This window comes from Oryx dammah, unplaced genomic scaffold (genome assembly GCF_014754425.2).
Source record: "Oryx dammah isolate SB20612 unplaced genomic scaffold, SCBI_Odam_1.1 HiC_scaffold_18, whole genome shotgun sequence".
In the NCBI taxonomy this organism is placed as follows: domain Eukaryota; kingdom Metazoa; phylum Chordata; class Mammalia; order Artiodactyla; family Bovidae; genus Oryx; species Oryx dammah.
In genome coordinates, this window is record NW_024070202.1 from 18726512 (window position 1) to 18798600 (window position 72089).

General features: G+C 35.8%; 1 non-coding gene across 1 annotated transcript; it reads right to left on the reverse strand.

The window, feature by feature from the left end:
* Window positions 1-28015: 28015 nt before the first annotated feature.
* TRNAR-GCG lies at window positions 28016-28087 on the reverse strand. Its single transcript has one exon. It is a non-coding gene; the product is annotated as a tRNA-Arg (tRNA).
* Between the last annotated feature and the right edge of the window lie 44002 nt (window positions 28088-72089).

A 72089-nucleotide genomic window follows, 5' to 3' on the forward strand; every position in this document is an offset into this window, starting at 1 on the left:
TCTGTAGACTTTAATTCCCATCATCTTCTCCATCTTGTATTTTTCTATGGCACATATCACAATTCTGTCAACTTTTTTTATTGTTTTGTTTTAACACTCAAGGTTCCCAACAACCCATGATTTGGCTTTACACACATTTTATGATCAATAAATATTTTTGAATAAATTAAATACATTAAGGGAATAAAGAAATGAATATCAATTTCAGAAAGTAAAATTAGAGAATATTTATCTAAATTAGGACAGATAGACTTCAAAAGAGGACTAGAAACATAAAAATCACAAAGAAAAATATAACTGGCATTTTTAAATTAAAAATTTACTAGATTAAAATATAAACAAAGTTAAAAGATCTATCTATGTATTGATAAGAAAACACAAACAATCCAGTAGAAAAACAGGTGAAAGATATAAATAGCATTATATGATCAAGAAATTCTAAAAAACAATGAAATACTTGAATGTTTTTTTCACCCTTAAATTGAAGCAATAATGAGATGCTATTTCTCCCATACTGCTGCTGCTGCTAAGTCGCTTCAGTCGTGCCTGACTCTGTGTGACCCCATAGATAGTAGCCCACCAGGCTCCCCCGTCCCTGGGATTCTCCAGGCAAGAATACTGGAGTGGGTTGCCATTTCCTTCTCCAATAACATTGACAAAATATTAAATGGTGATTATTTTGAATAACAGTAAGAATGCAGAACCAGAATATTGTTAGTCAAAGTGTGATAGCGTTAGCCCTTTTGGAAAGTAATTTGAAAATACCAACCAAAAATGAAAATGCAGACATTGTTTGATAAAATGATTCCCCCTTTATAAATCTAATGTCTAGAAATATATAGTAAAGTTGCAAATATAAATGTATGTGTAGATAAATACACTGAGGCATTGCTTACAGTGACAAAACTAAAAATAACAAAAATATCCATAAAGAAAACAATGGACTAAAAATGTGATATATACATATATATTATATATATATATATATATGTAATCTTAGTGAGGAAAATTATACAGCTATTAACAATGATATATCAGTCTAACAAATTGGACTGGCCTCTGTCTGCTGAGCTAGAAGGAGGTTTAGAATATACTTTGGTTCAACGAGGGCTTCCCTGATAGCTCAGTTGGTAAAAAATCTGCCTGTGATGCAGGAGACGCTGGTTCAATTCCTAGATCAGGAAGATCCTCTGGAGAAGGGATAGACTACCCACTCCAATATGCTGGGCTTCCCTTGTGGCTCAGCTGGTGAAGAATCAGCCTGCAATGAGGAAGAACTGGGTTTGATGACTAGTTTGGGAAGATCCCCTGGAGAAGGGAAAGTTTACCCACTCCAGTATTCTGGCCTGCAGAATTCCATGGACTGTATAGTCCATGGGGTCTCAAAGAGTTAGTCACGATGTTCACTTTCACTTTGGTTTAACATAAGCAAAGTAACTTGTAGAATAATATCTAAATATGGTATGATTTAGGCAAAAATGTCACAAAGAACAACAATTATTAAAAATACTGAAATAGTTAACATAAACATGAGGAAAGGTAAAAGGCCAAAAATGAACTAGGGGTGAGAAAGGGGGTAGCAAATTTTTAATCTTTTCATTTATTTATTTAGAATATTTTTTCACTTCCTACATTGAGTATGTATAAATCTGTTATTTAAAAGAAAATTTAATACAGTACAATAGTATAATTTTGATATCAAATAAATCAGATTCAAATTTGATGCTCATTGTTAATTTCCCATGTGACCCTAAGTATGCTAATTAATTACTCACCAACCTCATCCACCGAACAGGTGTTAATACAAAGGATTATATAAATCATTTATCAGATATATAAAGGCACAATATTATCTGATTAAATAATGGATGTTAGTCTTATTATATTAATTCTTGGATAGTACACAATAATAAAGTCAAAGCATTGTAAATGAGAAGTGAGATAATAAGATGAGAGGAGAAGGAGGGGAGTGGATAAAGGAAAAGGAAAGGAGAAGGAAGCTAACAGTCATTATAAACTTGCTGTAGGTCAAACAATAGCAAAAAGATTGGCATTAACTAAATCCTTACAGCATGTAACTGCACATATAAAGTACTGACAACAAATAATAAGTGAGGTATCATTTTACTTTCAGTAGTAGAGTGGGAAGCCACTGCAAGAAACTTGTCTACTATAATCAAAAGTAATATAATAATTATTTTGAAAAATTGGTGGCCATTGTTTTTCAAAAATTGTGTGTCAGGCAAAGGTTAAGATATGGCCAATACTCTTAATCCTTCAGATCATTTGAAAAAAATTTTATTCCCACATTACTTATTAAAGGCTTTTAATCTTCATTTTGGAGAACACTCATTGCTAGAGTGGCAGTAACTATCGTGGTTAACTAAATTCATAAACTGTTTTCATAAATAGGAATTTTAAAGTAAGGGAACAAATATATGAACTGACAAAACACATTATTTCAATCTAATCACTTACAAAGGAAATTCCTTGGGATTGAAGGGGAAGAATTATTGAAAATAAATGTCTAGCCTTTCAGTAGAAGATACAGGAATCTCTTGACAAGGAAAATTTTATGAATGCCTTAATATTTTTGAATGTTTACTTATTTTTCTTAATAGAGGTGAAAAGTGCCAGATATATTTAATATTAACACGATTTGCAACAGCATGAACATTTGCACTTTAACAGCTTGCACCTAGCAAAAATTGTAGTGCAAATACGTATTTGTGAGCTTGTTATTTTAGTTAATTATATACTTGATTAGAAGTCACGGTAGAGCCGGCAGTTATTATGACTACAAATAAATGTTTATTTTTTGTGGTTCTATATTTTGTAACATAATGATTTAACAAGAGCTAAGGAAATTTAACCACTAGCTTTAGTGAGTCAGCTAATGCTATATCTTTGAATAGCATTTCTGGTCTGACAGGTTTAAGAAATATGTGGTAAATGCAGTAGAAAATACACTATAGGAACCAGATATGTAGATTTTTTTTAAATAAATGTACTTTTGTAGAGTTTTTTCATTTTCATATGGCAAGTGCAAGAAATTTTAATCCTTTTATTTCCTCAAATAATACTCTTGTAAAAATGAATAGTATATAAAAATTAATTTTTAGAACTATCAACAGCTTGAAAGAATAGTAATGATATTTCCCTCTATTCATAGCTGGAAAACAAAAACCTACAAAATGAATATTTATTACAGAATAAATTATGAGATAACAATGAAAAACACTAGAAAAAAGATTATATGTAATGAAAGATTAAAAGTCAATAGAATTGTAATTCTTAAATGTCTAAAATACTTCCTACATATAAAATATAACCATTTTTTTACTTTCCATGCTTCATATGCTTCTTTTCAAATTACTATTATTCAGTGAAAGAGAAAAAGGACACATAATGATCTTTAACACAGTATTATTTGTAATAGAACTTAGCAGAGTCAGTGTCTTTCCTGGTGCCACTACAAAAAAAGAGAATGGTTTAAACTGCTTTTATACAAGGGCACTATTCTCAAAAAGCGGCCCCTGTGAACTTTTATCTCAAAGAATGTAAGGATACTACTTACTTAGAAATTATTCTGGGAACATAAGCTAAGAAAATTTTTGTCATTATTAGAACTATACTAGGAGATATTTTATTTTTTAAATTTTTACTGGGGTATAGTTGATCTACAATGTTGTGTTGGTTTCAGCTGTACAACAAAGTTAATCTGTTTTATATATATACTCTTTTTTAGATTCTTTCCTCATATAAGTCATTATAGTAGGAGATATTTTAAAAGAAGTTCTTTAAGCTTGAGTGAGTAAAATGCTTTATAGAAAACTTGAATCTATAAAAAAATAGAGATCACTGGAAATAGCTAATACATGATTGTTAATGATCTGGTTTTTTTTTCACATTAATCTCATTAAAGGATAACTGAATATATAAGAATAATGATAATGTACTGTGGAGTTTATAATATATGAACAGTTAACTACACAACAAAAGAGGAAAAAGAATGGAAAGTAAAATAAAACTATACTTTTTAAGTTTATTAAAATATATATTTGTTCTACTTCATTTCAAAGTAAATAATGATGTATTATTGAAAGTAATGATGATATAGTGTAATCCCTAGATAAAATAATAAAATAAAAATGAATTAATTAATGTACTCAACTAAATAGTTGTTACACAAAATAAACACCAAAAGCTTTCACTTAACACAAAAATCAGGAAGGGAGAAAAATGGAACAAACAGCGAACAAATAACAAATAGGAAAATAGGTCCAAACATGTTAATAATTACATTCAATGTAAATAAACTAAATACTTCAATTGAAAGACATAAATTTTCTACTATATTTAAAAAGTGAAAGTTAAAAACAATGGTTTAAAGTGATTTTAAATAAAAATATTTAAAGAGCAGTAGTATTACTAAGGATATTTCATAGTGACAAATGTTGTTTAGTCACTAAGTCATGTTCGACTCTTTGCAACCCCATGGAGTTTAGCTTGCCAGACCCTCTGTCCATGGTATTTTCCAGTCAAGAATACTGAAATGAAGTGAAGTTGCTCAGTCGTGTCCGACTCTTTGTGACTCCATGGACTGTAGCCTACCGGACTTCTCAGTCCATGGGATTTTCCAGGCAAGAGTACTAGAGTGGGTTGCCATTCCCTTCTCCAGGGGATCTTCCCAACCCAGGGATTGAACCCGAGTCTCCTGCATTGTAGGCAGACGCTTTACCCTCTGAGCCACTGAAGTTGGTGCCATTTCTCCTTCTAGGGGAATCTTCCTGACCCAAGCATGGAACCACATTTCCTGTGTCTCCTATATTGGCAGAGGGACTCTTTACCACTGAGCAACCTTGGAAACCCCAAAAAAAGATTAAATAAAACTAACAAAGCCATAAAAAAATTCAGCAATAATTACGGAAAATGTTAATAACTCTTCCTCTTAATTGATGGAACAATAGACAAGAGCAATTTGTCAAATAGTGAAATATCTTTAACTTAATAATTAAGCAATTAGCATGTAAATAATACTACACCCAAGTACTTCAAAATATAGATTATTTTATGTGCATAAAACAAGTCTCAATAAATTTCAAATAATTCATATCATTCAGAGTAAGTGCTGTAACAACAGTCAGGTTTTCATTGAGTTAGACAAGGCTATGGTCCATGTGACTAGATTAGATAGTTTTCTGTGACAACAATAAATACAACTAAATTAGAACTGAATTTAAAATTTTGTGGGAAAATCTCCAAATATTCAGAAATTAGCCAGTATTTACTATATAATCCTTAGGTCTAAGACTTTACACAGGAAATTAGATATTATTTCAAAGTCAATGAAACTACATACACATAACCAAAATTTGTGTTATGCATCTAAAACAAGTGCTTAGAGAAATAGAATAGCTTTACATGTTTATTGTTGTTTTTTAGTTGCTAAGTCATGTCTGACTCTTTTGTGACCCCATGAACTGTAGCCTGCCAGGCTCCTCTGTCCATGGGATTTTCCAGGCAAGAATACTGGAGTGACTTGCCATTTCCTTCTTCAGGGAATGTTTGTTAAAATAATTAAATCAATGATCTAAACTTTCACTTGGAGAAATTACAAAGAAGACCAAATCACTAGAAAAGTATGCAGAAAGAAGGAAAGAGCAATGATAATGGTTGAAATAATTGAAATAAAAACATACCAGCATTAGAGAAATTAACAAAATTAAGCATTTAGTGTTTTCAAATAATCAATATAGTTGATCAACTACTGACTTGACTAAATAGAAAAAGCATTGCTAAAAACAGATGTCAAATAAAAGATTTCCCAATAGTTTCTAGACACATAAACTATTTTTGTCAGTAAATTCAACAACCTGAGATGAAATGGACCTATTTATAGATAAAGGAAAATTAGCAAATTAAAATTGGCAATAGTTAAATTTACATTTAAAAGGAAAACTTTTAAATAAGGAAGAAAGGAAAAAAAGCTGTTCAAAATATTGAATTAACCGTTAACATCTTTCCACAACAAAACCTTTATGCACAGATGGCCTCTCTCATAAATTATCTCAAATAATTAAGGAATAAACTATACTAATATTAGACAAATTATTCCAGAAAGTAGAAGAAACACTTCCCAAATCATGTTATGAAGTCAACAAAATCTCAAATCTAAACACAGGCAAGACCACTAGAACAGGAGACAATTCCACATCATCCACCTCATGTGAAGAGTTGACTCATTGGAAAAGACTTTGATGCTGGGAAGGATTGGAGGCAGGAGGAGAAGGGGATGACAGAGAATGAGATGGCTGGATGGCATCACTGACTCGATGAACGTGAGTCTGAGTGAACTCCTGGAGTTGGTGATGGACAGGGAGGCCTGGCATGCTGTGACTCATGGGGTCGCAAAGAGTTGGACACGACTGAGCGACTGAACTGAACTGAACTGAATAGTTATTTACAGGAAAGCAAAAATCTTTAAGAAAATATTAACAAAGCAAATCCAGAAATGCAAGATTGTACATTGAAACATCATTGCAATTAAAATTAACAAAATAAAGGAAATGATATAATAATTTCAATGGACACAGATTTTTAAATTAAAATCTCCCATGAAAATTTTGTAAATAATTATAAAATCTGGTATCCATTCAAAATAAACTTTAAAAATTCTCAGAAAACTAAGAAGGGAAAATGTCTTTATGACCATGGATGATAAATATTTCTTAGAATACAGACAGTTATATAATTATGAAGATCAAAACTGATAAATTATGCTTCATTAAAATAAAAAAACTTATGCAAACAAGAAACACTGATGATAGAATCAATACCAAAATAAAGCTTGGGAAAATATATTTGCAATACCTGTGTCTGACAGAACTTATTTACATCAATTAAAAGATAAATTTCTGGGACTTACTGGTGATCAAGTGGTTAAAACTTCCCACTTCCAACAAAGGGGGTGCAGTTCAATAACTGCTCAGGGAATTAGAATCCTGCATGCCATGTGACAAGGCCAAAAAAAATGAAAAAAAAAAAAAAAAAGACAAATTTCAGATTGAAATTGGGTCAAATAATAAGAAAAAACAATTTGCTTAAAAAGACTTAAAAATGACCAACAGACATTTGAGAAATTATTAAGGATTACTAGTTTTAGAGGCAAATTAAAACAATAATTAAATGTCACTACACGGCCACTAGTATGACTAGAATTTTAAAATATTAATATCAAGTGTTGGCAGGCATGTGGAGAAGTTTAGCAGGAAGTTAGTCCTGTGGGAGTATGAAAAACAGTACAACCATGGGGGAAAATTTTTGCCAGTTTCTTATATGTAGATTTAAGCCTATACCTATCCTGATATACAGAATTTTTCTCTTAGATATGTGCTGGAGAGAAATAGAGAGGTTTTTGTTTTTGTTTTGATCATTTTTTTTTCCTATCTTTTATCTCCCCTCTATTGCTTGTGTTTCTAGCAAATTTTACATTATATTTTTTTTTTTACTGAAACATGTAGACTATTGACACCTTATTTACATAAACAACAATAATAAATGGAATCTCAGCTTTAGGGAATTGGTTAAATATATTGTGGTGCAGATAAATGATGAGACACTATTATTAACATTAAGAATTTTGTTTTAAAAATGTTTGAGATAGGAAAATATAAGGACTTTTCAGCATTACCATTTGTTGCAGCTGCAGTCTCATCTGGAAACTTGCTCTCTGGAACGCAATACCCTTTTACTTATATCTTACAGTGTACTACTTTTTAGTGTGCTGTGTTGAATTCTTTCCCTCCAAATATTGCAGAGCGTCAAGACTACTCTTCGTATCTCTTCATTTCTCTATCAAAATTCAGTCTTTAGTGAACCCATGTTTTTTGTAACGAAGTATTTCTATGATTCAAAGTGAAAGTCACTCAGTTAGTTGTGTCTGACTCTTTATGACCCAGGTCAGACTACTGGAATGGGTAGCCTTTCCCTCCTCCAGGAGATCTTCCCAACCTAGGAATAGAACCCAGATCTCCCACATTGTGGGTGAATTCTTTACCAGCTGAGCCACAGGGAGGCCCAAGAATACTGGAGTGGATAGCCTATCCCTTTGCCAGGGGATCTTCTTGACCCAGGAATCCAACTGGTGTCTCCAACATTGCAGGTGGATTCCTTACCAAATGAGCTATGAAGGAAGATATGAGGGAAGCATATTTCTATCCTTACTTTTCTACTTTTATAACTAAGCATTTTTTTTTCTGCTACTTGCTTTTTTATTTGCTTAAAAAATACTTTCATGTTAGTAACAATTTTACTACTCTCCCTCTTTTTATTTATTTATTTTTAAATTAACTTATTTATTTTAATTGGAGGCTAATTACTTTATAGTATTGTGGTGGTTTTTTCCATACACTGACATGAATCAGTCATGGGTGTACATGTGTCCCCCATCTTGAACCCCCTTCCCACCTCCCATCCCATCCCATTCTTCAGGGTCATTCCATGCACTGGTGCTGAGTGCCCTGTTTCATGCATTGAACTTGGACTGGTGATCTATTTCCCATATGGTAATACACATGTTCACTGTTCACGTATTGCTGAAGCTTGGCTTAGAGAATTTTGAGCTTTATTTACTAGCATGTGAGATGAGTGCAATTGTGTGGTAGTTTGAGCATTCTTTTGCATTGCCTTTCTTTGGAATTGGAATGAAAACTGACGTTTTCCAGTCCTGTGGACACTGTTGAGTTTTCCAAATTTGCTGGCATATTGAGTGCAGCACTTTCACAGCATCATCTTTCAGGATTCGAAACAGCTCAACTGGAATTCCATCACCTCCACTAGCTTTGTTCATAGTGATGCTTTTTAAGGCCCACTTGACTTCACATTCCAAGATGTCTGGCTCTAGATTAGTGATCACATCATCATGATTATCTGGGTCGTGAAGATCTTTTTTGTACAGTTCTGTGTATTCTTGCCACCTCTTCTTAATATCTTCTGCTTCTGTTAGGTCCATACCATTTCTGTCCTTTATCGAGCCCATCTTTGCATGAAATGTTCCCTTGGAATCTCTAATTTTCTTGAAGAGATCTCTAGTCTTTCCCATTCTGTTCTTTTCCTCTATTTCTTTGCATTGATCGCTGAAGAAGGCTTTCTTATCTCTTCTTGCTATTTTTTGAAACTCTGCATTCAGATGTGTATATCTTTCCTTTTCTCCTTTGCTTTTCACCTCTCTTCTTTCACAGCTATTTGTAAGGCCTCCCCAGACAGCCATTTTGCTTTTTTGCATTTTTTTCCCTTGGGGATGGTCTTGATCCTTGTCTCCTATACAATGTCATGAACCTCATTCCATAGTTCATCAGGCACTCTATCTATCAGATCTAGGCCCTTAAATCTATTTCTCACTTCCACTGTATAATCATAAGGGATTTGATTTAGGTCATACCTGAATGGTCTAGTGGTTTCCCTACTTTCTTCAATTTAAGTCTGAATTTGGCAATAAGGAGTTCATGATCTGAGCCACAGTCAGCTCTTGGTCTTGTTTTTGTTGACTGTATAGAGCTTCTCCATCTTTGGCTGCAGAGAATATAATCAATCTGATTTCGGTGTTGACCATCTGGTGATGTCCATGTGTAGAGTCTTCTCTTGTGTTGTTGGAGAGGGTGTTTGCTATGACCAGTGCATTTTCTTGGCAAAACTGTATTAGTCTCTGCCCTGCTTCATTCCGCATGCCAAGGCCAAATTTGCCTGTTACTCCAGGTGTTTCTTGACTTCCTACTTTTGCATTCAAGTGCCCTATAATGAAAAGGACATCTTTTTTAAAAGGTCTTGTAGGTCTTCATAAAACTGTTCAACTTCATTTTCTTCAGTGTTACTGGTTGGGGCATAGACTTGGATAACTGTGATATTGAATGGTTTGCCTTGGAGACGAACAGAAATCATTCTCTCGTTTTTGAGATTGCATCCAAGTACTGCATTTCAGACTCTTTTATTGACCATGATGGCTACTCCATTTCTTCTAAGGGATTCCTGCCCTCAGTAGTAGATATAATGGTCATCTGAGTTAAATTCACCCATTTGAGACCATTTTCGTTCACTGATTTCTAGAATGTCGACGTTTACCCTTGCCATCTCTTCTTTGACCACTTCCAATTTGCCTTGATTCATGGACCTGACATTCCAGGTTCCTATGCAATATTGCTCTTTACAGCATCGGATCTTGCTTCTATCACCAGTCACATCCACAGCTGGGTATTGTTTTTGCTTTGGCTCCATCCCTTCCTTCTTTCTGGAGTTATTTCTCCACTGATCTCTAGTAGCATATTGGGCACCTAATGACCTGGGGAGTTCCTCTTTCAGTATCCTATCATTTTGCCTTTTCATACTGTTCATGGGGTTCTCAAGGCAAGAATACTGAAGTGGCTTGCCATGCCCTTCTCCAGTGGATCACATTCTGTCAGACCTCTCTACCATGACCCGCCCATCTTGGGTTGCCCAGCAGGCATGGCTTGGTTTCATTGAGTTAGACAAGGCTGTGGTCCTAGTGTGATTAGATTGACTAGTTTTCTTTGAGTATGGTTTCAGTGTGTCTGCCCTCTGATGCCCTCTTGCAACACCTACCATCTTACTTGCGTTTCTCTTACCTTGGGCGTGGGGTATCTTTTCATGGCTGCTCCAGCAAAGCACAGCCACTGCTCCTTACCTTGAACGAGGGGTATCTCCTTACCGCCGCCGTTCCAGACCTTCAACATGAGATAGCTCCTCTAGGCCCTCCTATGCCTGCACAGCCACTGCTCCTCAGGTTGCTCCTCCCGGCCACAGGCCCTGGCCTCCGGCGTGGGTGGCTCCTCCCAGCTGCCGCCCCTGGCCTCGGGCTTGGGGTGGCTCCTCAGGGTCACCACCCCTGGCCTCGGCTGCGAAGTGGCTTCTCCCGGCTGCCCTTGACCTCAGACGTGGGGTAGCTCCTCTCGGCCGCAGCCCCTGACCTCGGATGCAGGGCAGCTCCTCTTGGCCATTCCTGCGCCGTCGCAGCCTGGCACTCTAGACTGCTGCCCCTGACTTCAGACATGGGGTAGCTCCTCTCAGCCATGCTTAGTGTGCTGGCCTGCAGCCGCCTGCACTTAGTGCACCAGCCTGCAGCCACCTGCACTCAAATTCTCCAAGACAGGCTTCAGCAATACGTGAACCCTGAACTCCCTGATGTTCAAGCTGGTTTTCGAAAAGGCAGAGGAACCAGAGATCAAATTGCCAACATCCGCTGGATCATGGAAAAAGCAAGAGAGTTCCAGAAAAACCTATATTTCTGCTTTATTGACTGTGCCAAAGCCTTTGACTGTGTGGATCACAATAAACTGTGGAAAATTCTGAAAGAGATGGGAATACCAGACCACCTAACCTGCCTCTTGAGAAATCTGTATGCAGATCAGGAAGCATCAGTTAGAACTGGACATGGAACAACAGACTGGTTCCAAATAAGAAAAGGAGTACGTCAAGGCTGTATATTGTCACCCTGCTTATTTAACTTATATGCAGAGTACATCATGAGAAACGCTGGACTGGAAGAAACACATGCTGGAATCAAGATTGCAGGGAGAAATATCAATAACCTCAGATATGCAGATGACACCATCCTTATGGCAGAAAGTGAAGAGGAGCTAAAAAGCCACTTGATGAAAGTGAAAGAGGAGAGCAAAAAATTTGGCTTAAAGCTCAATATTCAGAAAACGAAGATCATGGCATCTGGTCCCATCACTTCATGGGAAATAGATGGGGAAACAGTAGAAACAGTGTCAGACTTTATTTTGGGGGGCTCCAAAATCACTGCAGATGGTGATTGCAGCCATGAAATTAAAAGACGCTTACTCCTTGGAAGAAAAGTTATGACGAACCTAGATAGTATATTCAAAAGCATAAATATTACTTTGCCGACTAAGGTCCATCTAGTCAAGGCTATGGTTTTTTCTGTGGTCATATATGGATGTGAGAGTTGGACTGTGAAAAAGGCTGAGCGCCGAAGAATTCATGCTTTTGAACTGTGGTGTTGGAGAAGACTCTTGAGAGTCCCTTGGACTGCAAGGAAATCCAATCAGTCCATTCTGAAGGAGATCAACCTGGGATTTCTTTGGAAGGAATGATGCTAAAGCTGAAACTCCAGTACTTTGGCCACCTCATGTGAAGAGTTGACTCATTGGAAAAGACTCTGATGCTGGGAGGGATTGGGGGCAGAAGGAGATGACAGATGACAGAGGATAAGATGACTGGATGGCATCACGGACTCGATGGACGTGAGTCTGAGTGAACTCCGGGAGTTGGAAGGAGGCCTGGCGTACTGGGATTAATGGGGTTGCAAAAAGTTGGACACGACTGAGGTACTGAACTGAACTGAACTGAACTGACTTAAAGCTCAACATTCAGAAAACAAAGATCATGGCATCTGCTCCCGTCACTTCATGGGAAATAGATGGGGAGACAGTGGAAACAGTGTCAGACTTTATTTTGGGGGGCTCCAAAATCACTGCAGATGGTGACTGCAGCCATGAAATTAAAAGACGCTTACTCCTTGGAAGAAAAGTTATGACCAACCTAGATAGTATATTGAAAAGCAGAGATGTTACTTTGCCAACAAAGGTGCGTCTAGTCAAGGCTATGGTTTTTCCAGTGGTGATGTATGGATGTGAGAGTTGGATTGTGAAGAAAACTGAGTGCCAAAGTGTTGATAAAAGCTGAGCACCGAAGAATTGATGCTTTTGAACTGTGGTGTTGGAGAAGACTCTTGAGAGTCCCTTGGACCGCAAGGAGATCAAACCAGTCCATTCTAAAAGAGATCAGCCCTGGGATTTCTTTGAAAGGAATGATGCTAAAGCTGAAACTCCAGTACTTTGGCCACCTCATGTGAAGAGTTGACTCATTGGAAAAGACTCTGATGCTGGAAAGGATTGGGGGCAAGAGGATAAAGGGACGACAGAGGATGAGATGGCTGGATGGCATCATGGCCTCAATGGATGTGAGTCTGAGTGATCTCCGGGAGTTGGTGATGGACAGGGAGGCCTGGTGTGCTGTGATTCATGGTGTCACAGAGTCGGACATGACTGAGCAACCGAACTGAACTGAATACACATGTTTCAATGATATTCTCTCAAATCATTCTACCCTCTCCTTCTCTCACAGAGTCCAAAGTATATTCTTTATATCTGGGTCTTTTTTCTGTCTCACATTTAGGGTCATCTTTACCATCTTTCTAAATTCCATATATATGCATTAATATACTGTATTGGTATTTTTCTTTCTGACTTACTCCACTCTTTATAATAGGATCCAGTTTCATCCACCTCATTAAAACTGATTCAAATGTGTTCTTTTTAAGAGCTGAGTAATATTCCATTGTGTATATGTACCACAGATTTCTTATCAATTCATCTGCCAATGGACATCTAGGCTGCTTCCATGTCCTGACTATTGTAAACAGTGCTGCGATGAACATTGGGGTACATGTGTCTCTTTCAAATTTGTGTATGCCCAGCAGTGGGATTGCTGGTTTGTATGGCGGTTCTATAGAGAAGGCAATGGCACCTCACTCCAGTACTCTTGCCTGGAAAATCCCATGGATGGAGGAGCCTGGTAGGCCGCAGTCCATGGAGTCGCTACGAGCTGGACACGACTGAGTGACTTCACTTTCACTTTGCACTTTCTTGCTTTGGAGAAAGAAATGGTAACCCACTCCAGTGTTCTTGCCTGGAGAATCCCAGGGACGGGGAAGCCTGGTGGGCTGCTGTCTATGGTGTCGCACAGAGTCGGACACGACTGAAGTGACAGCTGTAGCATCAGAAGCATGGCAGTCCTATTTCCAGTTTTTTAAGGAATCTTCACACTGTTCTCCATAGGGGCTGTTTAGTTTGCATTCCCACAACAGTGTAAGAGGGTTTCCTTTTCTCTGCACTCTTTCTAGCATTTATTTTTGTAGACTTTTTGATAACAGCCATTCTGACTGACATGAGATGGTACCTCATTGTGGTTTTGATTTGCGTTTCTCTGATAATAAGTGATGTTGAATATTTTTCCATGTGTTTGTTAGCCATCTGTATGTATTCTTTGGAGAAATGTCTGTTTAGTCCTTTGGCCCATTGTTTGATTGGGTTGTTATTCTGGAATTTAGTTGCATAAGCTTCTTATATATTTTTGAGATTAATTCTTTGTCCTTTGATTCATTTGCTATTATTTTATCCCATTCTGAAGGCTATCTTTACACCTTGCTTGTAGTTTCCTTCATTGTGCAAAAGCTTTTAATTTTAACTAGGTCCCATTTGTTTATTTTTGCTTTTATTTCCATTACTCTGGGAGGTGGGTCAAAGAGAATTCTGCTGTGATTTATATCAGAGAGTGTTTTGCCTATGCTTTCCTCTAGGAGTTTTATAATTTCTGGCCTTACATTTAAATCTTTAATCCAATTTGAGTTTATTTTTGTGTATGGTGTTAGAAAGTGTTCTAGTTTCATTCTTTTACAGGTGGTTGACCAGTTTTTCCAGCACATGTTAAAGAGATTGTCTTTTCTCCATTGTGTATTCTTGCCTCCTTTGTCAAACATAAGGTGTCCATAGGTGCATGGATTTATCTCTGGGCTTTCTATTTTGTTCCATTGATCTATATTTCTGTCTTTGTGCCAATATCATACTGTCTTAATGACTGTAGCTTTGTAGTATAGTCTGAAGTCAGGCAAGTTGATTTTTCCAGTTCTTTTCTTCTTTCTCAAGATTGCTTTGGGTATTTGAGGTTTTTTCTATTTCCATTGAAATTGTGAAATTATTTGTTCTAGTTCTGTGAAAAATGCCATTGGTCACTTGATAGGGATTGCATTAAATCTATAAATTGCTTTGGATAGTACACTTATTTTCACTATATTGATTCTTCTGATCCATGAACAGGGTATATTTGTCCATCTATTTGTGTCATTTTTGATTTCTTTCATCAGTGTCTTATAGTTTTCTATATATAGGTCTTTTGTTTCTTTAGGTCAATTTATTCCTGTTTTATTATTTTCGTCTCAATGGTGAATAGGAATGTTTACTTAATTTCTCTTTCTGTTTTCTCATTGTTATTGTATAGGAATGCAAGGGATTTCTGTGTGTTGATTTTATATCCTGAAAATTTACTACATTCATTGATTAGCTCTAGTAATTTTCTGGTGATGTCTTTAGGGTTTTCTATGTAGAGGATAATGTCATCTGCAAACAGTGAGAGTTTTACTTCTTTTCCAATCTGGATTCCTTTTATTCCTTTTTCTTCTCTGATTGTTGTGGCTAAAACTTTCAAAACTATGTTGAATAGTAGTGGTGAGAGTGGGCACCTTTTTCTCATTCCTGACTTTAGGGGAAATATTTTCAGTTTTTCACCATTTAGGACAATGTTTGCTGTGAGTTTATCATATATGGCTTTTATTATATTGAGGTATGTTCCTTCTATGCCTGCTTTTTGGAGAGTTTTCATCATATATGGATATTGAATTTTGTCAAAGGATTTCTCTGTGTCTATTAAGATAATCATATGATTTTTATCTTTCAGTTTGTTAATGTGCTGTATCACATTGATTGATTTGTGAATATTGAAGAATCCTTGCATTCCTGGGATAAAGCCCTGGTCACGTATGTATGTAGAGATGGCAATGGTAAGCCACTCCAGTACTCTTGCCTAGAAAAATCCCATGGACAGAGGAGCCTGGTAGGCTGCAGTCCATGGAGTCGCTACCAGTTGGACACTACTGAGTGACTTCACTTTCACTTTTCACTTTCATGCATTGGAGAAAGAAATGGCAACCCACTCCAAAGTTCTTGCCTGGAGAATCCCAGGGACAGGGGAGCCTGGTGGGCTGCCATCTATGGGGTTGCACAGAGTCGGACACAACTGAAGCATCTTAGCAGCAGCAGTAGCATGATGTATAATCTTTTTTTATATTTTGTTGGGTTCTATTTGCTAGACTTTTGTGAGGATTTTTGCATCTATGTTCATCAGTGATATTGGCATCTTTGTCTGGTTTGAGTACTAGGGTGATGATGGCCTCTTAGAATGCATATGGCAGTTTACCTTCCTCTTCAATTTTCTGAAAAAGTCTGAGTAGGATATGTGTTAGCTCTTCTCTAAATTTTTAGAAGAATAAGTATTTCTATGGGAGATCACGAAAATCATATTTCCAGCCTGAATAAGTCCCTTTATCCAACTACCAATGTAATCTTTACTTAGATATTTATTAGGCAACTCAAACTTGTCACATCCAAAGCAGAAGTCAATCTGACTCCTCCCTAGCTTTCTGCACATCAGTAAATGGTTTCACTATCCATTCATTTGCTCAGGATCATAATTTTCATCCCTTCTTTTCTTTAATATCCCACATTCATTCCATTATCAAATTCTTCTGGCTATTTAAATTATAGTTCCCTTTCATTTAACCATTTCTCTGCAGTTTTGTTGTTACCCTCCTAGGTCAAAACATATATTCTGCCTCCTGCTCTGTTTAATAGCCTCCTAACTTATCTCCCTGTTTCTACTCTTGCCCTGTCATTATACTCTGCATACAGCAACCAGACTGAATTTATTTAACATGTCAGATTATGTCACTGGCCTGATTTAATAGGCTCCAGTGAAGAAATCCAAAGATGCTAACAGAGCTTTCTTGATAGATTACAATTAATCTGGCCTTAATATTTCTAGAGTTGCAATTTTATTAATTTTTCTACAATTATCATATAACCATTTATTGCTTCTGAAAGGAAAGAATATATATAAATTGGTTTGGCAAGTCAAGATGGTAAAAACACTCAACAGTTATAAAAAGAAAAGAACATTGAGAGGAGATAAAAGAAATGAGAAACAGTTTGTTACACTGAGATACATGAATATTTTATTTCGATTCTGAAAGAGAGAAATTAATAAGATTGTACAGAAATAAAATGTCAGGTGAATGCCTATTATCTTTTATTGTATATGAATATAATTGCTCTTACATGGTTTACTTCATAATATCCAGGAGCATATTAAATTCTTTGTAGTTATATGCACACCATTAAAACGATAGAAGACATACTGGGGAATATCATTATTGGGATTGGCTACATTGAAAACCTACACTGAAAATAGAAGCTAAATTGCCATGTCACTAAACTAAGCTTGTATCAGTTAAAATTAATGCAGATATTTACTACTGAATATTCTTGCTTTTCCGACTAAGGTCCGTCTAGTCAAGGCTATGGTTTTTCCAGTGGTCATGTATGGATGTGAGAGTTGGACTGTGAAGAAGGCTGAGCACCGAAGAATTGATGCTTTTGAACTGTGGTGTTGGAGAAGACTCTTGAGAGTCCCTTGGACTGCAAGGAGATCCAACCAGTCCATTCTGAAGGAGATCAGCCCTGGGGTTTCTTTGGAAGGAATGATGCTAAAGCTGAAACTCCAGTACTTTGGCCACCTCATGCGAAGAGTTGACTCATTGGAAAAGACTCTGATGCTGGGAAGGATTGGGGGCAGGAGGAGAAGGGGACAACAGAGGATGAGATGGCTGGATGGCATCACTGACTCTGTGGACGTGAGTCTGAGTGAACTCCGGGAGTTGGTGATGGACAGGGAGGCCTAGCGTGCTGTGATTCATGGGGTCGCAAAGAGTCAGACACAACTGAGCAACTGAACTGAACTGAACTGATTCTTGCTTTTCAAGTTAGTTTAAATAAATAAAAATTATCGATAAAAATTTGAGATAAGATGGTGTGTAAGACCTCATACATGTACCATGCACTCATAGATATTAGAGATTTAAAGAAATTTAGAGCCCATCTGGAATAATTCCTCCCATGTCACAAAAGAAAACTGAGACCCAAAGAGCAGAAGCAACTTTTCTCAAAATTCACTCTCAGGAATTAAGAAAACAAATGCTTGAAGTTAATATCTTAAAAATTAATCTGCTGCTTGTCCCTGAATAATCCATGTTACTAAATTCCCTTATATTGTCCTTGTCATCTACTCTTTGACTATATTTTTCTTACATAAACAGGAATTCTAAACTAGCATTCTAACCCAAATAACCCACCAGCTATGAACATAAAAAGATGGACAACAGCCATTGGTGCATAGAGAAGAATACAGCACAGCACCAGTCATCACTTTCTACTTTCATACTTACTTCCCATTCTAATCCCAGGTTGGTAGATGTCAAAAACAATACATTGTCTCAACTGTTTCAGTGTTATAAGAAGTTATCAAAGGGGTTGAAAAAGAAAGGGAAAATGGAGTGAAGACAAGATGGCTCATTAATTCTCTAGTCAGAGCGGCCGTATTATTGTAGAATTTCAAAATAGGAAGTGATATTACAGACTGTTTAATGCAATTTCACCAGATGCATGTGAGTTATGTCAAGAGCTTTTCTAGGTTATGATAGAACACATTTTTGTGAAAATAAAATAATTATTTCTTAAGAAACCTCATTATATGTTTGAATAAAGCTGCTATACATTTTAATTTTAAAATGACTTTAAACATAACTTCCAATTAATTTCTCCCAATGCTTCTAATTTTTAATTTCTCTTCTCAATATATACACATACACACCCACATATATATATGTATATATATGTACACAGACACACACACACATATATATATATGCATACATATATATGTAAACACAAGCTGGAATCAAGATTGCCGGGAGAAATATCAATAACCTCAGATATGCAGATGACACTACCCTTATGGCAGAAAGTGAAGAGGAACTAAAAAGCCTCTTGATGAAAGTGAAAGTGGAGAGTGAAGAAGTTGGCTTAAAGCTCAACATTCAGAAAACGAAGATCATGGCATCCGGTCCCATCACTTCATGGGAAATAGATGGGGAAATAGTGGAAACAGTGTCAGACTTTATTTTTGGGGGCTCCCAAATCACTGCAGATAGTGACTGTAGCCATGAAATTAAAAGACGCTTACTCCTTGGAAGAAAAGTTATGACCAACTTAGATAGCATATTCAAAAGCAGAGACGTTACTTTGCCAACAAAGGTCCGTCTAGTCAAGGCTATGGTTTTTCCTGTGGTCATGTATGGATGTGAGAGTTGGACTGTGAGTTAGGCTGAGCACCGAAGAATTGATGCTTTTGAACTGTGATGTTGAAGAAGACTCTTGAGAGTCCCTTGGACTGCAAGGAGATCCAACCAGTCCATTCTGAAGATCAGCCCTGGGATTTCTTTGGAAGGAATGATGCTAAAGCTGAAACTCCAGTACTTTAGCCAATGAATTGACTCATTGGAAAAGACTCTGATGCTAGGAGGGATTGGGGGCAGGAAGAGAAGGGGACGACCGAGGATGAGATGGCTGGATGGCATCACTGACTCGATGGATGCGAGTCTGAGTGAACTCCGGGAGTTGGTGATGGTCAGGGAGGCCTGGCGTGCTGCGATTCATGGGGTCGCAAAGAGTCAGACATGACTGAGCGACTGAACTGAACTAAACTGAACTGATGTACGTATATAGGTGTGTGTGAGATCAGAGATAATCCCTCCAACTGAAATCTGAATAGAACAGAATCTTTAAGATTATCACATTGATAATAACAGTATTAATTTTATTATATCTAGGAGTTAAGTTAATTCATTTTGGCAACCCACTCCAGTAATCTTGCCTGGAGAATTCGATGGACAGAGGAGCCTGGCAGGCTACAGTCCATGGGTTTGCAAAGAGTCAGGCATGACTGAGCAACTATCACTCACTCATTTTTTTTCAGACTTTGTGTGAAACATTTTACACATTGCTTCATTGTACTCTAAAACGAATATATGATGTGATATTATTATCCCAGTTTCTGATCATTAGAAAGGTTAAATTACTTGCCAAAGGTCACACAGTAACAGTTGTGCAATTCAATTCCAGAATCTTTGCACTTTTACTACTTCCCATTATTAATAAATGCAACATCTTATTAATGCAAATTGAGACTGAATTTGCTTTTTTGTTAGGCACTTCATACCACATTCTTATATTGATCTTACTGTCATTTATAAAATAAACAAAAACAAAAGAACAAGAGAAAGTGTAACTATGCAGTGCCTGGAAAACAGAAGATTCTCACTTCTATGCCTTTGAATATTTCTATTTAAAAATATGTTAAATAAAAATGTATATCATTCTTTACTTCTATAGACCCTCTCTGTCATTATTATTGTTGTAATAGAGATATTCTTTGTCTCAAAAATCAGGGTTTAAGTTTTTAAATAAAAATACTGACCAATGGACTTCAGCTAATTTTTGTTCTTGCCTGAAACATTAAATTGTTTCTTCATTCATGTAGTGATGATGTATCATTTGCATATTTCTTTTGTAAAAGATTAACCAATCTCCCAAACAAAATTAGATAATCTCTTAATTCTCAACTATTACTTAATCTTCTTCTCCTGAAATCAGAACAAAATGCCAGCTATAGAAGTTCATATTCTACCTAGTCTAAAGTTCTGAAATGCCATAGAATTAGTTTCATTAAAAGTTTTATCATTCTGTGAAGACAATTAATCTGGTATATTGGCAGTTTCAAAGTGCTATGTTCTCAACATGTGCATTTTCTCTGAGAATATCAGAGAAATAGCAATAATTCCCAAATTAGTTTGTTATAAAAAATAAGTAAATCTTGCTTTAAGCAGTTTTCCTACATGTGATATCTAAAAATTACAGAAACTGATTTTTAATTCCATGCTATTTTTATATGTAATTCAACCAAAGCTCTGCAAAATAGTATCTTCTTTCAATAATTTCAATGTTTAATGGATGCACGCACACAAAAAAGCATGGTAGGAGAAAATGATTTTTCATATGAATCTTAAAAATACAAAATTTGGGATAATTTTGAGCATGCAATTTTTATTCAGCCTAGTTATTTTCTTAACGAAAATATTGTGATGCATCTACTAATACCAGAGGCAAGAAAATCTGGCATCTATGTTTCATGTAGATGCCTCAAGATGTCTCCCCTCCCAATCAAACTTTCTCATCTAATACTACCCTGCAAAAGAACTTAACTGTCCATCACAAACTACTCAAATAAGTGACCCCAATGTTTATGTCTTAAAGAGATGGGAATACCAGACTACCTTACTTGCCTCCTGAAAAACCTGTGTGCAGGTCAAGAAGCAACAGTTAGAACTGGACATGGAACAACAGACTGGTCCCAAATTGGGAAAAGAGTATGTCAATGTTGTTTATTGTCACCCTGCTTATTTAACTAATAAGCAGAGTACATCGTGTGAAATGTTGGGCTGGATGAAGCACAAGCTGGAATCAAGATTGCTGGGAGAAATATCAATAACCTCAGATATGCACATGATACCACCCTCATGGCAGAAAGTGAAGAGGAACAAAAGAGCCTCTTGATGAAGGTGAAAGAGTTAAGTGAAAAAGCGGGCTTAAAACTCAACATTAAATAAACCAAGATCATAGCATCTGGTTCAATCACTTCATGGAAAATCAATGGGGAAACAATGGAAACAGTGACAGACTTTCTTTTCTGGGGCTCCAAAATCACTGCAGATGTTGACTGCAGCCATGAAATTAAAAATCACTTGCTCCTTGGAAGAAAATTATGCCCAATCTAGACAGCATATTAAAAAGCAAAGACATTACTTTGCTGACAAAGCTCCACATAGTCAAAGCTATGGTTTTTCCAGTAGTCATGCATGGATGTGAGACTTGGACCATAAAGACGGATGAGCACTGAAGAATTTGTGCTTTTAAACTGTGTTGTTAGAAAAGACTCTTGAAAGTCCCTTGGACTGCAAGGAGATCAAACAGTCTATCCTAAAGGAAATCAGTCCAGAATATTCATTGGTAGGATTGATGCTTAAGGTAAAACTCCAATATTTTGGCCCTCAGATGCAAGGAGTTGACTGATTAGACAAGACCTTGATGCTGGGAAAGATTGAAAGCAGGAGGAGAAGGGGATGACAAAGGATGAGACGACTGGATGGCACCATGACTCTATGGACATGAGTTTGAGTAAGCTCTGCGAGATGGGAAAGGACAGGAAGACAGGCATGCTGCCATCCATGGGGTCATGAAGAGCTGCACATGACTGACCAACTGAACAACAATGACAAATGTCTATGTTTCCATTCTAGAACAAATGGAATCCTCACAGAGCTTTTTAAATGCAGATAAAAATAATGTGGTTTTTATAGGTTCAACTTTGCTGACAACTTTATTTTAATTGAAAGAAAAATGCCATTATTTGACACATCTTACAGCTATGTTTGAATTCTCTCACATAAATCAGTTATAATTATAAGAATAAGGAGTATAGAAATTACCTTTAAAATGTTTCCATTATTTGGAATTTTTAATTGTACTTTTTGTGCTCTATAATATTATACCTAATATTATACTTGCCCACCCAAGTCTGAAGTTGAAATTGAATATGGAATTTCAAGTATTTACCTAAATGTCTCCAGACAGAAGAATCTCAACAAAAAGATACTTTTAATTTCTTGCATATTTGAACTTTTTTTTTAGAATTATAGGAATAAACATTCTAATATATGTTTCTATTAAGTTCTGTAGCCTCCAGGTAATTATTTATGTTTGTAAGTTTCCTTTTCTATAATACAACATTCCTTCACATAACATATGCTCCATTTGATTACACATATTATCTATTCCATTATTCCATTCATGCCCTGAAGTTTTTATCTTATATATTGTGATTAAAACCCAACTCATTTTTCTTATTGAATAATAACAAGCTTATTTGAGTTATTGAGTGTATCAGTGATTTATTTATTTCCTCCCTAAGGAATGTGGTATTTAACCTGTGTAAAAAGATTAGTAGGATTTCTACCTCAGAGAAGAGGTAGAAATTGGCACAGGTAAACCAGAATCTTTTTGAAAAAAGAACATATTAATGGAAGAAAGATTCTAATTTTTTCTGAGAGAGATTTATTTTTGTTCTGGTGATAGTGTTTACTTTTTCCAACATAATTAAAGGCAAAAGTTTCTTTATTTTCTAAAGTTTAATTTCTTCTTCATGAAAGACTTGCTCAACTTACCTCCAACAGTTTCAACATCTATAATACATTACATATTTGACTCAAGTTACTGAGTTTCATTGTTTTTCTGAGGGACATATGCTGTTGTTGCTGCTGCTGCTGCTGCTGCTAAGTCACTTCAGTCTTGTCCGACTCTGTGCAACCCCATAGATGGCAGCTCATGAGGCTCCTCTGTCTCCCAGATTCTCCAGGAAAGAATACTGGAGTGAGTTGCCATTCCCTTCTCCAGAAGGACATATGAATGCTATGAATTTCTGCAAATATTTCCTTGAATATGTTAGAAGATGGATATGTATATTCACATATTACATTTCTCTGATTTTTTTTTTTTAATTTTGGAAAAAGAACAGTGGGAGCTAAGTGAATACTTGTTATGTTGACTAATGTGGCCTTTCCCTTTGGTAGAGCCGAATAAATACCACATAAATGTTCTTAAAAAATAATTTTCATTAAGAAACTATTATTTGTTGCCCACCCAAGTCTGAAGTTGAAATTGAATATGGAATTTCAAGTATTTACTACTGAATTGAGTAAATAAAAGTAGGAGAACTTGAAGACAAATTTCAGAAAAATAAATGAAAAGATTTTGCAATTTAAATATTGAAAAATAAAGTTAATGCTCAAGGAAGCTGTTCTACAATGTAAAATAATGTCTATGGAAAACAGAAAATTGTGTGACATAAAACAAATGTTTGTTTTTAAAACTGTTCCTAGAAAAGCTAGAGAGAAAAGTATTAAGTCCTTATCAGTATACTTTCCAGTAGAAAATGCCATAAAATATAGCTTCAAATAAACCAATGAAAGATTAATCTTAAGTCTTCTTAACATATGTTTTTATATTAATTAAAGAATTATACTAGCTTTTTAAAATGTCAGTTGTTAATTAAAGTCACTTAAAATCCCATGGGCAGAGGAGCCTGGTAGGCTGTAGCCCATGGGGTCACGAAGAGTCAGACATGACTGAGCAACTCACTTTCATGCATTGGAGAAGGAAATGGCAACCCACTCCAGTGTTCTTGCCTGGAGAATCCCAGGGATGGGGAGCCTGGTGGGCTGCCGTCTATGTGGTCGCACAGAATTGGACACGACTGAAGCGACTTAGCAGCAGCAGCAAATATATCCTAATGGAGAGGGAGGGGTTATATTTATATTTATAGCTCATTCACCTTTTTGTACAGCAGAAAACAACACAATATTGTAAAGCAATTATCCTCCAATTAAAAATAGCCTAAAGGAAAATATATAAGGCAGTTCTACCAGTTTCCTTGCTAACTTCTTGTGCATCCATGTACCCTGATATTTTCTAGGAACCTTCCCTACAGATTTTTCACTTGGTTCAGTTTCTTATTCATCACTTCAAAAAGTCCATTCCTAAAGTAGCAGAACCTTTTTATGCTCAGTCTATCTAACTCAGCTTGTTTCCTCCCACCACCATAGGACTTATTATATTTCAGTGATTCTGTAACATAACATGCATAAAAATATTGTTAGTTTAGCACATTGTAGCTTTAGAAGATGTACATAAGTTCTCTGGCACTCCTCTCTTCAACAAATGAGTGTAATTCTCATCCTCGTGAATGGAAGCCAGATGAAATGATTATTAATGAATAGAAGGTTCTGGAACTAGCAATGAGCCTTCAGTGGAAGCCAGATGAGATGATTATTAAGGGATAGAATGTGCCAGAAGTAACAATGAGTCTAAGTCTCTTGAGTGGCCTGCTGTGTGGGAAATCAGCAACCATGGATATCATGAAAACTGTGAAGATGCCCACATAGAAAGGAGTGAGGCTTCCTTCAAACAATCAGCACCACCAGCTGGCCATCCCTGGGAGTGTGTCACCTTGGAAGTGAATTATTTGGTTCCAATTAGGCTTTCAAATGACTGCATTCTCAGCTGATTTTTGACTATAATCTTATGAAAGAAGATAGCCAAAACTGCCCAGCAAAGCAACCATCATTCCTGACCTATAGAGACTATGAGAATAATACCTGTTAACTTTTATTTTAAGACCTTTAAATTTGAGCAATATGTAGATAGGTAGCTAATACAATCACTACTTAAAAAGTACTGCCAATGATATTAACAAAATCCTCTCATCACTTAAATTGCTATTTTATATCTAATGAAAGAGATCTTTGAAACTAATTAGACCTAGATTTTAATCATATGTCACTCTCCTGCATACTCATAAAAAGAAAATGCAAGTGGAAAAAACTGAAGATGATATACATAAACCTTCTTCATTTAATATCCAATTTATCTGACTGTACTTTCAACTCAGGATTATCAGCATTTGTGTTTTTCAACACAATATAATCTGCAGTGTTATTAGAGTATCCATGAGGGGCATTTTATTTATGACTATTTTCTCTTCTGTATAAGCCAGATATTCTCATATCTGTATACTAAACAGCCTCTCAAGAAACAGGAACTCTCCCTCCCGCACATACTTCCCAAGAACTTTGCCCATTTTTCTGAGAAATGATGTTTTCATCACCTAAAGGATGAGTGACTATGTAGTCTGAAAATAGAGGGCAGTTCTCCACAAATAACACCTACCAAAAGGCTTCTCTATATAGAGTGACCACAATTAATAATAATTTTCCAGTTCCATGAAGCTCAGGGTAAATATGACTAAAATGAACGGGCTCCTTGGAAAAGGCAATCGAGAGGTATGTATACTGGTTAAGTGGAACGTTAATATATTAATGAAATTGATGACATTTGTGATTTATTTCATTGACAGAATTTAGAATGAGATTCATTTATCATTATCCCCTGGTCATCCATCAGCAGTATATGGCCCCAAGTGGTTAGCCCCTTATTAGCAATTTAAGTTTTCTTTGTAGTAATTATACTGGAGGAAGAATACACTGTCTGCAGTTTATTTGATTATAAGTAAAATATAAACAAAATTAATACTTTATGGAAAATAATCTTTTATATTCTTCAAATAATTGTTCTACTACTGTTTTTATATATATTATATTGCTCTATCTTCTATTGTCCCCAAAGTACCTGGTTTGAAAAGATAACTAACATTAATTCTATAGTAATACTCTTGCTTTTCTTCAAAAGGAAGCTTGGTAATAAAGACCCTGGTAAAAATGGATAAATTTTAGGCAATATCTACTTGATATATAAGATGTTGAAGTCTTAATCAAGACTTGTACATAACATCAAATACATACACATATACACTCACATACACACACACACACACTCCTCATAGATACTAGGTGAGTAAAACCCATATCAGTACAAAAACTTGCTCTGCTTTTTCAAAGTTAAAGCCCCTAAAAGAACCATTTTGGAGTTGGAAAGATTCAGTGAGACAGTGTCACAGTAGACAGGTTAAAATGCAGAAATCACAAGAAAACAGCCCCTGGAAAAGGCTCAAAATTTATAACATTTAGATCCATTTCTGAAAACATGACAGCTAAAGAGTATTACATTTTAGATGAAGTTTAGCCCTGCTTTCTTTCCTTGTTTTATTTATTTCTTTTATTTCCTTGTTACTTAATGTGTTCAAACTAAGAATAAAGGTGACTGTTTTCTCTTTACAACTCAAGGTAGTTTTCCTAAGAATATTCCTGAGTAGTCTCTTAATGATTCATCTTGTTCTATCATTTTTACAGTGGCTAGTAAATAACAAATAATAAATACAGGGCAATGCTTTGTACTAGACATTTTAAGATGAGTTCTTTCTTAAATTTAGCCATAGCAAGATATTAAATTATGAAATGAATTAAGTTATTAAACTTCATATTAAATCCTGAAATGAATATATTTGGATTATTTTAAAAATGGAAGGGAGATAAAATATGAGTATGGATCCCAGAAAGAGTTAAATGGTAGGAGGGAAAAGTGCGTAGGGTTTGGGACAGATAGAAATCCAGAAGTTGTCAGAAAAACTTCACAGAAGATATGAACTATGAGCTTAGATTATTTGTAATGTGTAGCAGGATATTATACAGGAAAGATTTGGTTGAAGATATTTTAGGCATAGAGCTTCCCTGGTGGCTCAGTGGTAAAGATTCTGCCTGCCAATGCAGGAGACATGGGATCAATAGCTGGGTTGGGAAGATCCAACTGGAGAAGGAAATGGAACCCCACTCTGGTATTCTTGCCTGGGAAATCCCATGGAGAGAGGAGCCTGTCAGGCTATGGTCCATGGAGTCACTAAGAGTCAGACCCAACTTAGCAACTGAAAAATATCAACAGCAGCATGATTCTAGGCACATCAAATAAGACATACAAAGTTCTGTGATAACATCAGAAACAGTGAAAAGTTCAATGGGGAGACAATCTAGGATGCTTGATGGAAACTACAGGGATAGGTAAGAGTGTAATATAAAGTCATAGATGGGGTACATGAATGGATAATTAAGAAATAAAGGATGCATGATGGAGGAGGATAGATGGGAAGAGAGTATAACATTCATGGGAGCAAATCTGTTAAGAGAAGCCAAGGCAAACACATGAAGACTATGTGGATATTACTATGGAGTTTTGATTTTATCCTTCTGGCAATGGAAGAGCCACTAGTATTACACTGGGAAAGAAATACTCAAATGTGAAAAGTATGAGAAGCTCATCCTGATGGCTATATAAAGAATGGCCAGGAAACCAGAAGTGGATAGGCCACCAAAATAGCCCAAGTATAACTTGTAGACTTCTCAAAAGCATCAAACTCAGAGAGTAAGTCCTTAATGAAAGAATTGTAGGCATTATGACTTGGAAAGGCATTGAGTATGTAAGATTTCATCTAGTTCATTTTAGATCACCATTAATAAACTCTTTGCTAGATACAATGTTAACAGAAAAAGACAATGAGTGAGTGAAGTTGCTCAGTCGTGTTCAACTCTTTGCGACCCCATGGACTGTAGCCTACCAGGCTCCTCCATCCATGGGATTCTCCAGGCAAGAGTACTGGAGTGGGTTGCCATTTCCTTCTCCATGGGATCTTCCCTACCCAGGGATTGAACCCGGGTCTCCTGCATCGCGGGCAGACACTTTAACCTCTGAGCCACCAGGGAAGCCTGAAAAAGACAAAGGTAAGATCAAAACACACTTATTAACCAAAACCATCTAAGTTTCTCACCTCATGAGTTTGATACCAGAATTGTGAACATCTATTTCAACATATTTTTAAAACATGTATTCTGGAATGATACTGTGTTTAAGGCATTATGTTAGATGCTAGAGCATTAGGTTACTTACTATTGTTATGGCATGAAGTTAGATGAAGAGGCAGAGGTGGTAATGCAATAAGGATCATGAAGTACATATGCAAAAAAAATAGGGCTGCTAGTAGATATGAATTAAACTTTATGGTTCCATTTTAGTTCCTCAATAGTTAAAATGGCTTTTTTTTTGGTGGGGGGGGTACTATCTTAAAACACACTAATATAGCTTGGAAAGAGAAATAATTTTAGAACCCAAACACTAATAATCTTAGTGACAAAAGGCCTCCATGAGATGAGAATGAAAGGAATTAGAAAACATTTTTGTGCTGATCTACTTGACCTGAATACTTTATGCTTTACTGCCTGATTAAATCAGTTCCTAGTGCTACTGGGGTCTAAAATAATGGCTGAGAAAATTAGAATGAGTCTTAAATTTACTGATAATTTTGGCAAATGTTGAAATTTGGTCCATGTGCAGTTTAGCCCATTATGCTTCAGTGGTTTTTAATGTACAATGTACTTTTAAGATTTTTTTCCCCAAATAGAAATTGTCTGCCTTACCTTCAGCGAAATTGTATCCTCAATGAAAGATCAGATTAAATGGAATAAATGCAATGCTTATAAATTTGGATAAAGAGAACTAGCTGAAAGGATACTTAAAATGTATCTTTAAACCTAAGTACAAAATTTCCATATATACCTTGAAATATGTATTGGGGTATTAAATGTGCTCAGTAAGCTAAGCAATGTGTTAGATAATTAATAAACATTTAACAGCATTGATTTTTACAGCCAGCTTTATTGAACTTCTTATCAGTATTGAACAGATGGGTAGTAACTATGAAAAATTATATTTTAAACATGATTACTATATGTGGATTATATTTGAAAAATACTGTTCAGTGAAGCATTTACAAATGTAATTTAATGCACAGAGCAAGACCCCAAAGTAAGGTATTTTTCCTTCATTCAATACAAAGTTACTTAACTGATACATAAAGAATATTATGAAGTTGTTTAAAAATAATTTTAAATAAAAAATTCCCTTTTTGAAAGAACAAAGTAGTATATACATCAATTAGTAGCAAACAATTCGATTTTTTTAACTTAGTACCAATATATAACTCATTCTTCTTACTCTTTAAAATGATCCATAATATTTACTAAGAATTATGTTTGAAATCTTATGTAACAACTGTATGAATATATATAATTAAGATAATAATATTTCTTAATAATAACCACTGTGTAATATCTTAAATTGCAGTGAAAACACACACACGTGCACACACGTGCACACACGTGCACATCAAACATTACTTGAATATGACAGGACAGAGAAAATGTGACAGTCAGATAATTTGTGTTTTTTCCCCAAATGAATTTGTAAGTAATATTTACCTGTTTGGGACATTGGTTAATTATGACACAAGTATATTTAAGATAAATAAATAAAGTATAAACCAGTTGATCCTGGTTTAAAGAAATCAACTCATTGGAATGAATACTCATTGGAAGGTCTAGTGCTGAAACTGAGGCTCCAATACTTTGGCCACCTGACACAAAGAGCCAATTCATTGGAAAAGACCCTGATGCTGGGAAAGATAGAAGGCAGGAGGAAAAGAGGATGACAGAGGATGAGATGGCTGGATGGCATCACCGACTCAACGGACATGAGTTTGAGCAAGCTCCAGGAGGTGGTGAAGGACAGGGAAGCCTGGCGTGCTGCAGTCAATGGGGTTGCAAAGAGTCAGACACGACTGAGCAACTGAACAACAACAAATAATAATAATAATATATTTTACAGCATATGTTAAGACCAAAACAAGTCAGAATTGAGTCTATCACAATTCCCAAGAAAGATAAGCAGCCTCTAGGATGATCTTCAGTGATCTGTAACTCCTGATATTCAAACCTTTGTGTTGTCTCCACCCACAGTGAACCAAAGTTGTTCAATGTGACAAGAGCATGTGGCAGATGTGATAGTATGTCACTGTTAAGATTTGGCTATTAAAAAAACTGTTTACTTCCATCTTAGGTTTTTTTTTTTCTCCTCTCTCTCTCATTGTTTACTCTAAGAGAAGTCAGATTCTATGCCAGGCAACCACAGAAGGGATCACTGACACAAGGAATTGAAGTCTTTAGAACAGCCAGCCAAAAACCTGAGGGCTGTCAATAACCATGAGAGAGTTCAGAAGTGGATCAAGCCTTAGAATAAAATTGTGGTCACATCTTTAAGACCTGGAATTAAAACTACTTAGCTCAGCTTCTCTCAGATTTCTGCTTCCCAGAAAATCTAAGATAATAAAATCTTTGTTATTTTAAGCTGCTGACATTTTAGTTAATTTGTTAGGCGTATGTGTGTTGAAACAGTGTCAGACTTTATTTTGGGGGGCTCCAAAATCACTGCAGATTGTGATTGCAGCCATGAAATTAAAAGACACTTACTCCTTGGAAGGAAAGTTATGACCAACCTAGATAGCATATTCAAAAGCAGAGTTATCACTTTGCCAACAAAGGTCTGTCTAGTCAAGGCTATGGTTTTTCCAGTGGTCATGTATAGATATGACAGTTGGACTGTGAAGAAAGCTGAGAACTCAAGAATTGATGCTTTTGAACTGTGATGTTGGAGAAGACTCCTGAGAGTCCCTTGGAATGCAAGGAGATCCAACCAGTCCATCCTAAAGGAGATAAGTCCTGGGTGTTCATTGGAAGGACTGATGCTAAAGCTAAAACTCCAATACTTTGGCCACTTCATGTGAAGAGTTGACTCATTGGAAAAGACCCTGATGTTGGGAGGGATTGAGGGCAGGAGCAGAAGGGGACGACAGAGGATGAGATAACTGGATGGCATCACTGACTCAATGGACGTGAGTTTGAGTGAACTCTGGGAGTTGGTGATGGACAGGGAGGCCTGGCGTGCTGTAACTAATGGGGTCACAAAGAGTTGGACATGACTGAGCAACTGAACTGAACTGAACTGATGTGTGTACTCAATTGCTCAGTCATGTCCAACTCTTTGCAATCCCAAGGACTGTAGCCCACAAGGCTCTCTGTCCATGGAATTTTCCAGGCAAAAATACTAAAATGGGTTGCCATTTCCTTCCCCAGGGGATCTTCCCTACCCAAGGATCAAACCCATGTCTCCTGAAGTGGCAGGTAAATTCTTTACCACTGAGCCACCAGGGATGTTATTAGGTAACAATTGATAAATACACCAAATGGCATATCTAGCCACTAGTCCTGGTAGGCATAATGCTTGATAGTATGGTGTGTACAGAAAAGAATGGGAAAGTATGTGAATGCTTATTGCATTTACAGCTTAGCTTATATATATATATATAGATAGATAGATAACATATGTCAATAGAGAAAAAAATGTATAAATGTGTACTGAGATAATGCTACAAAAGAAATGACCTTGAAACACAGATAAGAGGTTCATTTTTATCAAGGGCCTACATAAAGCTTTTTAGAAAAGCTACAAGTATACTGATGTGCAAATGATGACATGAAATAAATAGGTTAAAGCATTTCAGACTGAAGACAAGGTTTGCACAAAAGCATAAAACTTAAAAAAGGGCAGAAAGCTTATAGGAAATAACAAAGAAATTAGCTGGGCTAAATATGTAATATTTCCATCCATTATGTATGTAATTATATTGCATATGAAATGAATTAGATAAATAGAATAGGTTAGTAGTCCAGGTAGAGCATAAGTTTCATAATTTAAGGCCTCAAAATACATCTAAGCTTTGGTTTATGTTTTATAAAATGAGAATAATATCTTTACAAACTTCCTTTTTCTCAAATGCTCTTTATACCAAAACAAATCCACGTTCTAAGTCTGACTTTAGAATTTATGGTCCATTAGCAACAGAACAAATTTTTCTTCACTCCCATATCGTCCAATTCTCGTCTAGATCTATTGCTCATTGTGAACTGATTCATTTTGATAGAAGATTTTTATGTGCTAACTTAATAGAAAAGAAAACTAACATTGCCAGCTGAATTGAACATTTCTATGTAAAAAGAGGATAGTCAAGGACCCGAAAATGTACCATTTTTGCAGGATTACTCAAGTATAAAGTAAGCTTTATTCATATTTCAGTGCTGTCCTATAGTGTTAGCCATTGTGATATACATATGATTTTGCAAAAACATCTATATTGTCAGTTCCTATATCACTAAAGATCCAGTAACAACAATCAATTAAATACATGTAAAAAGAGAAGGAAATCAGTCAATCTTAAAGGAAATCAGTCTTGAATATTCATTGGAAGGACTGATGCTGAAGGTGAAACTCCAATACTTTGACCATCTGATGTGAAGAACTGACTCATTTGAAAAGACCCTGATACTTAATGGGAAAGATTGAAGGCAGGAAGAGAAGGGGACGACAGAGGATGAGATGGTTGGATGCCATCACCAACTCAATGGACATGAGTTTATGTAAACTCCAGGAGTTGGTGATAGACAGGGAATCCTGGCATGCTGCAGTCCATGGGGTCACAAGGAGTCAGACACGACTGTACAACTGAGCTGAATTGAAAAGGAGAGGGGTAAAAAAAATCTGTGTGTAAGAAACAAAGATAAAACCAATACAATCTATGATATTAATGTTTACATTTTAGCTCAGTCATGGATATCAAGTTAGGAACTGGCAAATTGACTTCTACACACAATAAGTTTCAAAATAACCAAGCTAAATCTGAAAAACAAATTAAGAAAGGATATTTGTCCAAACATGTATTAAATTTAAAAATCTTAAATTAACTCAGAGACAAACAGAACAGCAGAGTGCACCTAAACATATGTATATAGAAACTTAGTGTATCGGAAACCAGAAAAAAAAAAAAAATGGATAAACTACTCAGTATCTGATGTGGCAATATTTTCATAAAGTAATGATTTTCCATCTTGAAAAGTATTAAAAATTAAATTCCAGATCTAGTAATGATATCAAGTTATGGCTAGCATTACAACTTTGATAATGTTGTAGTAACCACTTGGATGCCGGGTCAAAGAGGAGCTTATGGTTATACTAATGTTAGAGGGAAATGGTGCTGTGATGATTTGGAAGGTCTGCAATTAAAACAAGAAAGGAAAGAGATGATATTCTAATGTTCATGCCTACATCTGTGAAAGAAGTTCAACACATACACAAAGATAATGTTAGCCTAAACTCTGATGCACTTAATAAATGTTATTGAAAATTTTAAAAGACTAAAAATGTTAAGATTTGATTCTTAGGAAGCCTTAAGGGGAAGAAAGCTCAAATTTAGCCTTAGAGAATAAGTTGTATATTGTTAAATAAATTTTTAAAAAATGAGGTCTACTATTCCAGTATAAAATGCAATGCTATTATACATCATTCAGCCTTCATTCTCATTCAACTTGGTTTTACCATATTATTTTGTTGAACTGTCTCAGGACCCTAAAAGGATCATGAATTAACTTATTTGTAAGAGCTGTCTTTTGGTCAGTGCTATTTTGATCTCAGTAGTAATACATTCAGTACTATCCAACTATGTGACACACTAATGCATTTCTCTCTAACAGATATCTGAATAATAGTGAGTTGAACAAAGTTGGCTTCTTTTTTTCACAAATGAGAAAATTCAGAAAGAGACAGTTTGTGACATTTCTTTGGTTGCTTAGTGATAACACAATAGTTCAATCTACTTCTACCTCCCTGATCTACCAAAGGCGTGTGAGCACCTCACCTCATACTTACTGACCTATTGTAATGATTCTTAAATCTCAAGACACCAAGTTCAAGCTCCAGGTAGAAGGATAATGGAAGAATGATAGAGAATCTAGACATATCTAACCTTTTTTACTAGGGCATCAGATTTCACCATTCAGAGCTTCATCCTTTCTGGATGTAAGGGAACCATCATCCAACACTTAGGTCCAAACACATTGCTACTCCAAACAAAATTAATACATAGTAAAAAAAAAAAAAAAAAAAGGCGGGGGAGCTGAACAGGTAATATAGCAATTAACAATGTCTATTTCACTGAGTGCAATATTACATAAAATGGTTCCAGTAAGCCTTCAGGAATAATTTTTAAGAAGCATTTAATCAATGACATTATACAAAATCATTGTAAAGAGAATCATTATCCATTCAACAATCATTTATAGATTACCTACTATGTGACATGCACTTTGTTAAGTTCTTGGGATATAGAAATTCGGAGGCTTATTTTAGATACATGTTAGTTTTTCAAAAACCAAAATATTTGACTTAAATTTTAATAAAATCTTTAAAAACAAAAGCTCTGAGTCCTTCACACCTACAGTAATAATTAAAATGTCAATAAATAAAACTAATTGTATTTTTATACCCTAGAATAAAGAAATACCATTTACAAAAAGATTAAAAAATCAAAACCCTAGGAATAAGTCTAACAAAAGATGCCCAAGGTATCCATACAAAAAGAAAAAAAATTACCAGAGAAATTAAATAACACATATGGAACACATATGGACAGAAATTCCATAAACTGAAAAGATCAGCATTTTAAAGATTCTACTTTTACTCAATTTGACAAATAAGATTAATTCAACTCAGTGAAAATCACAGTATATTCTTGTATGGGTTTTTATATGCTGGTGTTAAATTTTATATGAAAAATATTTAGGATAGTCAAGACAATGATGAAAAGTTCAGGATTCACCCTACCAGATCTTAAGACTTACTGTAAAGATACAAAAAGTAAAGCATGCAATTGACACAAAACACACAAACAGACTAAAGGAGTGGAACAGAAAGTTCAAAAATAGACAACCCCATGGTGATCATTTAATATGTGACTACAGTATAACTGAAGTCAACACAAGGAATACACATTCTGTGATTCCATTTATATAAAGTGCAAAATCAAGTGAAACTGATCTATAGATTAAGAATTAGCATAGTAGTATTTGGGTAAGAGGACAGTAATTGAGAGATGAAAGAAGACTGGAGGTTCTTGAAATGACTCTTTTCTTTCTTTTTTTTTTTTTTTTGACTCTTTTCTTAATTTAGGTGCTGGGGTCTTCATTGTGTGGAAATTCATTGCACTTACAATTTGGATATTTTATTTATGTTTCTTCCACTTCAACAAAAAGATTACATAAAAATTAATAGTTATTGTACCAGCAGTAACCAATACACATTTTATTTTAAAAAATAGTACTGATTCAATTTGCTAAAAAAAAAAAAAAATCTATGGGGCTACCTAATAAATTTAAGATAAGATGTGCAAAATCATTAGAAATTATCAAATGCTATAAAGGACACTGAGACTCGAAAAAATGAAATATATACTCTGCTCAAAAATGAGAAGGCATAGTATCAAAAATGTTGATTAAAGCTCAAGTTAAAATACAAATTCAATAGAACAAAATTTCAATATCGCTTTTCATGGAATTTGCCAAATTGACTTCTATACACAATAAACTTCAAAATAACCAAGCTAAATCTGAGAAACAAATTAAGAAAGGGTATTTGCCCTAACATGTATTAACTTTAAAAATCTCTAATTAACTCAGAGACAGACAGAATGACAGAGTGAACATAAACATACATATATGGAAACTTAGCCTCTATGGGGTCGCAGAGTCAGATACTACTGAAGCAACTTAGCAGCAGCAGCAGCATATTGGAAACCAGTGCAAAATGGATAGACTACTCATTATCTGATGTGGTAATATTTGACTTTAGGTATGGTGATGATTTCATCTATTTTGAAAAGTATTCAAAAACTCAATTCCAGATCTAGTTTTGTTTAAAACTACAATGAAAAACATTAAACTTTATAACTGTCAGTAGAAAATATATAATAGTACTTTTATGATCTCTGTGAAAGTGAAGTTATTTCTTAGAAAATTCTCTCAGAGCCGAAGTCACTAAAAGTAATACATTTGAACATATCAAAATGTAAATGCTCATTTAACAAAAATATCCCGTAAAGATGAACAGAAAACTGGGAGGAAAAAAGTAATTGGAAAAAGACATATATAAAGAACATCTATAAATTAGTAATAAATTACAATAGAGAAATTTTAAAGGGCATATCTCAAACATTCTAATTAAAATAAAATCTTTTAAACACAAAGTAAAATACACACAGTGAAATACACACTGTAAAATACACAAAGTAAAATATCAATCAGAGGCCCAACTTCCAAGTTCATAATGATGGAGATCATCAAAAAGAACTAGTTCTTGGAATTTACTTCAATTCTTTCACTGACAAGAACAATATCAACTACCTCCATCTCAGAAAAAAAAAAAAAAAAAAACACACACCATTAGTTTTGTTCAAAAGCCAGTCTATCTCATGAAAAAATCCAATCTCTCTTCATTACTTGCACCTGAACAAGATGTCTATTAAGCCAATTTTTGAGACAAAGGAAATAAGATTTCCATAGTTCACTGTAAAGCTCAAATGATTATATCATACAGATAAAGTCCAAATCTGAGATTTCACAGGGATTATTAAGAGTCATTTGCCTCGAAGGTGCTTCTGTTTTTAGAACTAAAATATGCAAATTTCCATAAAATTCTTTGTCACTGAAGATTTGTAAGATTTGGTCTCCCTCAGGGCTGTTACTTGCAAAATGGTTTTTCATCACGATGCTTAACTTGACTGCTACTATTTTTTAAATTATTATTATCTTCAATGACTAAATCGAAGCTTTGAAATTTAAGCCATTCTGTTTTCATTGCCTTAGTATGGTGGAGGTTTAGTTGCTAAGTCATGTTCGACTTCTGTGACCCCATGGACTGTAGTCTGCCAGGCTCCTCTATCCATGGGATTCTCCAGACAAAAATACTGGAGTGGATTGCCATTTCCTTCTGCAGGGTGCTTTAGTATAAGTGAGAGATAATGACTGCAGAAAGGCAGACTTTAGTAGATATTTCCACTGAGGAAGCCCCAGAAAAACCTGAGATGAAACGTGACTACTGATCTTCATTTGGATGCCTGATTCTTGCCTCACATAATGGATATCTTTTCTCTCTTTTTGGGCTTCCCTGGTGACTCATCTGGTAAAGAATCCCTCTGCAATGCAGGAGACCTGGGTTTGATCCCTAGGTTGGGAAGATCCCTTGGAGTAGGAAACATTCCCTGGAGAAGGGAAGGGCTACCCATGCCAATATTCTGGCCTGGAGAATTCCATGGACTGTACATAGTCCATGGGGTCGCAAAGAGTCAGACATGACTGAGCGACTTGCTCTTCGCTTCACTTCTCTCTTTTCTGATCTTTTAGCAGAAGTCTTAATTATTCCAAGAGTTTAAAAGAACCATGATTGTTTCTTGAGGATATTTTAAGGATTATCTTAAGGCAAAAATAGCATTGTTGTAAGTTTAATGCTTAAAATGTCTTGTTACTACCTTCATAAAATTATTAATTCCTGTTCCAGTTGTTAATTGTTTAAAGAATATATCATTTCACTAATATCAACCTCCCCCTTAGGATCAAGTAGAATAACAAAGTATAAATTTGTTTAACAGACACGTTTTGAAAAATTAAAATGACAACTCTTCTCTTCTTTAGATATAAAGTCATTCCTATTTCCTTTTTAACAAAATTGCAAAAGGAGAGGAAAATACAACTACTATTCATAGATATCTCAAAAACGTTAGCCATTTTGTATTATAAATATTATGTATTACACATTATTATACTTTATATTATATATATATTTATATATTTATTGACACACTATATATATGGTAAGCACATGGGGCAGAACATAGTTTATGCTGTCTAAACCTCGAAGTATCCTTGCTTATTTTCTTTTTTAAAAAATTAATTTATTTTTTTATTTTTTATTTTTTTAATTAATTAATTTATTTTTTATTTTACTTTACAATTCTGTATTGGTTTTGCCATGCATTGACATGAATCCACCACGGGTGTACTCTCTTAAATGCTTCTCAATTCTTTGAGCACCTTCCACAGATTTTTTTTTCTAAATAACTTTTTAAAAATATAGAGTTTTTTCATGTTACTTATAACTTAAGACCTTATTAATAATCAAGACAATATAATTCACATCAAAACCTTAGTAAAACTGGTGCATAGTGCATAATTTCATAATGGCAGATGTTCTTTATTATTATTTTTGTGATTTTTTTTCACAAAGGATTTTTGAATGCTAGAATTATTTAAACATCTCCACATTTTCCTCAAGAAGGACTTCCCTATGTGCAAACCACATTGCTAAGAACCTAGAGTAAAACATGTCTATATTCTTCAGCATTTTATTTCAAGTTCTTAGCAATGTGCTTTTTTATAAGGTGGGAAGGGGCTCAGTAAATATTTGTGTGAAAGTGAAAGTTGCTTAGTCATGTCCAACTCCTTGAAGATCCATGGACTGTAGCCCACCAGGCTCCTTTGTCCGTGGAATTCTCCAGGCATGAATACTGGAGTGGATAGCCTTTCCCTTCTTCAGGAGATCTTCCTAACCCTGGGATAGAACCCAGGTCATCTGCATTATAGCCAGATGTGTTATTTACCATCTGAGCCACCAGGGAAGCCCAAGAATTCTGGAGTGGGTACCTTATCCCTTCTTCAGGGGAACTTCCAGTTCGAGGAATCAAATTGGGGTCTGTTGCATTGCAGGCAGATTCTTTATACAAATATTTGTGTAATTGATGAATTAAATGCCCAACTGGAAGAAGGGATAATGAATGTATAAAGATATTCTTTTTCATGTACTCTAGTCTTCTTGAGGATCATGTGCAAAACATTGTACTAACTGCATACAAAAACTGCTTGAGTGAGATTCTATATGAGTTCATCTTCAGTTAAGAAAATTGAGGCACAGAGAGATTAAGCAAGCTTTCCCAAATCACACAGTTAGTAAATGATAGTTATTAGAACTCAGGGAGTCTTCTCTTACTACGTACTGTATGTACATTCCACAGGAGTTACTTAATTGGAGAAGAGAACACAAAAGAAGAGAAGGAAAAGGTGGAAAGAGAAAGAGATGACTAACAGAGTTTCTTTTAAAAACCTTATTATTTTAACCCACTTAAAAAATCTTATTTGGTGCACACAGAAAATGTTATATTTAAATACTTATAAATTTAAGCACAAATACTGCAAATCAGCATTGTTCTGTCCTGTCTTGGTAATAAACCTTATCAAGTCAATGCTCATCTAAAAATAAAAATAGATGGCTACTTTTATCACTATTATCTTTGTTGTGTTTTAAACCAATACTCTCACAAAACTTTTGACTTCATAGGAAAATATTGCCTGGTAATTTTTCACTCACTATCAAAGGCCAGAAACATCATTTGAGATGATGAAAAACTATCATTTATGAAAATTTGATTTAAACATTTTATCTTTTCCAGCTAGGATCTATGCTAATCCTATAAAACACAAAGTAGCAAGACAAAGTGACTGATGATAAAATCCACAAGGCCAACACTGAAACTATGACCACCATTGTACTTTTCACTAACAGGATTCCAGCAGTCTGACAAGGCTATCTTTTGGCTGTGAACTAAAATGGGCCAAGGACAGGTGGAAGAGCTAGGGAATTGCATTGAAGCCCCATTTACTCATACAGAACAAATACTGTAGGAGAAAACAGAGTCCCAAGTTTAAGGAATTTTGTGTGATGAAGAAAAACATACTCCCCCACTGAAGATCCACATGGTACTTTAACATATTGAAAATTATGATAAGTCATATACTAAAGGAATTGATTCAATTTTGTTTATTCCATGACTTTAAATTTTTACTTGACTACAAATTTCACCATTTTTATGTAAACTATTTAAACTTTCTATAGCACTAGTGTTCCTTGGAACACACAGTGAGAAACGATGCCTTAAGAAATGCATGAAGCACCCTAATAATCTATGTGCCATAGGACAGAGAAAGGGGTGGTAGTAGCAAGTTAGTTTTTTAATTTCTTCAAAATTCTCCACTGAACATACAAAATAACTAAGTAAAACAAAATAAAGAAGACAATATTTACAAAAAAATACAGTGAAATGTTATTCCCCAGGAACCATGATAGATAAATGGATAAATGGATGTGTTCCAACCATTAATAGCTATAAGACATGACTGGTATCAGCATATGAACAAACAAATGGAAAAATATCTCAAAGTATGAGGACATTTTTGATCACAAACAAAAGAAGAAGGATTTCTAGAGCAACAAAGCCAAAAAAATAATGCTGTTTCATCTTTATTTCTAAAACTATGAGAAACTGTTTACCTAAACATAAATACTAGAAAGTAATTACAGTCAAATTTTATATAATATTATTATAAGAAAAATAAAAAAGCAGTAAATTGTGTCTCCACACAAGAAGAAATTACATTAGGAAAAAGAGTCCAAAAGATTAATGAAAATTTAACAATGAATATTTCAAAACAGACCAAAAGAAATTAAGAAAAGGAAAAACCTATGAAAGAACCAGGGGCATTGCCATAAGAAAACTGAGGCAAATATGCAAAATATTTGAAAAGAGAGGTTATGAAACTGAGAAAAATATATATATTTTTAATTTATTTATTTTTTATTTTACTTTACAATTCTGTATTGGTTTAAATTAAAGAAAAAGTCATTTTAAAAATGAAGTATAAAGTAAAATAAAAGTAGAAGAACAAATTAATTCAAAAGGGAAAAAGCAGAAGATATGAAGGATGAAATTTACCAAACTTTAAAAGCAATAAAGAAAGAGATTAAAAACAGATTTCAGAGATAGTAGTAGATAATATAAACAAAATCCAATATATTTACAAATTTCTTAGAAAGGACAGAAATGGAACAGACAAGTGTAAAAAGTATGACTAAGGAAAATTTTACACAAGAAAAAGAAATGTTAAACTATACATTGAAAGAACAAATGACATACCTGAAAAAATTAAAGCAAGATAGTGAAAAACTGAGAAAATTTTAATACAATTATTACACTGTCATGTAAAAGAGAAAAACAAAAAAACTTTAAACTTCCAGCCCAAAAGACCAAGTAATAAAAGAAAAACAGATTATTATTAGAGGTTTATTATTGTCATTTTGCTTTGTTTTGCTTTATTTAACAGCAACATTTTATTCCAAAAACATTGAAATAATGTGTTTAATTCACTGAAGGAAAGAAACAGTAAGGAAAATATTTATATGCAGTTAAGATCTGTCAGTAAAAACTGAAAAGCATGTTGCTGTCAATATGGAGAAACAAAAAATGTTTTATTAATCTATTTCTGAGGATTCTCTTAGAGAATGAGTTTCACACAGCCAAGACTAGAGATCCACTGACTTATGGACTAGTGATGATTTATTATATATGGGCTTCCCTGGTAGTTCAGCAGTAAAGAATCAGCCTGCAATGCAGGAGTTGCAGAAGACAGGTGGATCCCTGAGTCGGGAAGATTCCCCAGTTGAAGACATGGCAACCCACTCAAGTATTGTTGCCTGGAGAATTCCTTGGACAGAGGAGCCTGGAAGGCTTCAGCCAATAGGATCACAAAGAGCTGGACATGACTGAAGTGACTTAGCATGCACATCGCGTGTGCGCACACACACACACACACATATATATATGTATATACACATAATTTACTCTAGAATTAAGATAAATGATGAATGAAAACAAGACAGTTTAGAATATAAGAGCTCTATTCTCTGATTACTCATTTTGACACATGGGATAAAAACGTGAGACTATAGAAAAATTAAGATAAATTCACTGATTAAACTATAATTAAAAGTATATTATTTAAAATGAGATGAGACAATAGTGAGTACGGGGAAATGGAGAGACACGGTTACTAGTTAATTTTAATACTGTTTATAGAAGTGACTTTCACCTGCTTGTGAAAGGAGTGGGACTAAGGCTATTATATAATAATTAGAACAATATCAAATAATGTGGATGTAGGAGGAATCAATAGTTTTTTAAATGTGTATAAAATTTGAACAGATGAAATCAAGTGGAATGGACAGGAAGAGAAGTGAAACTTATCAGAACATATTTTGACTTTAGTTAACTACATTTTGCATAGTTTAAATTTCAAGACCCTAACACTGTAAAGGAATAAACAATTAAACTCTCCATGTATCCAGCTGGTGGCATAAGTACACAGTGTTTGCTTCAAATTATTTTAATGCAATATACTGTAATTTGATTGCTAAACTGTAATGACATATACCCTCAGTTCCATTCAGTTCAGTCGCTCAGCCGTGTCCGACTCTTTGTGACCTCATGCTAGGGAAAACAAAATTTTAAATCTTACTTTGTAAACTATTTTCAGTAATAATACTGTTCATACTTTTTCATTTAGTTTTATTTTTAAATGTTTGTGAGTATGTGGGATAAAGTAAATGAACATATGAGTTGATGTTCTTTACAACTGGAATTTTCAGTTTGGGATAAAAAAAAAAAATCTGAGAATCTGTGACACTGGGATAATACTCCATATTATTGAATTTGATTTTGAAATATCAGTATGAACTCATAATATATTTGTGTTTTAAAGATATATATGTAATATACACACACACATATATGTGTGTGTATGTGTGTATGTCACATACATTTGATACTTCTGTTCCCAGAGAAAGCCTAAAAACAATATATCAATGTAGCTGAGATTTTTTTTGATGAGAAAAAGCAAAGAAGGCTTTAGAACTTATGGTCATAAAAAAAAAAAAAAAGATTAAAATCAGTAACCAAACAAAATAGGCTCCTATTATGCAAGCATGCTAAGTCACTCCAGTCCATGTGACTCTTTGTGACCCCATGGACTGTACCCCAGGCTCCTCTGTCCATGGGATTCTCCAGGCTAGAATAGCAGAGTGGGTTGCCATGCCCTCCTCAGGTTCCTATTATAGCCGACACTAAATTGAAACAAATCAGATATATTTAACTCTGTGAATTTATAATGATTATAAAAGGAAACAATTTTTTAAATCCTTACATGTGACTTGAATGATTCTGAGGAGTCAACTCATTATTTTGGTAACTAGTAAATATAATTTATCTTTTCTGTATGATCTGTCCTTTAGATTTACCAATGAGTAAATAATGAAAAGAAATTTACAGAAAAACTACAGCCAATAAATGAATAACAAATGAAAGAATATTATTATTTTGTAACTTCTAATTAATCATTGGATCTAGGCAATTATTAAGAATTTTTAACATCATGAAAAAAGATGCAAATGTTATATACAACCTAATGAAGTGGTTTTGCCAAAAATATTTTTCTCTAAACTTGATTAACCCTTGGACCTGATTATTATTTTACAGGAAATTCAGGGAACAGAAAAAAAATGTCTAAGAATGACATGTGGCTGAAAATTATCAAATTTGAGGGTGGAAGAGGTTGCACAGAAAAAATATCCCAGTGTAACTTAAAACAGCAACAGACAAAGAATATAGAGGGAAAAAATTAATAGAGGGATAATTTTGGATTGACAAGTTTTTAGAAAATTAGCAACTAATCATGTCTTAATTTTTTTTTTAAATCCACATAACCAAATTTTAAGAAAGAGGGGAAGGGAGAGGTAGGAATATTATAACACAATTAGAGATAAACATTGAATAGACATTTGATTTTTTAATTATTAAATTATTTAGGTGAAATAATTATGTGATTTTGCTGAAAAATTCTTATGGTTTAGACAAAAGTATGGACAATGAGATTTTCTTAGAAATAGTCTCGGGGGCGGTCCTAAGATGGCAGAGGAATAGGACGGGGAGACCACTTTCTCCTTCAAAAATTCATCAAAAGAACATTTCAATGCTGAGTAAACTTCACAGAACAACTTCTGAATGCTTCTGAAACAGAGGACATCAGGCACCCAGCAAAGCAGATCATTGGCTTCAAAAACAGGTAGGAAAAAATATAATAAGACAAAAAAAGAGACAAAGGAGGTAGGGAGGGAGCTCCTTCCCGGGAAGGGAATCCTGTCCTGGGAAGAGACTCTTAAAAAGAGAGGTTTCCAAACACCAGGAAACATTCTCGCAGCTGAGTCTGTGGCGAGCTTTGGAAGCACAGAGGGCAACATAACAGGAAGGAAAAATAAATAAATAATTAAAACCAACAGATTATGAGCCCAACAGTAACTCCCCCAGTGGAAAAGCAGCGCAGACGCCTGCATCTACCACTAGCAAGTGGGGGCTGGGCAGGGAGGAGCGGGAGGTGCAGCCGGCAGTGCTTTTTTGAGAATTGGGCCAGAACGCCCCCTGCGTGGACAGAGCGAACTAACTTGGGCTAGCAAACCAGACTGTGGGATAGCTACCACGCGAAATGCTCGAACGTAAGACACCGTCAGGACCGCGCACAGAACAAAGGACAGATCGGAAATGGCCAGCTGCAGACCATCCCCCTCTGGTGACTGGCAGCCAGAGCCTTAAAGGCTGGAAGGGGGCAATCGCAGCCCAAGAGAGACATTACCTACCAAAATGCAAGCAGGCTTCTTTGTTAACTAAGACTTCTAGGGGTTCTGGACAGTCATCATCCACCTGAGAAAGAACGCCAGCGGTACACCCAGAAAACTGAGCAGCAGGGAAAGGCTGTAGTCGCAGTGATTGCGCTCGCCAAACTCCTGAGCTACTCGGACCTGGGAAGGGCACAAAACACAGGCCCAACCAAATCTGCGCCTCTGAGGGCTTCCTGAGAGCCGAGCCTGAATGGCTTAGACCGGGTAGGTGCATGAAGCCTAGGGCTGGCCTCAGATGGTTCCCTGGGAGATCTACGTAGAACCTGAGTGGTGTGCGCTGCGAGCAGGGGCAAGCCCAGAGTGGATGACACACTGCAAGCACACACCAATAATATCTGTTTGCAGCATCCCTCCCTCCCCACAGCGCTACTGTATAGTGAGCCTATGTGTCCACCACTGCCTTCCCTGTGTCAAGACGGAAATGAGACACTGAAGAGACCAGCAAACAGAGGAAGTTAAACAGAGGGAACCGCCTTGGAAGTGACCCCACACAACCCACAACAACAGAGAAAGGGCCAGATATACCTTGACTACTTTTACAATCTTTTTTTTTTTTTTTTGAGTTGATGGGGTTGCATGATTGTTTCTTCTTCTTTTTTTATTTTAATTTTTTTTAACTTTCTTAAATTTGTAAGTACTCTATTTCTCTAATTATTATTTTTAATAATTCTTGTGGCTTTGTTTTTGTTTGTTTGTTTTTTCTTTTTTTCCTCTTCTTCTTTTCTTTAATATTGTATTTTTGAAAATCCAATCTCTACTCCAGATTTTTAATCTTAGCTTTTTGGTATTTGTTGTCAATTTTGTACGTGTAAAAACCCAATCTTCAGTACCCAATTTTAGCTGAGAGTGAGATTACTGGCTTGACCACTCTCCCCTCCTTTGGACTCTCCTTTTTCTCCACCAGGTGGCCTCTGTCTCCTCCCTCCCCCTTCTCTTCTCTACCCAACCCTGTGAATCTCTGTGTGTTCCAGACGGTGGAGAACACTCAGGGAACTAGTTACTGGCCGGAACTCTCTCTCTCCCTTTCATTTCCCTCTTTTATCCTCCTGGCCACCTCTGTCTACTTCCTCCCTCTCCTCTTCCCTGTATAACTCCGTGAACACCTCTGAGTGGTCCAGACTGTGGAGTGTACATAAGGAAGTGATTACTGGCTAGCTTGTTCTCTCCTCTTTTGATCCCACCTCATCTTATTCCAGTCACCTCTAACTATCCCCTCCCTCTTTTCTTCTCCGTGTAACTCAGTGAACCTCGATGGGTGACCCTCAATGTGGAGGAACCTTTCATCTTTAATCTAGATGCTTTATCATCAGTGCTGTATAGATGGAGAAGTCCTGAGGCTAGGGTAAAAATAAAACTGAAAACCAGAAACAGGAGGCTTAAGTCCAAATCCTAAGAACATCAGAGAAATCCTGAATCCAGGGAACATTAATCAATAGGAGCTCATCAAATGCCTCCATACCTACACTGAAACCAAGCACTACCAAAGGGCCAACAAGTTCCAGAGCAAGACATATCACGCAAATTCTCCAGCAACACAGGAACACACCCCTGAGCTTCAATATACAGGCAGCTCAAAACTACTCCAAAACCACTGACGTCTCACAACCCATTACTGGACAATTCATAGCACTCCAGAGAGAAGAAATCCAGCTCCACCCACCAGAACTCCAACACAAACCTCCCTAACCAAGAAACCTTGACAAGCCACTGATACAACCCCACCCACAGTGAGGAAACTCCATAATAAAAAAAACACCACAAATTCCCAGAATATAGAAAGGCCACCCCAAACGCAGCAATATAACCAAGATGAAGAGACAGAGGGATACCCAGCAGGTAAAGGAACAGGAGAAATGCCCACCAAACCAAACCAAAGAGGAGATAGGGAATCTACCTGAGAAAGAATTCTGAATATTGATAGTGAAAATGATCCAAAATCTTGAAATCAAAATGGAATCACAGATAAATAGCCTGGAGACAAGGATTGAAAAGATGCAAGAAAGGTTTAACGAGGACCTAGAAGAAATAAAAAAGAGTCAATATATAATGAATAATGCAATAAATGAGATCAGAAACACTCTGGAGGCAACAAATAGTAGAATAATGGAGGCAGAAGATAGGATTAGTGAAATAGAAGACAGAATGGTAGAAATAAATGAATCAGCGAGGAAAAAAGAAAAACAAATTAAAAGAAATGAAGACAACCTCAGAGACCTCCAGGACAATATGAAACGCTCCAACATTCAAATTATAGGAGTCCCAGAAGAAGAAGACAAAAAGAAAAAACATGAGAAAATACTTGAGGAGATAATAGTTGAAAACTTCCCTAAAATGGGGAAGGAAATAATCACCCAAGTCCAAGAAACCTGGAGAGTTCCAAACAGGATAAACCCAAGGCGAAACACCCCAAGACATATATTAATCGAATTAACAAAGACCAAACACAAAGAACAAATATTAAAAGCAGCAAGGGAAAAACAACAAATAACACACAAGGGGATTCCCATAAGGATAACTGCAGATCTTTCAATAGTAACACCTATCCTACTGAAACTCTTCCAGAAAATTGCAGAGGAAGGTGAACTTCCAAACTCATTCTATGAGGCTACAATCACCCTAATACCAAAACCTGACAAAGACACCACAAAAAAGAAAACTACAGGCCAATATCATTGATGAACATAGATGCCAAAATCCTCAACAAAATTCTAGCAATCAGAATCCAACAACACATTAAAAAGATCATACACCATGACCAAGTGGGCTTTATCCCAGGGATGAAAGGATTCTTCAATATCCGCAAATCACTCAATGTAATTCACCACATTAACAAATTGAAAAAAAAAAGCCATATGATTATCTCAATAGATGCAGAGAAGGCCTTTGACAAAATTCAACATCCATTTATAATAAAAACTCTTCAGAAAGCAAGAATAGAAGGAACATACCTCAACATGATAAAAGCTATATATGACAAACCCACAGCAAACATTGTCCTCAATGGTGAAAAATTGAAAGCATTTCCCCTAAAGTCAGGAACAAGACAAGGGTGCCCACTTTCACCACTACTATTCAACATAGTTCTGGAAGTTTTGGCCAGAGCAATCAGAGCAGAAAAAGAAATAAAAGAAATCCAAATTGGAAAAGAAGAAGTAAAACTCTCACTGTTTGCAGATGACATGATCCTCTACATAGAAAATCCTAAAGACTCCACCAGAAAATTACTAGAGCTAATCAATGAATATAGAAAAGTTGCAGGATATAAAATCAACACTCAGAAATCCCTTGTATTCCTATACACTAATAATGAGAAAGTTGAAAAAGAAATTAAGGAAACAATTCCATTCACCATTGTGATGAAAAGAATAAAATACTTAGGAATATACCTAGCTGAAGAAACTAAAGACCTATATATCGAAAACTATAAAACACTGATGAAAGAAATCAAAGAGGACACTAATAGATGGAGAAATATACCATGTTCATGGATAGGAAGAATCAATATAGTGAAAATGAGTATACTACCCAAAGCCATCTATAGATTCAATGCAATCCCTATCAAGCTACCAGCGGTACTTTTCACAGAACTAGAACAAATAATTTCAAGATTTGTATGGAAATACAAAAAACCTCGAATAGCCAAAGCAATCTTGGGAAAGAAGAATGGAACTGGAGGAATCAACTTGCCTGACTTCAGGCTCTACTACAAAGCCGCAGTCATTAAGACAGTATGGTACTGGCACAAAGACAGAAATATAGATCAATGGAACAAAATAGAAATCCCAGAGATAAATCCACACACATACGGACACCTTATCTTTGACAAAGGAGGCAAGAATATACAATGGAGTAAAGACAATCTCTTTAACAAGTGGTGCTGGGAAAACTGGTCAACCACTTGTAAAAGAATGAAACTAGGTCACTTTCTAACACCACACACAAAAATAAACTCAAAATGGATTAAAGATTAAACGTAAGACCAGAAACTATAAAACTCCTAGAGGAGAAGAACATAGGCAAAACACTCTCCGACATAAATCACAGCAGGATCCTCTATGATCCACCTCCCAGAATACTGGACATAAAAGCAAAAATAAACAAATGGGATCTAATTAAAATTAAAAGCTTCTGCACAACAAAGGAAACTATACGCAAGGTGAAAAGACAGCCTTCAGAATGGGAGAAAACAATAGCAAATGAAGCTACTGACAAACAACTAATCTCAAAAATATACAAGCAACTCCTGCAGCTCAACTCCAGAAAAATAAACGACCCAATCAAAAAATGGGCCAAAGAACTAAATAGACATTTCTCCAAAGAAGACCTACGGATGGCTAACAAACACATAAAAAGATGCTCAACATCACTCATTATCAGAGAAATGCAAATCAAGACCACAATGAGGTACCATTTCACACCAGTCAGACTGGCTGCGATCCAAAAGTCTACAAGCAATCAATGCTGGAGAGGATGTGGAGAAAAGGGAACCCTCCTACACTATTGGTGGGAATGCAAACTAGTACAGCCACTATGGAGAACAGTGTGGAGATTCCTTAAAAATTTGCAAATAGAGCTGCCTTATGACCCAGCAACCCCACTGCTGGGCATACACACCGAGGAAACCAGAATTGAAAGAGACACATGTACCCCAATGTTCATTGCAGCACTGTTTTTAATAGCCAGGACCCGGAAACAACCTAGATGTCCATCAGCAGATGAATGGATAAGAAAGCTGTGGTACATATACACAATGGAGTATTACTCAGCCATTAAAAAGAATACATTTGAATCAGTTCTAATGAGGTGGATGAAACTGGAGCCGATTACACAGAGTGAAGTAAGCCAGAAAGAAAAACACCAATACAGTATACTGACACATATATATGGAATTTAGAAAGATGGTAATGATGACCCTGTATGCGAGACAGCAAAAGAGACACAGATGTATAGAACAGACTTTTGGACTCTGAGGGAGAGGGTGGGATGATTTGGGAGAATGGCATTGAAACATGTATACTATCATGTAAGAAACGAAGTGCCAGTCTATGTTCGATACAGGATACAGGATGCTTGGGGCTGGTGCATGGGGATTATCCAGAGAGATGATATGGGGTGAGAGGTGGGAGGGGGATTCAGGATTGGGAGCTTGTATACACCTGTGGTGGATTCATGTCAATGTATGGCAAAACAAATACAGTATTGTAAAGTAAAATAAAGTAAAAATAAAATTTAAAAAAAAGAAAAAAAGAAATAGTCTCAGGGGTGTAATTACAGAAGGTTATAGATGAAACAAAACTTATTAACAGCAAACAATTTAAGAAATTCAGTAAGTGGTTCATGGAGCTTACTGCTATTTTCAAATATTTGAATTTTTCCATAATAAATATTTTAAAGAAAAATATGCATTCACATATACATGTATATATGTATAGTTTTTAATGCTTAAACTTTATAATGCTTTTTAAATGTATATATATAAAATTTTAAAAAAGAGTTTTATATATGTTTGTATATGCATATAGAAAACATGTCCATCTATATAAAATGTTTAAAATAAAACTGTTACTTTAAAATATTTTTATTATCAACAGAAATTAAGTACGATTTAGTTATAATTAAGTTATATGTATAGCTATATGTATATAATGTACAGACCATGTCTCTCTTATTTTCACGAATCAACCAACTATTTAGAGTACAGTTTCAGGTTTAAATATGAAGCTGCTGCAGCTGCTGCTGCTAAGTCACTTTAGTTGTGTCCGACTCTGTGTGACCCCATAGATGGCAGCCCACCAGGCTCCCCTATCCCTGGGATTCACTAGGCAAGAACACTGGAGTGGGTTACCATTTCCTTCTCCATAAATATGAAGCTAGGAATTATCAATAACATTACTGATAGAATGAGGAACTAGCTTACTATATTTTAGAGACACTAATTAAAAACTTCCATGAATTTCTGGACTGAAATGTGTAATCACACTTACATACTAAAGCTTATAATTTCTATAACAAAATCATCATTAAAAAGTTAATAGTGCATTCATGCACATATATTACTTTGAAAAAATACTTCATGATGATTTCTTTAAATGTCTCCTATGTGTTCCTATGAGCAGTCAGAGTGGGAATGAACACATTCACTAGTCAGCATTTCAAGTAACTCCAGTGCTAATGATCTAGACTGGAAAATGCATAGACCATGGAGTCTTATAAACTAGTGAACTATCATCTCTGCCACATACTACCTGTGCAAAGTTGAAAAAATTATTTAATATCTTTTAATCTAAATGTCCTCTTCCTATTCGAGGTTTTTTGTATTTGCATACAAATCTTGAAATTATTTGTTCTAGTTCTGTGAAAAATATCGCTGGTAGCTTGATAGGGATTGCATTGAATTTGTAGATTGCTTTGAGTAAACCACAATGAGGTACCACTTCACACCAGTCAGAATGTCTGCGATCCAAAAGTCTGCAAGCAATAAATGCTGGAGAGGGTGTGGAGAAAAGGGAACCCTCCTACACTGTTGGTGGGAATGCAAACTAGTACAGCCACTATGGAGAACAGTGTGGAGATTCGTTAAAAAATTGCAAATAGAACTGCCTTATGACCCAGCAATCCCACTGCTGGGCATACACATCAAGGAAACCAGAATTGAAAGAGACACATGTACCCCAATGTTCAGCACTGTTTATAATAGCCAGGACATGGAAACAACCTAGATGTCCATCAGCAGATGAATGGATAAGAAAGCTGTGGTACATATACACAATGGAGTATTACTCAGCCATTAAAAAGAATACATTGGAATCAGTTCTAATGAGATGGATGAAACTGGAGCCAATTATACAGAGTGAAATAAGCCAGAAAGAAAAACACCAATACAATATACTAACACATATATATGGAATTTAGAAAGATGGCAATGACGACCCTGTATGCAAGACAGCAAAAGAGACACAGATATGTAGAGCAGACTTTTGGACTCAGAGGGAGAGGGAGAGGGTGGGATGATTTGGGAGAATGGCATTGAAACATGTATACTATCATGTAAGAAATGAATCGCCAATCTATGTTGGATATAGGATACAGGATGCTTGGGGCTGGTACATGGGGATGACCCAGAGAGATGTTATGGGGAGGGTGGTGGGAGGCAGGTTCATGTTTGGGAACGCATGTACACCCATGGTGGATTCATGTCAATGTATGGCAAAACCAATACAGTATTGTAAAGTAAAATAAAGTAAAAATAAAAATTAAAAATAAATAAATAAATGTCCTCTTCCTATAAAATGGAGAAATAGTATAAAAATAATGATAATATATATCACCTAGCATATACTAAGTAATCACTAAGTAGTATTAGTAATAAACATTATGTTGAGATTAATATATTTCATAAATTATCTTCAATTGACTGTAGGAAGATCTAAAAATGAATTTTAACTGTTGAAAAAGGTTTCTATTTATAGTCACTTGAGTGCTTGTTATCTCAAAACCATTTATGGAGAAAATGAATTAATTCACTCCATATATGAATATAAATGGGCTTACACATTCATTTTTCACCTCTGGAAACTTCCGTTCAAATCTTTGCTTCAGTCTTGAGTGAAAATGAATTTAATGGTCTGCCTCATCAATAGCCCCATTATCACAAAGCTGCGATGCAAGTCAGTATAATTTAGTACAATTGCCATTCTGTCAGTCTCTGCTCAAAATTAAGCCAGGATCAAAAATAGCAAATTGTTTTACAATTCTTCATAGCACATTGACAGAACAGTATCTTTAAATCCTGCTGCCCATATTATTTTTGCCCTAAGCAATGTATAAGGAAATTTTATTCATGGCTTATATGCTCCAGAGATGTGGTTTTCAAGCTGGTCTAAACATTATAATCAATTGTAACTTCTTAAGATACATTTATGTCCAGACTCAAATCCAGAAATTCATATTTGTTGGTCTTGGATGGGAGTCAGGCAGTGATCTTAAAAAAACAAATAAGTAAATGCTCAAGGGATTTTCTTTGGTGATAAAGATTAGTATCTTGCAACTCAAAGCTGGTTCATGGGCCAGAAGCTTTGCCATCATCTGGAAACTTGCTAGAAATACAGAATTACAAGATCCCCCCACAGTACTGCTGAACAGAACCTGCATTTGACAAAATCCCCAAGTGAATCACACGTACGTTATAGTTTGCTGAATACTATCCAAGTTTGACTAGAATCCACTGAATTTCCTTCGACTTAGGCTATACTTTGGGGCTTGACACATGGTTCACTAACTAATCATTTTGGTTACATTAGTAGAGAAAGTAGGAAAAAAATGAAGTGGAGGTAGTATTTATACAGTTATAAACTAGTTTAAGCCTGATAAAAGAATATTTGGGCTTTTAGACGAGCAAGCCCATAGTATTTGTAAGCATCATTACCATCATCATCATCATAAATAGGTATTAAATTTTCCCTTGGAATACAAGAAATGTCATCTGAGTCTTATCTTAAAGTTACAACTGAGCATTTAGATGAAGAGCAAGTATAGTTTTGGATTTTTTCTTAAACATTGAATCAAGTAGTTTACATTCAGTTTCTAAAAGAATATGCATATTAATATCTATATATAAATACATATGGTAGTTTTTTTATGTTCACAAGAGGATGTATAGAAATTATCATAAATCCACAAACTTTCAAATCATGATTCTCTTCCTTGAGAATAATCAACAGAGATGTTCAAACCCCTGAGTGGATTTATATAAAATGAAAATGTACTTGAAAGTTTTTTATTTCCATTATTAACATATTCTAAAACATTAAGCTTCCTTGTATAAAGTTCTCCAAAAACATTCCATTCCATTAAAAACAAAATAAATAAAACGACACAGATTCTTAGTCTGCTGTAAAAACTCAGGCTAGCTCTCCCCTTCAACTACTAACACACAGAGCTCCACCTTTTTCCCTTGGTCATACCAAGCTCACTTCCCACATGGGGACTAGGGATAGTCCCCTAATCTCCTGCAAGGCTCAGTCCTCTGGCTTTCTCCCTGTCTCCTTCCTGTCATTTAAATCACAGAAAGGGCTGCTTTAAGCACCCAACCGGAAATAGATACGTAGCCACTCTCTACTAGAATTTTCAATCTATATTCTTGATTAAGTTACTCATTTTTATTTTCCATTTTACCAATTAAGGATATAAGGCTCATGAAAGAAGGAGTACTATCTCTATTGCTCACTACTCTAACAAGAAATTTTAAAGAGGCATTATAAAATTATAGATCCCATAGGAAAAACAATAGGCCAATCGGAATCAGTTGGGAGTGTGTTTAACTTTGCATATTAAATATTAAAATATCTCATTTATTAAGCATACCAGTCTCAGTACTGGGCTGTGATAGACACTATCACTAGTTCTCACAGCAGCACTCAAATACTGACAAAGCTGGTGTTGTTTTACAACAGATGAATTTCTGAGTCATAAAGATGATAGGACTTATCAAACATCCCATGACTAGTATTACAAAATAAGAATTTAAACCCAGAATATCCTGTACACAAAATAACCAGCCTCACACTTCTACCCATTAAAAGGTTGATGATCCATATAAAGGAATATAACAATTTTAGGATACCTCCTAAGAGTCAGGCAGTTTTAACTATAATACAGATCATGTTGTTTAGTCACTAAGTTGTGTCCAACTCTTTAGTGACCCATGGAGAGCAATCCACCAAGCTCTTCTGTCCATGGGATTTTCCAGGTAAGAATACTGGAGTGGGTTGTCATTTCCTCCTCCAGGGGATCTTCCAAACCCAGGGATCGAACCCATGGATTCTGCATTGGCAGGCGGATTCTTTACCACTAGGTCATTAGGGAGCCCTGATATTGCCTATAACTTGATTCTTTTAAGATTATTTCTATGCTATCATAATTCTATGTTTGACATCAGAATATAATATGAAATGTATTAACATGTATAAAGCTAGGGATATAAACATTTATTTACTCATTCAGCTTAAAGCATAGATATGATACATAAGGCCTTACCAATATTAATTCCCTCTCCACAAATTCTTCAAATCATTTTTAAGGACTCAAATTTTTCTCCTCTTTTTAAAAACAGTTCTCATTTCAGAACAGTTATAGATTCTTAAAAAAATTATGAGAATGGTATGGAACAGTCATATATGCTCCACACCCAAGTACCACAATTAATGTCTCATGATAGTATAATTTTGTTATAGTTAATGTCCCATATCATGACATTATTATTCAGTCAATACGTTATTCCAGTGTCCTTGATGTTTACCTAATGATCGTTTTTCTGTTGCAGGACCCTATCATGATACAATTTCGTATTTGTCATCATTTCTCCTTAGGTTTCTTTTGTCTATAATTGTTTTTCAGACTTTCATTGCTTTTCATTACTATGACAGTTTTGAGAAATAGGGAAAGTGAAAAGATATTTCATAGAATATCCCTAAACCTGGATTGTCTGCTATGAGCTCAAGATTACCCTTGAGTAATGTGTTTTCCAATCCCAAAGGAAGGCAATACCAAAGAATGCTCAAACTACCACACAACTGCACTCATCTCACACACTAGTAAAGTAATGCTCAAAATTCTCCAAGCCAGGCTTCAGCAGTACATGAACCGTGAATTTCCAGATGTTCAAGCTGGTTTTAGAAAAGGCAGAGGAACCAGAGATCAAATTGCCAACATCTGCTGGAACAACGAAAAAGCAACAGAGTTCCAGAAAAACCTCTACTTCTGCTTTATTGACGATGTCAAAGGCTTTGACTGTGTGGATCACCACAAACTGTGGAAAATTCTGAAAGAGATGGGCATACCAGAACACCTGACCTGCCTCTTGAGAAACCTGTATGCAGGTCAGGAAGCAACAGTTAGAACTGGACATGGAACAACAGACTGGTTCCAAATAGGAAAAGAAGTACATCAAGGCTGTATATTGTCACCCTGCTTATTTAAATTATATGCAGAGTACATCATGAGAAACGCTGGGCTGGAAGAAGCACAAGCTGGAATCAAGGTTGCTGGGAGAAATGTCAATAACCTCAGATATGCAGATGACACTACCCTTATGGCAGAAAGTGAAGAGGAACTAAAAAGCCTCTTGATGAAAGTGAAAGAGGAGAGTGAAAAAGTTGGCTTAAAGCTCAACATTCAGAAAATAAAGATCATGGCATCTGGTCCCATCACTTCATGGCAAATAGATGGGGAAACAGTGGGAAAAGTGTCAAACTTTATTTTTGGGGGCCCCAAAATGACTGCAGATGGTGACTGCAGCCATGAAATTAAAAGATGCTTGCTCCTTGGAAGAAAAGTTATGACCAACCTAGACAGCATATTGAAAAGCAGAGACATTACTTTGCTAACAAAGATCTGTCTAGTCAAGACTATGGTATTTCCAGTGGTCATGTATGGATGTGAGAGTTGGACTGTGAAGAAGGCTGAGCACCAAAGAATTGATGCTTTTGAACTGTGCTGTTGGAGAAGACTGTTGAGGGTCCCTTGGACTGCAAGGAGATCCAACCAGTCCATTCTAAAGGAGATCAGTCCTGGGTGTTCATTGGAAGGACTGATGCTGAGGCTGAAACTCCAGTACTTTGGCCACCTGATGCTAAGAGTTGACTCATTGGAAAAGACCCTGATGCTGGGAGGGATTGGGGGCAGGAGGAGAAGGGGATGACAGAGGATGAGATGGCTGGATGGCATCACTGACTCGATGGACGTGAGTCTGAGTGAACTCCGGGAGTTGGTGATGGACAGGGAGGGCTGGCATGCTGCAATTCATGGGGTCGCAAAGAATCGGACATGACTGAGTGACTGGACTGAACTGAACTGAATGTGTTTTTAGGAGGAAGATCATGGAGTCAAGTACAGTTATTGTACTCTGTGGTCTCTATTTACAAATGAAGTAAAGTACTATCTTCATTATATCTTATCAAAGGAAGATTTATTATCACCATTTTACATTGGATATCACTATTCATCACCTGAGATATTAATCAGGTTCTCCCCTGGATAGTCAATAGTTTTTCCCTCTTTGTTCTTTGGAGGGAAGTTACAGTGTACAGGCCACACTTAAAGAATGGGGAAATATGGCCTCCCTCTTTGAGGGAAGACAATTTATATAAACTATTTGGAATTCTTCTGATTAGGAGATAAGTCTACCCCCAACAAAATATGTTTGTTTATTTAATCATTTATTTATACAAAAACAGAACTGTAGCTTACACTTTGGGTTATACAGATGATCACTGACATAATTGCTCAACTTACCATTTTTCAACTTTACAATGGTGTGAGAGCAACACATCCTCAGGAGAAATCGTGCTTCCATTTTGGAATTTTATCTCTTCCTGGGATAGCAATGTGAGGTAGTGCACTGTCTCATGATGCTGGAAGTGGCAGTAAGTCATAGCTCTCAGTCAGTTATCATGAGGGGAAACAACTTATACACTTACAACCATTCTGTACCCATCAGTTCAGTTCAGTTCAGTCGCTTAGTCGTGTCCGACTCTTACCCATAAAACTATTCAATTTTTCACTTTCAGTACAGTAGTCAATAAATTACCTGAGACACTCAATACTTTCTTATAAAATAGACTTTGTGTTAGATTTTGCCCACCTATAGGCTAATATTTTTAAGCCCATCTAAAGTAGGCTAGGGGCTTCCTTGTTGGCTCAAATGGTAAGAAAACTGCCTGAAATGCAGGAGACCTGGATTCAATTCCTGGGTTAGGAAGATCCCCGGAGAAAGAAATGGCAAACCCACTCCAGTATTCTTGTCTGGCAAATCCCACTGACAGAAGAGCCTGGCGAGGTACTGACTGTACCATGGGATCGCAAAGAGTCGGACACAACTGAGCGACTAACATTATGTTGAACAGACTAAGCTATGATATTTAGTAGGTTAGGCTATTAAATGCATTTCCAACTTATGATATTTTCAATTCGTGATGGGTTTATGGAGATGTAGCCCCATCATCAACTGAGGAAGAGTTGTAATCCAATATAATTTTGTTGTTATTCTTGTTTGTTAAAGTTACTCCAACTTTGGTCATCGAGCACTGTTTAAGTTAGCACTGATGGCCTTTTGACATATCTACATAATTATGTGTTGTTGGTTTGTTGTTGCTGATGTTTTTGAGCACTTACTTACTCTCTGGCACTACAGGATGTTCCAGGATCATCTTGAATATTATTTGCCAAATTCTTAAATTCTATCATTTTCCCAAGTATTGCTAGTTTAGTTTTTTGGAGAACAGTTAGGAAGCCACAAACTGGGCTCTAAATGTGCTACTGCTTTTAGGCCCTTTCAGCCAATGAAGAAAGGAAATACATGTGTTTATCCTCACCTATGCATATGTTAATAAACATGTAAATGAGTAGTCTAAATATAAAATCTGTATCTACATTACTCTAAACTTGAGTTCCTTCTTATGCTTCCAACTCTAATCCATGACCACATGGATCATTCCAGCCTCCTAGCCTCTTGAATATCCGCAACTTCTCACTTCCACAGTGAAAAACGAAGATCACACCACCAATTTACTCAATCATTCAGTTTCAGAATACATGTTTAGTGATATCAGCATCACTAACCTGTAGCCTCATGGGAAATAACATTATCAACTAGAGTGCACTGTTTACGTAGAGTTCCTTTTACCTTTAGTCTTACACAGTCCACTCATTCCCAAAGTTACTTAGGCATGTACATTCTCCCATATACCCTAAATAATATTCTTTATACATTTGGAAAACAGCTAGATTGCTTTGTCATATTTTGTACTCCATCTTGGAAATTCAGAATCTCCTAAATTGTTTTTTTTTTTTTATTCTGCATACAGTAGAGTGCAATTTTTACTCTGTAAAGTTCTATGGGTTTTGATAAATGCATAGTGTCATATATCCAACATTAAAGAATGAACAGCTTCACCATTCCCTACTTAGAAAAATGGTGTATCAAAACCAAACAAAAATTAAAATAATACGAAAAAATGATACTGCATACCTGGATATTTTGCAGACATTAGTGGCACCATCAAGTCTTGAAGCTTCCAGAGGTAGCACTTGGCCAGATCCAGCAGATCTAATTTAGATGCAAATAGGGATGCTCTTTGGATCTTTTGGCAGGCTCTTACAGGGCAATCACATTGTGACTCAGGATTTGGGAGCAAAGTCTTACCATCTTCTGTGGATAACTGTTCCCTTTTAGAAGACAGTTTTTAATGTGCTGTTGGGTTTTAGTTGAGGCTGCTTAATCATGAACTACCAAGTTCCATGTGACCTGAACTGCTCATTATGAACTTAGTGTTGTTTGATCCAGTAATCCACAAAGCTGGGCAGGCATAGAAGCAATCTATCATCAAATCTATCAGCCCGACTTCATGTATGAAGGGTAGGCCCTAAGGACACAAGTCAGTTGCAGAGTGAAGTGGCACAAATGCCCATGGTCCTCACCCCTGCTACATTAACTTCTGTTTCCCAGTCTACATATATGGTCTCATGGAGATTTCTGAACAGCTGACAAAAGAGAAAACTTGGGTGTGGTGGTTTACTGATGTTTCAAGGCATATATGTTCTGCCTGGAAGTGGACAAATTCAGGACTATAGTCCTTGTCCCTGAAGGACAGTAGAGAAAGGAAACCCTCCCAGAGAGTAGAACCTTGAGCAATGTACCTGGTTGGTCATTTAATCTTTTTTAGTGTTTAAGGGGAATTATTGAGACCCTTGAATTCATAAAACAAATGCTTCTAAAAAGAAAAATACTAATCATTTTCCAAAAAGTCCTTATCTTCTACTTATTCAGCTATTAGATATGAGAATATTTTGCACTACATTATTAGGCTGAATTTTTAGGGAAAAATTAAACTTAAAAGGTCAAAATGTAATTGTTTTCAAAAATGTTCAACCAGAGATTTGATGTGAACATAGTCAAGGTAATAGCAACACAGAATGTATTTTTGTATCTCTTTTCCTAATAGCTTGTTATATAATCCTTAGGGGGCAAGTAATTTTTCATAATGATAATAATTGCAATAGAGTTTAAAGCAGCTGAAAGCCAAGGCCATGTCAAACTTTTATGTCAAATAAGTAGAAAGGTAAAGAGGGGAGGAGGCAAAAGAAGAGGAAAATAATAGGGGAAAAAAAAGAGAAAATATGTGTGTGTTCCATCATTGTAGACATGGAATGAAAGTGAAGTATATGAAGTTTAAGACTACTACCATGAAATTTGCATTCTAGATTTTCCTTTTTTTAAGTGTGAAGAGCGGTATTTACTTTGGTGTGTTGTGACAGAAAATAGAGGATATTTCATTGCTAATTATCCCTTCTAACATTCCAAACACATTTGACAGCAGTATGATGGGGGAATTCAGTGATCTACACCTATTTTTGCACTATGCCAATGGTTAGCATAATGTTTCAAACAACTATAAAGCAAACTTTGCACAGACACAGGGAGAAAAACAATTGCCTCCTTGCCATAGATCCCAACAAAGTGATATCCTCTCCAATGTCAGAAAGTGAGCCTAGTATAGAATACAGTATGAGAGCAACTGTATATTGTTCAATGGTTTACAGAGATCTTGCACATGGAATATCCCATTTACTACTTGCAGCAGCTCTTTAAAGGAGAAATCATTATAATATTACATAATTTGTCCAATTCACAGTTCTTATATAATAGGACTCTACTGACTACCTGAAAGAAACATCTTCTTACCATTGCATAATCAAAAAATCTTAGAAGTAAGTTATACCTGAATATTAAAGATCCAAGTAGACCATTTCTGTGTTTATATGTAGCACAGAGTTGATTGACCTAATATGACTAGAAGTCTCTCTTAGAGAGAAGACTCACTCTTTTCCATATTTTATGATGTTCATTAACCTCCCTCCTTCCTTAAGATTGATACATTGAAATACTATGTTCTAACAAAGTATTTGAGCTTCCCTGGTGGCTCAATGGTGAGCAATCTGCCTGCAATGCAGGAAATGCAGATTCCATCCCTAGGTCAGGAAGATTCCCTGGAGAAGGAAATGACAACCCACTCTGGTATTCTTGCCTGGAAAATCCCATGGATAAAAAAACCTGGTGGATTATAGTCCATGGGGGTCTCAAGAGTCAGACAACTTAGTGACTTAACAACAGCAAAGGATACACCCAGTAGTCTTTTTTAGAAAAAGTTACTCTGCTAAATTTTGGGATAACCAAATGTTGTTTTGATAAAGTTATATTTATATTGAGTCCCAGAAAGAATCTACAAGCCATATGAAGGGTAGCATATCATTTTTTGATTACTGAAAATATTTTGAGGGCAGGGCTTCCCTGGTAGCTCAGCTGGTAAAGAATGTACCTGCAATGCAGGAGACCCTGGTTCGACTCCTGGGTCAGGAAGATCCCCTGGAGAAGGAATAGGCTAACTGCTTCAGTATTCTTGGGCCTCCCTGGTGGCTCAGATGGTAAAGAATCTGCCTGCAATGTGGGAGACTTGGGTTTGATCCCTGGGTTGAAAAGATCTCCTGGAGGCGGGCATGGCAACCCACTCCAGTATTTTTGCCTGGAGAATCCCCATGGACAGAGAAGCTTGGCAGGCTCCTGTTCATGGGGTCACAAAGAGTTGGGCACAACTGAGTGACTAAGCACAGCGTACAGAGAAAAATCAAGCCGAAGCTGTATGCAAGGATTACTCTAAGATCCTTAGAGATATGGACCTTGCTTCATTCATCCAGGTAGCTCTTTTATGAGAAATCAACTTGATTCAATGGTGGTGTCAAGTATACTACTATGAATATCACTGTGGAACATTACTGTTATGGAACAGAATGGTCCATAGACAGAATTAAAGTAATCAAATCATGCAGACTACTAAATCAATTTAAGAAACAAGAGTAAAGCTGGGTATTTTAACAAACTTCAGATAAGGTACAAGTGGATAGAAGAACCACATTATCTGCATCCTGAATACCTAACACTTATTTATATCCCAACTCTGGCTCACATGAACCATTCCCACTATTAGTATTTTAATTACATGTATTATATGTTATCTGCATTACATGTACTTATCTTAATTACATGTATTATATGTAACTACATGTTTTGAGTTACAAGGACCAGGGTTGTAGTTAACAAAGATTACAGGGAGAAGGTTCCTTGGGCCCATGATGCATATTTGCTCTATCAGAGAGACATCAAGACAAGGATGTCTGTGGAAAGCTGTAGCTTGCTGAACAGCCATAAGTTTTATTTGTATTTTAGTATAGAGGACATATTAATATAAGGTTAGACAAGGCATCACCAATGGGTAATGAGATTAAGGCATTGTATGTTTTTAAATACCTACAATAACATATGAATATGGATATAGATACAGATATAGATATGTAGTAGGTATATAAAGTATGGTATGATTATATATACATATATAAAACAATAAATATTAAATATCTCTGCTTCCTTTCATCTCTTTCTATACATCTTCATTATTATTATTTAATTAATATATTATTATTTATCTTATGAGTTTCATCCATCCCATTAGCTTTCTCCTTTCCAAAAGCAGAGCTGAACATTCAGAAACAGAGAAGAAATTCACAGTGCAATAATCCCAGACTTATCAATTTGGATAATTTTAGTAATACAACATGTCCTCAGGCAACCATTTTCCATTCTGAATTTAAAAAGTCCCCACTGCAATGACAATAATTAGCCTTATTCAATTAAAAAAAAAAGGAGATTTTCCCATATGCTACGTAAAGATCATGGTGTCATTTGGAAAATTTATAATATAAAACATAATTGGATTATGAAAGATAACTTTCATATGAGAAAGGAAATCATAAGACTAGCTGTAAAAGAGTATATTTCAATACTGCAATAGCAAATATTTTGTTTTGTTACCAAAATCATGTTAATCTATTACAATAAGAAACCTTAACTTTGAATAACATCATAATCCTGTACAAGATCTTACAGCTCACTGATGAATTTACCTGCCAAGTCAACCTTATGTTAACACTGGTATCTGAGTACATGCATATCAGAGATGTTCTCTTTTATGCTACTGAGCTATTCACTACCCTTCTTGAAGTATAAGGCTATAAGGAATTCTTAGTGGAATTTTGTGTTTCCAGCTTGAGAGAATTTATGCAATTATATGCTAAAGAAAATGGTCTAAGAGAGAGAAAAGTAAGCCACAATCATAGTAACCTGCAGTTTATACAATTTTTAGAAGATTATATGTATTCTATAATATTATTAGATTGTCATGCAAGATCGAGAAATTACATCAGTTATTTGAAAAAAAACTGATATAGGATTTAATGATTATTCAGAGGCAAAAGACATTACATTAGGTATTAAATTTTACATATAAACGCCTTAACCTGGTTAGACTCTGTTAACAACATACTAAAGCATTAAATAAATGGACAGCTCTAACTTAACTTGCTGTCAGTAAGTCAGTAGATAATAGGAGCAGTTGGTACCAGGATATATCAATATGCTTGCAATGCTGAATGAGTGGATGATATCATATGTAAAAATCAGTTCAGTTCAGTTGCTCAGTCGTGTCCGACTCTTTGCGACCTCATGAATCGCAGCAAGCCAGGCCTCCCTGTCCATCACCAACTCCCAGAGTTCACCAGACTCACATCCATCGAGTCAGTGATGCCATCCAGCCATCTCATCCTTTGTCGTCCCCTTCTCCTCCTGCCCCCAATCCCTCCCAGCATCAAAGTCTTTTCCAATGAGTCAACTCTTCGCATGAGGTGGCCAAAGTACTGGAGTTTCAGCTTCAGCATCATTCCTTCCAAAGAAATCCCAGGACTGATCTCCTTCAGAATGGACTGGTGGGATCTCCTTGCAGTCCAAGGGACTCTCAAGAGTCTTCTCCAACACCACAGTTCAAAAGCATCAATTCTTTGGTGCTCAGCCTTCTTCACAGTCCAACTCTCACATCCATACACGACCACTGGAAAAACCATAGCCTTGACTAGATGGACCTTGGTCAGCAAAGTAATGTCTCTGCTTTTGAATATGCTATCTAGGTTGTTCATAACTTTTCTTCCAAGGAGTAAGTGTCTTTTAATTTCATGGCTGCAGTCACCATCTGTAGTGATTTTGGAGCCCCCCAAAATAAAGTCTGACACTGTTTCCACTGTTTCCCCATTTATTTGCCATGAAGTGATGGGACTGGATACCATGATCTTCATTTTCTGAATGTTGAGCTTTAAGCCAACTTTTTCACTCTCCTATTTTACTTTCATCAAGAGGCTTAAATAAAATCTCATATATAACACGCAATACATATAAAAACAAACATGTATAGAAATGTTTACATTTAGTAAAAGGCTCTCTTTTTCAGTGCTTTATAGATCATATTTTCCCTGTCTAGCATGTCTTCCTGTTTTTTGTTCACTTTCACTAGCAAGCCAACAACATTTTAAAATCTGTGTTGTCATCAACTATGAGCACTGTCAGCTGCACCATCTTGTCTACACTAGGAGTTCTTTAAGCCTAAAAATACACACACTGCCAGAGCACTCATCTAAAGCTTTATTTGGAATATGCAAAATTAATTTGGAGAGAAGAAGAGAAATTATATTTGTTCCATATAAGCTAGAATTGCATATGTATTTTATGGCTCAACTTTTGGTTGGGGATTTTTGGTTGTTTGTATGAATGCATGTCTCTCAAGAGAGCCATACACCAATTTATTTTTATTGCTTTAAGTTTTTTTTTTTTTTTTTACAAGACATGTATAAAATAGGATTTCTTCTGTGCACAGTTCCAGGATTACCATGTCAGATAGGATTCATCACATCTAATGTATGTGTTTGTGTGTGTGTGTGTGCGCGCGCGCGTGCGTGTGTGCACGTGTGTGCATGCACTCAGTCATGTCTGACTCTTTGTGACTTCGTGGACCTCATAGCTCACCAAGCTCCTCTGCCCTTGGAATTTTCCAAGAAAGAATACTGGAATGGGTTGTCATTTCAGTTGAGGTCTCCCCAACACATGGATTAAACCCGTGTATCTTGCATCTCCTGTATTGGCAAGTGGATTCTTTATCACTGTGCCACCTGGGGAGCCCCAATTTCATCATTTAATTCCCTCATCCTCAGTTTCAAAAAATTCTTGTTCTTTCCAGTTTATTATGGTCAAAAATGTACAGCAGATAGAACTATGCTTAAATATCTACTGGTATGTAATCTAATCTCTTAAAAAACCATTACCTTATAACCAAACTCTATTCTTCAATCTCAGTAGTATTTGGCATGATATCTTGGCTATATTTTTTTCCAAAACTAAGTGCTCCATATCCCTTTCACTAAATGCAGACAGCAGATTAATCTTAACAGAAAGCTTTCAAACATAAACTTTAATAGCACTTTAAAGAGCTTCAAAATGGAATTTCTTCTTTAATTAAGGAGATGTTACTTTGTACATCATAATTGAAATACATCAAAAAGTTCCTTGTTAAAACTCAAGATATATTACAAAACCATTCTGCAGCATGGCTGCAGGGCTCTGCTAATTGGAAGAATGACAGATCAAATTCCTGAGAAAGTTATGTCAGTTAGAATGCTGGAGATGGAGCAATTTATTTAAATTACATACTCAAAACAATTAGGAAAACATGTCAACCATGTTGTTTGTTTTATTTTGTTAAAATTCTACACAAACTAAAATCAAACATCATCAATGCACCATTTGTCTTTATGAGTAGGTGTATATAAAGATATTTATATAGAGAGAGAAATTTAACATTTCAAACTTAATAGCACAAGTTTATGTACCTTCAAACTTGCCAGTCTGGAAATTCTCTTGGAAGAAAGAATAAACTTTTAGAATCAAATCAAATTTTATCACTGAAATTTGATATGAGGTGCTTGTTTTAAATAGCCAATATGTTTTAGAAAATACTGTTTATATTAAAGTTGCCAATTATCAGTGGTCTGATTTTTGTAGATTTCTCAATTATGAGCTGCCTTTATTTAGTTGATTAAAAACTGTCTTCCAAACTGAACTATTTATTTTTATTTTTATGTAGTACAAGTTGTTTGGGCAGATTACACACTGTCCAGGGCAAAGCTAACATATTTATCTATTCGACTCACTCTACCACATTCTGAAGATACTATTTTCAATTTCCTTTTCAAATGTTTCACTGAAAACATATCACTAACCCCAGGCACACTTGGAGAACTAACCTTACAGAAGCCTTACCTAACTTCTATTTCTAAATCCTTCCACATCCTTGTTTTCTTCACCTCCTCCAAAATAGCAGGAATAAAGGCACATTTCTCCTCCAAAGACAACTTCCTCTGTAGACTTTCTCCAAAATCTGCCTCTATTAATTATCCCTTCCTGTCAGTCTTCCACAGTCTTTACTGTGTTCAACTACATCCTCTCAACTGCATCTGACTAATGTCATCTTAAACATTTTCAATCTTTTGTCCAATTTCCAAAAAAAAAAAAAAAAAAAAAACTGTGTGGAGAAGGGAAAAAAAAAAAACCAAACCAAACATGTCTCCTTCTATTCAATGTTCCCATCCTATCCAATGCTACCATATATATTTTCTCCTTTTTTGTAGTCATATTTCTTAAAAGGAGATGACTTTTTAGAAAACTATTTATTATCTTCATTTGCTTGTATATCACTAACTCTCCAACTCACTCTAGTTTGGCTACTGATCTCACCACACCAAGTCCAGTTGACACATGTCAATCCTTGCCTTAAGCCTCGTGTCCTCTCAGTGGTATTTGTTATTATTCATTCATCGATTCAATCACTCACCATTACTTAGTAATTCCTGAAGGACACAGTATATACCAGGGCTTAAATTAGGTATAGGACATACTAGAGTGAACGAAAATTACAAACATCAAAGCCCATAGAGGGGAAGAGACAGATAACGTGAAAATAAGATAACTAATACACTGTTGTCATTGTTGAGTCATAAAATTATATCTGACTCTTTTGTAGCCCACCAGGCTCCTCTGTCCATGGGACTTCCCAGGCAAGAAATCTGGAGTGGGCTGCCATTTCCTTCTGCAAAGGATCTTCCTGACTGACAGATCAAACTCGCATCTCCTGCATTACAAGCAGATTCTTTACCGCTGAGCCACCAGGGAAGCCCTGGTGGAGTTTAATGAAAATAAAATAATTCATGAAAATAAAATGAAGGAGAGAAATAAGTCTGGGTTAGGAAATCCAAATTTAAACAGAGTGGTAAGAAAAGGTTTAATGTTAATGTGACAAGGAAGTGATGGAGTGGAGCTATAGATGAATGAGAGAAGGGCTTTCCACAAGAGAGCAGCAAGTTTAATGCCTAAAGTCAGAGCATACTGCACATCCTCTTCTGTTGTCCTCTGGCTGCACACTCCTGTTTCTTTTTTCCTCTCTTATTATTTCTCTTTTTTGCTTGGAGACTTCTTCTCCTTCACCAGACTTTAAACATTGGAATGCCTTAAAAAATAGTCTTGGCATTCATTTTTCTCCTTTTTAAATTTTCCTTTTGATATACCATTCAGAATTATGATGTCAGTAATCATCAACACGGATATCTCTAGCTAAAACCTATGCTTTGAGTTTATGACTTTCACATCAAACTGCCAAGTTGGCATTGCACTTTGAATGTCTCAAAGGTAATTTTACTCAATTTTCTGCAAGAAATATGGTCTTCCTTCTACTGTTCTCTAGTTTAGTGAATGACACTATCTTTCTTTAAGTTGCTCAAGCCAAAACCTTGACAGTCATCATCAATAACACATTCCTTTATCATGCCACACACCAACTTCTTCCATTTTAACACACTTAATTCTCTCCATCTACATTTTCTCATTTCTAGTCCAAGAAACTGTCATCTTTCCCCTGGAATACTGAAACATTCTTCAAATCATTCCCACCTTTAAAGAGATCTTCACATCACTGCCAGGTTGATCACAGATTTCACTCTATTGCTTAAAACTTTGAATAGTTCCCTATGTTCTTATGAGGAAATCCAAAATACTTAGTATAGGATACAAAGCAACAAAATCTGATCCTAGTAACCCCTCTGACCTCATCAGCCACCATTTCCTTCTCTTTGTTCTGTATTCTTGACAAACTGACCTTTTACTTCCTTGAATAGGATGTGCTCCTACACTAGAACCTTTGTATACATGTGCTACTGTTCTTTATATTGGAATTTTATCCTCAACCCCCTTGCCAATCTAGTCCATTTTTATCATTCCCATTTCATCTGAAAGCTGACTTTCCACATTAACCATGACTCATCAATCAGAATACCCTAGATTCTATGTTATATAATTCTATAGATCATATACTTTTTTTTTTAGCAAGTATCAACACAGTGGTTATTTTTCATGTATACATGCTATTGTTTGTTGAATGTCTATTTTCTTAATACAACTGTGAATTCATTAGAGCCTGAGACTCTTCTGGTATTGTTTTACTGCTGTGTGTCTTAAACCTAACCCACTGTCTGTCACTGAGTATGCATCAATGTACTTGTTGGGTAAATAAGTGGATAAAAAGGGTAAATTAATAAACAGATGTAAAATATCATTTACCTTTGCCACTAGACTGTTCTTACACATGGTTGGTTGGTATCTTTTGTCACTTATTAAATATACTCCTTTAGGCAAGTTTTATAACATCATTAAATCTGTCATCTATAATTTGAAGAGAATTACAGTACTTACTTCACAAGTTAAAATTAAAATAAGTTTACTCCTGCAAAGGACAAAGAGTGACACCTTGCACATGGTAAGTGCTCAATAAATAATAACAATGGCTTTTGTTATTTTTGATCTTGTCTAAATTGCTTAAAGCAAAGGCTTAACTCCGAAACTCCATGTTAATTAACTCAATAGTTAATTTTTTTTAAGTGAAGCATAATCCCCCAGAAACTAGAATACTGTTTGAACTGCAATCATTATGTTGAACTGCCATAAGGTGTAAGTATTCATTATAAAGTTTTAATTACTTCACATACATGTGAGTTGGAGAGGTCTCTCCAATTCTTACAATTTATCCTTTCCAAAAGTTTTTCTTTCTTTATTTTTGCTGTTGGATAAAAATCCATTAACCAAAGACTCTCAAGCAATGCAATCAGCCCTCCGTAAATACTGATTGAGAAATAAATGACAGAGAGAAAGGGAATATGGCACCAGTAAAGTTTATGTTGTCCACCAACCAGTCAAAAATCTCCCAGGATAGCAAAGGAAATGAAACAGAAAGAAAAATTCTATTTTATACAGAACTAAAATACATATGTTGTTTTAATTAACAACAATAAAGTAAAGAATGCTAAATTAAATAAAAGTTGCCTGCCAATGCAAGAGACAGGGGTTTGATCCCTGCGTCAGAAAGATCCCCTGGAGGAGGAAATGTCAACCCATTCCAGTACTCTTATCTGGAAAACTCCAGGGACAGAGCAGCCTAGCAGGCTACAGTCCACAGGGGTCACAAAGATTTAGACATGACCAAGCACACGTGCGTGCGCACACACACACACACACACACACACACACACACACACACGGTGTTGCATGCAGACAAATGTTCAGAAAGAAAAGTGATGGAACACAGGTCTTCAAATGTATGTATTATATTCAGGAGCAGAAACCAAATATTTATTTTGGAATGACAAGAACAGAGTACTTGGAAGATTAGCAGGACCTTTCCTGGATCAAGTTTGTCACAAAGAATAAGAAAGACAAAGGCACAAAATAATCACAAGAAGCTAAATACTTCCCTATGGCTTCCAGGAAGTAGTCTCTTATTAGGAAGAAGCAAAGAAAAATATTTCACACTATGAATAAGACAGTTGTCAGTTTATGTTGGTAGAGGGAAGTAAAGGTTCCCAGAGAAATTTAGGCTATAAATAACTTTATGTTAAAACAGGAAGAACTGCCACCAGAATGGAAATCATCTGTGTCCACAACATCACAATAGTCTCCTTCAAAGAGCTTGTCTAATAAGAACTTACCTTGTTTCACAGAGGCATTGAGTAAACAAGAATTTTCATGGACTTTATACAAAAGTACTGTAAGGAAAAAGAAGAGAAAGGAAACAAGAAACTAGGTGAAACTAGTGGCAGATTAACACACTCATTTGAAAAATTTGCCATGAATCAGATAAAAATTGTGATAAAAGTTATTCAAATGAGATCACAGACCTAAGTGAAGGAAACAAAATTATAAAACTGTTAGAGGATAATTTAGGAGAAAATCTAGGTATTGGGTTTGGCAATAATTTTTTAGATAGAACACCAAAAACACAATCCATGTAACAACAAAAAAAAAGTGTTCCAAGTTCACTATATGTTTTTCCAGCTTTATTAAGATATGGCTGACAAATAAAAACTGTAAATGTTTAATATACACCATATGATGTTTTTATATGGGTCTACATTTCAAAGTAATTACCATAATCAAGCTAATTGATATCTCCATCACTTCACAAAGGTACTTTGAAGTGTGTATGGTGAGAATGCTTAAGATTGGCACCTAGCAAATTTCAAGTATACAACTTAGTTCTGTTCAGTTCAGTCGCTCAGTCGTGTCCAACTCTTTGCGACCCCATGGTCACAGCATGCCAGGCCTCCTTGTCCATCACCAACTCTGGGAGTTCACTCAGACTCACGCCCATCGAGTCAGTGATGCCATCCAGCCATCTCATCCTCTGTCATCCCCTTCTCCTCCTGCCCCCAATCCCTGCCAGCATCAGAGTCTTTTCCAATGAGTCAACTCTTCGCATGAGGTGGCCAAAGTACTGGAGTTTCAGCTTCAGCATCATTCCTTCCAAAGAAATCCCAGGGCTGATCTCCTTCAGAATACTTGTAACTATAGTCACCATGCCACACATTAAATCCTCAGAGTTTTCATCTTTTTACTGAAAATTTACCTTCTGCCCAACAATCTGTAGACATACAGATTCCCTATTTGTAGAAGAAACGAGATTAAAAATCAGGTCTTAGTGGCATTTCTACCTTAATTTACTACTTTCCATAACTAAAGATCAATAAACATATGGAGTTTTGATTTTATAGTTTTTTTTAAGCACTAATAAAAAGGTTTGTTTTGCAAACAAGTATACAAAATGTAATAGAGTGTTTTGTTTTGTATAATTGTGCTGTCTTGAACCAGTTTTGAGGTACTAGCTACAGATCATTCAGTCTCTCTTGAAATGGAATATAGTTCTGCCTTGAAAAGGAAGGAAATTCTGCCATTTGCAACAAGATGGATGAATTTGTGGGACATTATGGTAAGTGATATAGCCATCTGAATGCAGAGTTCCAAAGAACAGCAAGGAAATATAAGAAAACCTTCATTGTGATCAATGCAAAGAAATAGAGGGAAATAATAGAATGGGAAAGACTAGAGATGCCTTCAAGAAAATTAGAGATACCAAGGGAACATTTCATGTAAAGATGAGCACAATGAAAGATAGAAATGATATGGAACTAACAGAAGCAGAAAATATTAAGAAGAGGTATCAGTACACAGAACTATACAAAAAATATCTTCATGACCCAGATAACCACAATGATTTGATCACTCACCTAGAGCCAGACATCCTGGAATGTGAAGTCAAGTGGGCTGTAGGAAGCATCACTACAAACAAAGCTAGTGGAGATGATGGAATTCCAGTTGAGCTATTTCAAATCCTAAAAGATGACACTGTTAAAGTGCTGCACTCAATATGCCAACAAATTTGGAAAACTCAGCAATGGCCACAGGACTGGAAAAGGTCAGTTTTCATTCCAATCCCAAAGAAAGGTAAAGTCAAAGAATGTCCAAACTACCACACAATTGCACTCATCTCATATGCTTGCAAAGTAATGCTCAAAATTCTCCAAGCGAGGCTTCAACTGTACATGAACTGTGAACTTCCACATGTTCAAGCTGGATTAACTGCCAACATCACTTGGATCATTAAAAAAGCAAAAGAATACCAGAAAAACATCTACTTCTCCTTTATTGATTACACCAAAGCCTTTGACTGTTTGGATCACAATAAACTGTGGAAAACTCTGAAAGAGATGGAAATACCAGACCACCTTACATGCCTCCTGAGAAATCTGTATGCAGGTCAAGAAGCAATAGTTAGAACCGGACATGGAACAACAGACTGGTTCCAAATGGGGAAAGGAGTACATCAAGGGTGTATATTATCACCCTGCTTAACTTATATGCAGAGTACCTCATGTGAAATGTCAGGCTGGATGAAGCACAAGCTGAAATCAAGATTGCTAGGAGAAATATCAATAACCTCAGATGTGCAAATGACACCACCCTAATGGCAGACAGCAATGAGAACTAAAGAGCCTCTTGATGAAGGTGAAAGA